A 58,632-nucleotide genomic window follows, 5' to 3' on the forward strand; every position below is an offset into this window, starting at 1 on the left:
AAAAATACGAATATTAAATCGATGGTTTTAACGTTGCCTTTTCACAAAAAATTTTTTAACTTATGCAACCATAGTTTAAGAAAATTTAATGTTCATTGTTTACCATTAATTAATCATAAGCTGGACAATATAATAAAACTGGGTAAAGATGTAACAGAAAAGTGGAATGAGACAAATGTAGTATACAAATTTTGTTGTGATAGTTGCCCGTCTGTATATATTGGTCAAACTAAGAGAAGTTTAAAAAAACGCATAGAGGAACATAGGAAGACACCTTTAGATAAATCTCTTCCTGTTCCTATGCATTTAAAAAATTATCCTACACACTCGTTTGACTGGGACAACACAATAATTTTAGATAGAGAGTCTAATTATTATAAGAGATTAATTTCGGAAATGATATATATTAATTTGTCTTATAACACTATAAATAGACAAGAAGACACTAGTTTACTGAGTAAACAATATAAAGGTTTATTTGATGTTTTAGCTGACTGATCTCACATTTATTTATAATAAATTTTTAAAGTTTGTTTTGATGTACAATGATGATTAATGTACTGTTTTCATGGCTTAAGAGAGGGGATACATCTGATTGTGTGATCTGTTTTGGTATAAAAGGCAACAGACACTGTTTTGATTTGCAGTATTTCTTAGTCGTTGTCCGATTTGAATTTTGAATATTCGAACGAATGTTATAGGATGATTTTGACAGTGTATTTTTGACTTTATTGTGATTTTTAATTTGATTGTGACTTGCGAATTGAGGTAAATGTTTTTTTAGCGTGATTATTATTTGTTTTTTGGTTTATATCTGTTATTGTAACCATTTTCTCGTTTTGTTTTTTAATAAAGATCTGATGAGGTTGGATATTCACCAACGAAACACACGTGTGTAACCTGAGATGATTGTTTGATTATTATTGTTTTCACAACGGGTTGGCTCTAAAATTGGATATAAAAAATTTTTTGTTCATAAATACAAATATACGAAAGTAGAAATTAGTGAGATTAGTAAGATGTGAATGGTATTTACAAAAAATTACTGTGATTAATACGAGGAAGCTTTTTGGCAGCCAATCTAAACTAGTCTAATCACTATCTTTAAACTTGACTTCGAAGGAGAGCAATCGGAAATTGAGCCGGAAAAGATAACTCTGCATGTAGAAATGATGAAAATATAATATTTATTTATTGAATACTAATTGAGAAAAGTATTGGCTAATAGAGCTAAGTACTTCCTGAATACGTATAACCAGTATAACACACCCACCAGTTACGACTGGCAATGCATTTCACCTCGTCAAAGGTAAAATTAATCAATCACTCGATAAAACCGCAAGGTGCTGTCAACTTCCCAGAGTCGGCTGAGTGTAGCTGTTCAGCTCGCTCTCGATCTTGTGTCAAATCGTTTTATCGTTTCGTAAATCCGACCATTTAGATAAAGTTCTCACTTACCCACCCAAATTTCGTCACTGATCATGAAAAAAAGTAAGAAAGCTTGAACCCCAGATCGCTTACAAACAATTTCAGAAGCTCAATTCTTTATTTGATAGTTTGTCTCTTATATTCAGTTTATTTATTTACTTTGCTGTTTTAGCTCGTTTGGAATTCGCCTTTTCTCTGGCTCACGCTACGTTAAAATTGCATGTCCATCGTGCAGTTACGTATACACACGCTGCTCTCCGTTTGCGCAATCCAATATCAAGAGCTCGGAGCCTTATCGCCCTGTCCATTTCTCTTGCTCTCGCGTTCTCTTTTACCAGCTCAAGTAAAGAGCGCGCATGTGTGCACGTTCGTTTTATGGGATAATCCGCGCGCCCACGCGTTTGCGTTCCGAGCTCTTTCAGTGCCACATGCGAGAGGTAGTGATTTCCTGGTGATCTCTTTTTATTTTTTTTCTCTCAAATTCGATCCGATGTCCACGTCGGACGTACATTTTTTTCAGACGCATTTTATCTCCCACCGTAGCGAAATGAAAAATGAACGTAACCGGTCCATCCAGAATGATTTATATTTTCTTTTATTGCAAATAATATTAAAATCCAGTCTGATCACTTTAATGTCTACGAATTTCACTAAAATGAAAAATGAATATTTATTGGTGCTTCGAACAATTTTAAATATATATTTCTATTCATTCCATACGTTAATATAAAAAACACAAAATTGGCATCCGGATCAATAGCAAATATCTGATATTTTATCAATATAATAAACTACTCATGATGAATTATTATACAATTTTCCTCCCACTACCTATGTAGCACAAAACCGTATGAACAGACTGAAAGTGAAGTACCTAGCGTATTCATAGTGCACTTTATTTTGTATTGTCTGCTGAGAGAGCAACATCACCCTCTTATGGGGATTATGGAAAACAAGATACACGCGGGAGCATAAGTACAAAAAGACGCACTGTGTAAAACATTACACGATGCGTACATTGCCTATCGTACTCCGTAGTAGCGTAATGTACTATTTTTTACCTTCAAAGAAAACATAAGCTTAGAACTCTTTTTTACAATAGTGTGATATCTTTTAACTAAATTGAAATTATTTAAAAACTCGCGTTCGTGGCGAGATTTGCATATCATTTTTAAAATAAAGCAGTATCGGAAGAGTATATGAAATGATTACAATAAAAGAAAACGATTAAAATGCGATTTTGAGTCAGTGTGAGAAAAATTCTTTCATGATACTCAACGTTAAATCAAGAATTTAAACGTTTATTCACGTACGTTATGCAAAATTGTGTACTAAAGTTACAAGAAACTCTAATTGTAACAGGTATTCCAAAATATTCTATAATCATTAGAAAGTATACTTTTGTAGTATTTTTTGAAATGATACGAGTAATCGTTTATATCATTAATGTCGTTGAATCATTGATACCATTTGAATAATAAAATTTTCGTTTTGGTAAAGTATTAACGTAATCCTTGTACAATCTGATAAATTTCTAGCAGAATTACGAAATATGTTACATATACATAGATTAAAACTTTATGCCTAATACCTTATTAAATATGGATTCGTAAACGTTTTCACAAAGACTTATGAACATTTTAAATTTTGTCGTATTTGACTTTTCATTTGTTATAAGTTAATTTTTAGTTATTTGATCAATATTCTTTGCTAAGTAAGTAATTCTATCTATGATCTATTTAATTCAGAACTTATTTGCTTCCGGTTGGTTTTAATTCTAGTTTAGTGACTTTTTTTTTAATAGCTCATCGTAAATAGAATGTTACATTATTCTTACTTTTTCTATTAAATAATCAAAAATGTTATGATTTATTACAAGTTTAAAATGTTGGTTGAAATAGTAGTTGGAATAGTAATAAATTAATAGTAGTAAATTCATTCTGCGTCATTACTGCATGGAAACAGAGATTATTTTTCAAGTAGAAGCCAAATTATTGTCAAACGCAAAACAAATTCTGACAAGGTCATTGATGTTTACATCGGGTGAAGGAGATATATCTGGTCAAACCACTTTACTATATTTTTCACAAGCAGTCGTGACTTTTAACCTTGAACGAATTTTTATTATATATGTACTTCGGTTAATTTGAATTTATGTAAACACTGCTTCAAATATATTCAGATTATTTTTCATGCCATCCAACCCAAATGATAGTACTTTAAAATAAACACCTTAGGAAAAAGTACATTTTACTTTATTCATGTATGTTATCTAATAAATGACGAATATTTAAGCATTTTGAATTGTATGTACTCTATAAAATCTCATTTAAAAAAATATATTTTGGAACATTAAAATTAAAACTTGTACATAAGTTATAATATTAATATTGTTGTAGATCAATATTGCTGTAAATTTATATTGAGTTTTGAGGTATGAAATGATGGTGAAATTAATATTTTTTATCAAATGAGTACAGAAAAAGAAAATCTCAAAATTAGCAAGTATTCTTTGATTATTAAATACTTAATTATTACATTTATCAACAGTTTTTCAGCACTGCCTTATAGCAAATGTATAATTGAAAATAGTACAATAAATATAATATTCGAAATAAATAAAAGTAAAAGCTTGAATCGAAATAAACATACATTGAAAAGATATTGGATAAATAAGATGAAAAAATATTACTGAATTAAGGCAATAACAAAAGATTCTAGTCAAGTTTTATATCATTTCACAGAGTGTAATCTGTATTGGGTTATAATTGCAATAAAAATGTAAGATCACTGGTAATTGTGTAAGAATACAAATGTTTATTTATTTAATATTTATAAAATAGAAGTAAAGCGTTGCGAAAGAGTAAAAATAATGTTTGGTAACAGTATACTGCATTTACGCATGCCTACGCATGAAATTATTCGAATAAATTGAATTTTTAAAGTTTTTGTGTGTAGGAATGTCAGGTATTCGATGTTCATTAGATAACTTATATGAAAAAATGTGATAAAAAATGTTTTTTCCTAAAATTAAAGTTGAAAAAAATAAATAATAATTTACTATTCTATGCATTGATATTGTAGATTGCTAAATTTATTCATTACATTCACGCTTTTAATTATTAAATTTCTTTAAAATGTATTGTAGATATTGATTGTTTACAGCTAAACTGCGTAAAAAATCTATTCATTATTTCTTAACTATATGGTGGTAGGTGAAAGGACTGATGCTATATAAAAATACTTTTAATTAATCGGGTTTTCAAATGTTACTTGAATTTTTCGAAAAGATAAATTGGTTTTTCCCAAGTACTTATTTATTTAAAAACATTATGCATTTGACATTATTACTTATCCAATCTAACTAACGTAATATATAATTGTTGTACATAAAGAAGCAAACGCCAAATTGACCTTTCGTGATAGGTTTTGTTATTTTTATCTGAAATCATCGTAAAAAAAGAATAAAACTAGTAGTATTAATAGTAACCACGCCTAAACATATTAGGTATATAACCTACATAGATATAACATATGTTTCAATGTCAATAATTCTAAATTAATGATTGATCCACGCATGTAAGTGATTATTTAACAAAGGTTGCAATTATATTTCCATGATCTAAAGTGTATTATAAAATAATATAAATTTGTAAAAAGTAATAATCAAATTATACTAATGATTTAATTAGCAACTCCAATTAGAGAAAAAAATTTGAAGTGCGTATCTGATTTTATTTATTTTTATAGAAAATTACCTTCCAAGTTTTACTTGCTTTTCCCATCGAAATGTTCAAGGTAAATGCCTGATAAAGGTTTATTAAACCAGCGATGCTGCTAAATATATACTTCCTCGATGTTTATTAACCGGAAACTTTAGAGCGAACGTAGTAGCAAGTATCCTTGGTTGGAATGCCTGAAGAATGTTGCCGTACAACTGTTATTAGGCTAAAACGAACATTTTTTTTGCAACTCGTACGCAACTGAAAATATTTTACTGAAATTTGAGAACATAAATTAAGAACGGGCGCGGCACGCGTTATCGCATTTAATTGATACGATTCCAATGTGTACGGCTGTGAACGCGTGGCCATCGACGATTGAAAATTCGTGCGCAGCGCACGGATTAGTGGGGCTCGCGCACTTCGTTACGTCAAAGTGGCGCGCAGTAAACCATATTTTGATAAATATAAACAAGTCCTACGCAACGACACCTATTACGAGCTCGTTATACGAATTGCGTGCTCTAGATTTAGTAGATTTTTAATTTTACAAGGCGTTCGGCTGGTTCATTCGCGCGCTTTACGCCACGAAAATGCCGCTTAACGGTTTTGCAAAAAACAATTCTTGATCCCAAGAATTTAACGAAATTCTTTTATTTACGCATATATTCCTAATATTTCAAACTTGTGCAAAATTGCTATGACTTTTCAAAATATATTGGTTTTTAAACTATATAAGGGATTGAAATTTCAACAGTCATGAGTAAAAATTAATGATTTTTCCATAATTTTAGTTTAATAATGCTATCTTCAACTCACCTTTACTGAAGTTAAACAATTTCAATTCATTATTAATTATTTTATTGCATGTATCTTTAGTAATTAATTAATTTAAATCAACAATACTTGTGACTTTCTGGATATAAGCTAGATGTATTATATAAACACTGAAATGGTTGGATTGAAATAAGTACGGAAATAAATAGATCAATAAATATGGAAGAGTATTGATAATGTGTTTTAAAAAATACTAGTTTCCTACAGCATTTGAAACGGAAATGCTTTCACAGCGTCATTAAATTTTTTAACGTACGCCTTAGTTCTAGTGGTAACTTTCGGAATGTTATCTTAAAACTGCAAAATTTAAGTCTTTGATACTTCAAATCTGACATATGATTAACTTTTTTTCAAAAAACCCTGTTTTGACATTATCCGTTTTATCTTACAGTGTTTGGGTAAATTATTTATCTATGTATAAAGTGATAACGTACATATCACGCGGTGAGAACATTTTATTTGGGCACCTATAAATATCAAATGTAACTTTCAAGTAAGCGCGCCCTTTTTAAATCTTTTTATATGGTAAAAATCGATCATTCAAACACAATTTCGTTTGAAAATTATCATTCAACAGCTAATTTGTTTGATTTAAATACTATTAATAATTTTTAAATTACATCTTTGTCATTTATTTCCAATCTTAAAGAATATCTGCTTTTCCAAATGATGCGCAAATGTTTTTTTCACAAAAGTTATTGTAGCACTTAAATTTATCATTAAAATGTTACATTTCTAAATCGACTATTTGTTTGTAACTTTAGGAAATATCTTCAAACATCATAAAATATAAAAAGCGCGAATATTCATTCATTTTTCGATAATTCCATAGTTTTAAGCTATCAACATCAAATTGAAGAAATAACGAATAATATAGTTCTTAATCTAAGCTATGTGGATTTGAGGATTTTTATAATAACATTAAATATAAGATGAATTTAAATTCTTTCGATTAAAAACAACTTTGTTCAAAAATTATGAATCGTTGAAAACGTATGATATTCCATCGCATGTTTGTTCAAAGTAAGCTAATTTTCCAAAACAAGCATTTTTTCAGATAATTTATAAAGAAATATTGAAACAATATAATTTTTGTCGACTCAATCCTTGTCAACAGTTGTTTTCTATTAAAATGATTTGATTCACCTTCTATCTAATAATATTATAAACAAATTATAAATTATTTCTATTATCATATACTTTAATTCGATGAATGTAACTAAGCAAATATCAAATGTTAAACAGGATTGTAAGTTCCAAACAAATCATGGTGAACCGTGCACGTTCGCTCTCTTCCAGAAAGAAGTAATTAATATTTAACTACTATTATTTATAAATGTGTTTGCTTTTTTAATATAAAAGAAATACAAGAACCATTCAAAAATTGAAAAATGACTTTGATAAAATAATGCATTTCGAAACTCTCTATAAAATTCCAAAATATATATGTAAAGTTAGATAACGATAACTTGGATAATGTAGAATTTCGGGTGTTTTCATACCAATATATACGTAATTTTTTAATTTCATTTTAAGTAATTTTTTTTATACGTCATTCAATTTTGAATTCACTGATATAGATTGTGAAGATCAGTAGATGTATGGGAATCTGATTGTGAATAGTTAATGAACCATGCAATGTTATTCGACAAGACTCGTCATTATATCAACACCACACTGAAAGCTTCATTATAGTTGGTACAAAAAGAGGTATGAGGAATTACATGAAAATTAATGAATAGTTCATATTATCAACTTTATCTAACGAATACAACTACGAGATCAAAGTATAAAGGTACTTCAGCATATTTAGTAACACGTTTCCACGTGGAAGAAAGATCCTTTAGAAACTTTTTCTTTCTTTTAGAGTATATTAAATTTGAGTTGAACGTGAGTTATTTATTGAAAAATAAGAAATGCGAGTAAGCATTAAACAATATTAGTAGCATGCAATAAAATGAATAAGCTCTATTATTTAAAAGGACGAACTCACCAATACGGAAGAGAGCACAACTGGCTGGTGTTCGTGCAGACTTGAAACGTGTGACTCTGGTATGTGGCTTCGGCATAACGAGCCATGTAGATCTCTACCGCTCCAGTGAAATCCGAAAGAGCAAAAAAAGGAGAACATAGCGCTAAGAGTGAACAGCACCCTCTCCGCCACAATCTCGTCGTATGACTCGTCGCTTACTTTCGAAAGTAAATATAATTTTACGCAGGCAACAAAATAAACACGTAGCAGCGGCGCGACTCGTAATTCGGTGTGCCGTAACGCGCACGGATAGTTGTGCTACCGGATAGGGGGGCCCGCCGCCGGTTCGGTCGCGCCTCTCGCGATTTTTTTCGCATCTCGGGGCAATTAAGGCGGAATATTTTCGCGCCCACATTTGCAACTAGAGAGAGATGGAAAAGTCGAGAAGGCGGAGGACGTACTGAATCAACACGCATGGTAGGGTAACGCGCGTATCACGCACTCATGCTAGCTATCCCCGATTGCTATAAAAGCTACGGCTTACCGATGACTAGGCACACTTCTCACCCAGTCGTTCTTTCTTCTCTACGGTGTCTTAGGATTACCGATTTTGCCATGAAAGTACTTGTAAGTTTTTCGCGATTATTATTCAACTTTTGTAATGCTTTACCTAATCTAACTTTCTTTTATAATTCAACCTTGTAAGATTTTTATAGTTTTCAAGTATTTTACTAAAGTTTTAATCTAATTTTGGAATAATTACAAATTGTGAAATGTTTTGTGAAAAAGTGTACTAATTAGAATTTAACAAGTGAATATTTTTTCGAGGATAGTATTGGCGTCCATCAGGAATGGTATACTGACACTGTGTTGACGAAATGTCAGAATCAGAGTTCAACTATAAAATATTTTAATGTATCATTAAAAAAACCATTTTATTATTCATTCAAGAGTAATAGGAAGGCAGCTAGGAATAAATGTCTGAACACTCGATATAGATATAGGAACCGGGAACTTATTTCACACTATTCCCCCTCCCCTGCTCGCGTAATTGATATAATTATTTTAGAAATACTCTTTTAACATTAATTATTAATACACATATTTTCATTTCGTATAAAGTAAACTATTTTTATATTTTCCTTATTATATTTTATTATTGATAAAACTCACAATACTCAACCCCGGTCGAAAGGCATGTGGATGTTCTGAAATAACAAAGCACGAGGTTTTGAAGCACATGATCTTTTGCAATCGAAACTGTATAACCTTAAGTTGAATTTTACAGGATTTTATTCTAACTACATATTGTTAAATGATATTGTTTAAATTTGTTAAAATCTAATATAAATAGAATCTAGACAAAGTGCATATAATTAGAAAAATAGTCTATTTTAAATTTAATTTTGCTGTCATTAAAGATAAGGAGTAAACATTTTACACGTAGAAATTTTTGCGCTACAAGCGTTTAAAAATGATGTCGTTTAATTAATGTTAAATTATGTTTAATCACCCATAAATACATTGCCACTAATTTTAATCATTCAAAAGCGTGTTCAATGTATTTTTTATAGACGAGAAATATTTAGATGTTTAAATATAAATACATAGGTTTGCCATGATAGTAATACAGCGTTTCTACATATTTTTAAGTCTATTTGAACTATATCACAACAACTGATTTAATAAAATCAATACACTCATACATTATTCATTTGCAATAATTCATTCGTCATTACCTGTTATCGGTCATTTCTAAGTATTCTACAGAGCCGGTTAGCTTGTGACAACTTGGGAGCTTAGCATAAGTTGTTTGCATAGTTAATTCGATAGCTTTTAATGAAAAATAAATCACAGTCTATTTTCTCTGTACATTTATTAAAAATTGACTTTTGATCTTTCTAATAAAAATAATTTTAACCGTATTTGATTATTTCTTAAACATGTATACATTTTATTAAACAATGAATCAATAATGAACAGACTACTTTAACGATTTTTATTCGGGTCATAAATCTTGAAATTTCTCTAATTGTATATAGTGATTATGAGAATCGCGTGATGAAAGCTTTTCCTGAATATCCATAAAAGTAACATTTATTTACTACTTTTCATTACTTCGTTACAAAAGCACCGATAACAAATACTTTCTAATTTTTTATCAAGGCATTTTTATAAAACATTATTCAGTCACGAACCCATTCAATTGCGGAATTAGATTAACATACTGAACACTTTTTTTCTGATCGCTTACATTCATTAATAGAAATTATATAGCGGAACATTCTTAACGTTACGCTCAAACAAGCGTTTTATATATTATTTCTTCCTTCTTGCATTTCATTATGTAATCAATCGTTTAATAAATTAAACTTCTTTATTTAGGAAATCAAATGATAAATAATCAAAATATTACTAATAACGATAACAGTAAATAAGCTACATATTTTTTTACTTTTATATGAAACAATTAGAAAACCTGATTCATTTTATCGAGTGAATGAAAATTTTATATGATAAATGTAGAATATTTAAATTTTTCATTACAAAATTTGTTATTGTATTGAAAGTCATATTTTGATAAGTCTAAAAAGAAAATTAGCTTGAAGAATATTAATGCCCAACACCAAGTACATTTATTTTATTTAATTTAAGAAATGTATTAGAAATCAAAAATTCATAATTCCAAAAGTGTAAAACAGAATTACAAGCACTTATTAAGAATGCCTTCCCAATAGGTGATATTGGTGATTTTGGGTACCGTGATGCTGGTGTCAGGAAGGCGGTTGATAGCAGTAAAACGGCGAAGAGAGTCCAAATGGGACATAATTCACCACGAATACCATGGACCACCAGCTCCTCTATCTAAAGACGGTCGAGTGATTGACACACCAGAAGTCGCGGAAGCTAAAGCCAATCACTTAGCAATCCATGCGGAAACGGCAGCCGAGTTAGCAAGAAAAATGGCTGAATCTAATGCTGAAGAAGCTAAGCTCAAAGCCGAAGAATTGAGTGCAAAAGCCAGTCCAGAAGCTGAACCCATTGTCGTAGCGGAACCCGTGCAAATGACACCAGAACTGATGGCGATGCTGATGGCTGCCGCAGCAGAGGAACAAAAACAAGGTGAAGAGGAAAACAAAGAGGAACCAGCACCAGTCGTGGAGGCTGCTGCTGAAGTACCAAAAGAACCCGCACCAGCACAATCACCCGAGGCTGCAGTTGAAGCGGCGCCTGAGCAACCTGCGGCGGAAGCGCTACTTGTTGTTGAAGCACCCAAGCAAGAAGATACCAAAGTCGAGGCCGACATTAACAACGAAGTGGAAGGTAATCACCCACAATACATTGCGATGAAAAGCTACGAGGGACCTTTAGCGCCGCTTGATCATATTGGACGTGTTGTTGAAACTCCTGAGGTAAGAACTTCTTTACACTTAAATTAAATTGCAAAAATTTCTCTTTTCAAAAGAAAATAGTCGAAGAAGATTTATATTTTTTATATTTCAAACTGAGAGTAATTTGAATCTTATCTTTTCGCCGTTGTGTTTGAAATAAAAATAGTAATCACGACGATAATAATATTTATTATGCAAATGACGCGAGCAAATTTTTACCATGTATACGTGGAACTAATTATTGCGAAATCTAAGTCTTATCTAAGAGAAATCGTTCGATCGAGCGTTATATATTCGAATAAAATACATAAAAGAGAACTACTTAAAAAATTGCTATATTAGCTTAGTTCTCTATCATTTTCTCAAAAATTAGACATATTTATGTCCATCATTATATCACGGAAAGTCGTTCATAGTCAAATGTTTAATGATGTAAGTTAAATAAACGAACTTTTTTAAATATTTTATGTAATACATTTCATAACTTGATTAAGCGAGACAATTTTTGTTAATATTTTGAGATATACAGATTCTGACAATTTGCTTACTTCAATGAATAATAACTTGAAAATTTTTTTGAAAGATAAACTTTTAGAAAAATAGAAAGTAGTAACTTATACAACAAGAGTAATATTTAATATAAATACGCAGCTACTCAAATATTCTAGTACAAAAAAGTGCAATTCCGTACTAAATCACGTATAAGTAGTCAATCAATGAGATCGAATTTTATCTCACACGATAAAATTTTGATAAGGTATGTTGGACCATGACTAACACTGATTAAAATTTTCAGGTGAAAAAAGCTAGGGAAGCTCATTTTGCCGCATACAGACAGGCAATTGAATTGGCTAAGGCAAAAGAGGAACAATGGAAACAAGAAAATACCGAAGAAAATCAAGAAACCAACAAACAGATTTACTTTCATAATCCACCGATAGTTCATTTACTCTATCAGCACACCCCAATTGGCTACAAAGGTCCGGAGGCACCCCTTGGAAAGGACGGTCGAGTTATCGACACCAAGGATGTCGAGCGAGCCAAGGAGGCACATAAGAAGGCTCTCAAGCATGCAGAGGCAATAGCCAAGCGTCATCCACCAAAGCCCGAGGACAATCTTATTTGAGGTGATTTTTTTAGTATGTGATTTTTCGTTTACTGAGGTACTCATGATTATTTTTCATCTTGTATATATTATATGAGTTATACGTACTTTACTTGCAACGGAAGAATACTGACTTTAAGATTGGTAAGCAATGACGGATAAAAAAATGACTGTTTTTATTTATTATTATGAAGATTGACTATACTTTTATTAAATTATTTCCTGAATATTGTTTTTCAAAATTACATGGATCATCTAGATGTTTAGTAACACAAATTTATTCAAATTTTTTAGCTAAATTCGTAATTTTCTAAATTCATATTGTAAATGTCAAGTTTTGCAACTTTTTTTATTAGTCATATAGTATAAACTTCGTCAAAAATGTAGTTGAACGAAGAATATTCATTGCTATATAGCATTTGCTATACTTTGAGTGTACAAATAATGCTATCTAGTAGAGGATTATTTAAAATTATTGTAAGGTATATACTTAAAAAATATTAAATATATTGTATATTACTCTATATTTATCACTGCATATCAGCAACACATAAAAAATATGAAAAAAATATGAGCTGCACGAGGATACACTTAGAGTAAAATTATTAAGAATGTTGAGGTTTATAGTATCGTCTTTTGTAATATACTATTCATTTTCGAAGAGCATTATTTTACACATTATTCTCTCATCGAATAATCGATGTTGAACTGGTCAGTCCGAAGTTTCTATATTTTAGATGTTTTAATCATGTAAAAAATATAGAAATGAGAAACTTCTATTGATCAAAAAAGTTTATATTATTATTTACATCTAATTATTATATTTACAGTTAAATATTGTATATGTTGTTTTGTACTAATATTATATTTGCAAGTGAATTACTTGTAAACTTAGAGTGAATGATTTTACTGATTCCATATCTAGTAATTTCACTTTTTCGCAATATTGGAAGCTTATGCTTATAGATTATTAATTTAACCTTCAAATATAAAAAAAATCGTCATAATTTTTTTTATTAAAATTTTATAAAGTTTAATTATTTCACGAATGTTTATATTAAAATTTGTAAATGATTATTATCTCAAATATATAATACATTATGAGTATTTATGCTTTTTCCTTTTTACTATTTTACCTTGTATGATCATGATGAGATCCATTTTATAAAATGAAATATGATTGCTTTTAATTTTCTACCTAATTTGAGTAATTATTTTTTTGAGCAATCGATTATTCGAATGAAGTCATAAATCTGAATACTTTGTTACGATTACTTAAGGTACAATTTTTTATTGTAAATTATCCTGTCTTAATACTTAAAGCCGATTTCACAACTGCTGAATATTTGGAGAAATTTTTTATATTCTTACTTTTAAATTTATATTATGAGAACTTTTTCCTTTATAAAGATCAAAATATTTATTGATTAATATATTTAACGCAAATCACTTTCTTCAAAGATAGATTTTTTACAAAACACATCACAGCGAAAAAATGTGTATTAGTAACACAGTTCCGCATATTTCAAATTCATGATTTATTCATGTCAAAAATAATTTATGCATAAAATTATAAGAGAAATCATTAGTTAGTAACATTCGCTAACAGTTATTTAGAATATCTAGCCATTTATAAACGTTAGATTTTGAATACATATAACAATTATAAACAGTTTTTTTCTGTTAGAATACTATCATTATTAAATAATAACAGTTTCTTTCAGTTACTATCGGTCATTTGTGTTTTTGTTCAGCAAGACAAATTTATTTTGAGAAATAATAGATGCAAATAAATATAAATAACTACAAATAACAATGACCAGAAATTACCTATTAGGATAAAAAATTAGTAACTATTATTAATTATAATTATTAATTTGCAATACCAGACACAAAAAGTACTTATAGGCGAACAAAATTAAATGATAACAACAATATATAAGTGTTTAAAATAATCTTAGTTATCATATATGATAACTGACTATTTATTACAGTTGTAAACAATTACTTATATCTTTGAAATTGATTTAAAAACTGTTCATAACTGCAATTAATAGCAAATTATTTTATAATAGAAAGGTGCATTTTGAAATATTCTATAACATTAATAACTATATATAATTATTAATGATAGAAAAGAAACTGCTAATAATTTTTATACGATTCTAAAATTTGACGTTGATAAGATATTTCAAACTGCTAATAACTGGGTGCATCAGTTTTACGCAAAAATTATTTCCAACAGGGATGATATCGAATACTGCTCCAAATAATCTTTAGTTCTTTTTTAATTATACGGGTCAAATTACTATTAAACGTTCTACCTTTTGAATAAAGATTACATTAAAACATTTATTTCAATCTTACACATTCAAATATCAAATTATCAATTTATAATAAAAAATAATCAAAATAATTCCAAAGTATGATCTCTTGCTTTTACCAAACGATTTACTAGCTGCAAATTTCATAAAATGAGTGTTAAAAAATATCACTGCAACCTATTTTTCATTACTTTCATTATCTCCAAAATGACCCGTATTAATTATGACAAATGGAATTTTTACTACTAAATCTCAACTCAAAACCATATATACATACACGCTTCTTTGTCATCACATAGCAGTATATCACGTGATCACATCTCAATAAGATCATGAATAAAATGCTTCATATGGCATCTATTACTTCTTTATCAGAGGATAGAGAAAAATAATGTAAACTTACCCATTTTAATGTACACATTCTCACTCGAATAACTCCTCTGAAACTACCGAAATCGGAAAAATAGTCATTACAAAAGTTGTAAGATTTAGAGGGAAGTGTTACATGGTGACCTCGGATTTGTCTTTAAAAAGGTTAACTTTTTTCTATTAAAAAGTGTATGTTGTTAAGAGTTCTAGAATAAATTTGTATTATTAAGCTTTCAATTTCACTTATCGTCAATTTTATTATTATTATCATTATAATTTTTTTATTGAACACGTCGCTATTTGATCACTATAAAATCATTATTATTGTTGTTGTTGCTGTTGTTTTTGTTATTGTTGTCGAAACCCAACAAGTATTATATTAACCATTTTTTTTCGTTTTTGGCCTAATAAAGATGGATCTCTATCTCAACTGTCTTTTCGACCTTGAAATGACTTTAGGATCCTTAATCGTTCTGAACGTAAAATTTTCCGTTCTTTTCATTTCCATAATCAAAATTAGGGGCTTCTATTTAAAAAAAGTTGACCTTCATATGACCTTGAAGACTGAGTTCAAGGACAAATCCATGGTTACCATATGAAGCTTCCCTCTAAACCCTACAACTTTTGTAATGACTATATTTCCAATTTCTGACGTTCCAGAGGAGTTATTCAAGCGAGAGTGTGTGAATTTAAAATGGGTAAATCTGAATTTCACTTTTCGTTAGTGGTGATATTCAATCGTTTGTAACTTTTTAAAAAAGTATGAGTTATTTATTTTCTTTCAACGTTGATATATTATTGCAGTGCAGACAGTGCCAACATACGCATTGTAGGAGAATATTGATTTCAATTATTATCTCAAGCCTTGAATTATTATCCAAATAATGTTATGATTAACGGGAGATCTTATTTTTCCAAAAAAGAAACATTAGATACTACCACTGGAATGCCAATGGAATTTTCGTGTTTACAAATTCTGCTGTCGTGGGTGCGGGGGCATATTTGGAGAAAATAGCTGATGATTTCCAATATCGTGCATCCCGCTCGGCGGATCTGATCACCGTAACTCCCCGGGTAGTTCTTGATTTAGTCAGCAGGGAGCATTCTCAATTTATGGCGGACTATGTAATCTCTGCCAATGAGCAGGCTGGTCCCATTTGTGACCCACTGGTGTTGATTGGTCATCTTTCTGGATTCTTTCAATTACAGACCGTATCGAGGATCTACTCGATTGTCTGATGGCAAGGGTTGGCCCATCACTGCTTGATATCATCGGCGAAGAGGTAGGTGATCCCTTCTCGCTAAGTTGTTTGATACGCACTCTTATTTCAGATACCAAATAGGGATCAGCAATAACTTCCTTTTTCTGCCTCAAAATGATTCACAAGAACCTCTCTCTCCGAAAAAGGCTCTTGGCATTCAATAGGTAGTATTCCGAGGCCAGTCTCGTTCGTCGGGGTATGGAAATAGCTAACGGGTGTATCGTTGGAGAGTCCAAACCATAGTCTGACATACGCTCTCACCATCTTGTCCCTGTCTTCAAATAAAATATCTTCGGTAAAGATGCGACGAGTCAAGGGGAGGGGAAAAATAAAGTATTAGTCAATTTTTCCGGCCTCGACCGCCGCCAGCGGCGCAGTCAGCCGATGTATGCAGCTTTTATTTTATTTGGGCGCCAGCTACCGTGTCCTCGCGTTAGGAGGGCAGGTAGCGCTGCAGCATCGGCTGTCGTGTGGGTTCCTGGTCGCTGTAGTTGTCGGGTGGTTTCCCCGCTGTCTCCTTCCTCGTCGTCGTCGTACGTTGATGTTCGGGGCACGAGGCTCTTGTCTCAGAAGCGGGTACATCGGAGCGGCGTCCCAGGACGCCTCGTTGAAAATCCAATAGGCAGGAGAGGATCCCGATCGACTGGTTACGTGGCTTGTGATAGCGATTGTCGAAATGGCAATTAATTTATATAAACGCGTTCGCTAATCTCGGGACCGACCGCGAAAGCTACGGGGGATAAGGTAATCAAACGGGCAAAGTCAATAATAACAATGAGTTAATAAGGACTCGAGTTTATTAAACCAACTTATTTCCCCGGGTCAGCTCAAGGTCAATCGCTCACGATGGTCTACCTAATCTAACTTGGTAGGGGGGCGAGTAGCGTACCATTACGCGACTTCGACTTGGGTTGACAATAGTTGATGCGGACGGTCTCAAGGATTGCGAACGCGATTACGCAACGCCGGACCATTTATTTCGCGCACGAAAGCTCAAAAGTTCGGTCAGGGAAACTAGCGATGAATCTACAGGGTGGGCCATTTTAATCTATAGTGGACAATATCTCAGATGCTTGTGCACATACGAAAAAATGTTTCAGACAAAAGTTGGAGGGGATAATGGGGGACATCTACGGGTACCAATGACTTTGACCTTGAAGTCGGTTTTGAAGGTTATTTCAAGGTCAGAGTCATTTTTTTAAATGGAACCACTTATTTTTGACTCCGGATTTGTAAAGAGCGGGAAATTTTACGTTCAAATCATGTAATATGTATGGGGTTCAAACGACCCCCACTCCACCCCCAGAGTCATTTTGAGATCAATCTTACTTTGTAATGAGTAATTTTAAATTCATGACTCGCTCGCGTCCGATCGCTCTCGTATCGGTTGTCTCGCTCGCTCTCACGCGCTCGGTTACCCCTACTTTGGTCTAGCTAGGTCTGCTCTAGTTAGACGGTGGCTTGCGATCAGCTGATCCCAGCTGGAATCTTTACGGACGTCTAGCTTCTTGGGGGAGTGTCGGTCCGGGTCGTGAGTGCGCGAGGGGTTGTACGCGGGCGTAAGGATCGTGCGCATCGGTTTGGTAGACCTCGAGGGATAATAAATCGCGAGATCTCGGACATATGCGGGTGAGCTTATGCGGCAACAGCTGTTCGGTCGCATGTTTCTATCGGGAGTGGGGCTAGCGTAAGGTAAGATAGTTTTTCTGTGATGACGCATCATCACAAGGGATAGTCTTTAATACGAAGATTCTTTGTTGGGGCTTCAGTGGAGTTTTGCTCAATCTCTATAGTAGAGGGCTAAACTTACTTTTGAAAGAAGAGTTGACTCTACCTTGGGCGGTAAAGTTAATCCCGAAATAGGTCCACGCATCTGCACGGCTTAAAGACCTCACCGGCTGACTATTGATGATGAACGCCATTCTATCATCTACGACGGATTTTTTAGATTTACCATAGCTCAAGATGAACACGGTAAGCGACTTGGCGTTATTAAGCTCCAAATCACACGTCCGAAGATAGCTCGTCATATAATCGATCAGATATTATACGTAAACTGACCTCAAAGTGAGCCAGCATAACTAGGTCATCAGCGAATGCCATCGATCGATAAGTGAAGTTGTTAAGAGAGTCATGGTCATTTCCGCCAAGTGTCTGGGATAGAATGTTATTATAAGTTTGGTCTTTGCAAGTGTCTGTAATTGTTCCGGAGGATGATTGATCCGATTAACGGATTCGGTGTTTAATGCTATGAGAGAAGCACGTACGGGCGAAAAGGTACAGGCTCGTGACACATGCGATGAGATCTATCTGTTTGTTATACTTTCTCCTTATTTTGTTCAGTCATTCCCCGAAAGCCTGGTCACGGCGTGAAAACAGAACTTTGCAGGTTCAGAAGCGTGATTTTCCGAATCTCGTAACGAGAGAAAACTCGAAGGTTGACCGGCTCAAGACGGGGTCGCCCCCTCCCCCCCCAGTAAGCCAATCGTGACACGTGACACGAGCAGGAGCAGTAGGCTAATCCGAGTCATTGGTGATAAAGCCAAAACATGCGATACCCCATGAAATCTGGAAAACAGGAGAGGGAAAATCCAAAAAAAAACGGAAAAAAGAAAGCGACTGACTGATGAACTCGCTTAGCGCAACTCACTCAAATCGTTATCGATTGTCATTGCGTAACCTTCATCTCACATTCTTTTCTCTTTTATAAGTTGTCCTGTAGCACGTTGAAATATTTTTAAGTCGAATAAATTTATAATAAAATTATAGTTCAGCTCGTTAAAACTTTTGTCCACTGCCTTCACTCTTTCCTTAACCCGAAAAGTAATAGAGTTATATCTACTAGGAAAAGTTAGATTTCACAACACACGTCGACAAACTTTTTAGCTCTTTAGTAATAACAAGCCTATACTAATCTTGGTTTTATTGTACGACAGTTTAGATAAAAAAACAGCGTAATGAAACATGTCGTATTTTCCGACGTCACAGCGAATTTTCAGTGTTAGATCTCTAATTAGTCTGTTGTTTCTTTATAATTGTCAATTACATGGCAAAGGTACTTTAATAATAAGAAATGCACACCATACAGATATAAATGGAAAACTGTTATCGCACACTCATAATCATATAAGTGTAGTTAGCATACATTAACACTCACGTGCAAACTTGAGCACGCGACTAACGACTGTCTGCACTCGCTTACATTCAAAAGCAGCTCTATATGCAGTAAACCCTTCCTTTCTTTGTAACTCCTTAAGTTTTTTTAATCACTTGTTTCGTCGCATTCCACGTGAAGCGTGACTGAACGCGTCTTTATATATATATATATATATATATATATATATATATATATATATATATATATATATATATATATATATATATATATATACGTACTGAAAAAAAATTGTAAATTAGATATTTCGGTCCCGTTTATATTTCAGCTGATGAAATGATATAGATTATGGACAACTGATCTTGACGTTACAAAAAATCCACATTTAATTAGCATCTTCTTTTTATTCAGTTTTTAATTTAAAACTAAAATATTAAATTTACGTTGTGCAACAATTATAATTTAAAAAATATTATAATTTTCAACTTTGCTTGATTATTTCGACTCTTGTATCCACAGTAACTTTTTTTATTTTTTCGCATACAATGTTTGTAAACCAAGTATTTATCATAATAAATCTCAATAGTCTTGTCACGATTTATCTGAGAAATTCCAAGGCACGAGGGAGATTGATTAAATATGCACACCATCTGGACTTGAACTTCGAACCTTTTATCATTCTCTTGTCTGAGAAATCCTTGGCTCTTACCTTATCTAACGCTATTATTCTTAACCATTCTTTTATCGATAATTACGTTGGCCGGTTATCCGTTTTTTATATCATTGTCGGCATAAGTCTATCGGCGTCTTTAATCAATATCGCCTGCCTATGCAACATGTGCGTGGTACAATTACGCGTACGGATATCACTCCATGCTATCGTTTTGCATTTTTTTTTCCTTTCTGTACGCTACAATGTATATCGTTACGTGAAAGCGGGCATTTTCATTTGTATGTACTATGAGTAAAGAAATGTAATCACAACGAGCAAAAAAAAAATTCTTTTCTCATGCTGCCAAGGAATTATCTAGCACTTTTGTTTGGTATGTCTTGAAAATAAGAGTTGTGTTGTGTACTTTGATTGCATATTGTCTTGTAATTGAAAGACCATATTATCCTTTGAAATCACATCAATAGAACAGACTCTTTTTCTTATAAATTTATTTCTGACTTGTTTGCTGTTATTCTTCTACTTCAAAAATGTAAGTAAACAAAATATAGTAAGAATATACATCATAAAGTGTAGGATTTAAAGAATAAGCAGTAATTCTGAGAAAATAATCACATTTTTATTACAAGGACGCTATATAATATATAAAAATTATAAACTTTTATACATAATATAAAGGAATTTTTTCGCAGTCATACAAAGCTATCGACGCCAAAAACTGTGTCGATAAAGGAAGGCACTCCTCTCGCTTTTCATAAAAAATTCTATTAGCCGAAGTTCACATGTAGGAGAGAAAATAATGGTAAGTCAAGAGACAGTGATAGTGCTAAAAAATAGACGTAAGAGGAATTTTTTAATGACCCCCGTGCGGGAAAAAAGAAATTGAAGGTTGCCGTTGAAAAAGGCAAGCCAGCAATCGAGCACAAAGCAGATGAAAGAGAAAATACAGAAAGTGTCGCCATGGAGGTGTAAAGAATGCATAATAGTCGTGTACGCGTTAGAACGGAGCGCGTGGAGGCACGTGGGAGATCCATTGCAAAGCAAAAGAAAGAGAGAAAGAGAGAGAGAGAGAGATGCATATACATGTCGAGAAAGAGAAAAAATTATTGGGCGTTGCCCGATCGTTCGATTTTCTCGTTGTCTCGAAACGCAACGCGAAATATCTCAACTCAAGATTTACGATTTGCCGCCCCGCGACTTTGTAATCCAGAAGGTGCCTGTAGTCAGATCTATGACCGCTGCAATTCTTTCTTGTTCTCTCTCTCTCTCTCTCTCTCTCTCTCTCTCTCTCTCTCTCTCTCTCTGTGGCATGCGCCTTGACTTGTTTTTATGTCACACTCTTCGTGGTACGCTTGTACTTATGCTGTGATTCGTTTTGAGAATTGCGAAACGACCTATAGACAGTAACTCTCCCTCTCTCTTTCTTTTGCGAATTCGCACGCGAGATAAAGCAGTGAACGATCGATTAAGACTCTCGCGTAAAGTGCAATTTACACGTGCCTCTACAGAAACGAAATAAAGTCTATGTTTCCTTTTTTATAAGATAGTTAATCCAAAATCATTTGCATATAGAGGTAGATAAAGAGTAAAAATTATTGTGCGCTATGTGGATGCATGATATGATGTTGGATTACGTAAGATTGCTAATTGCATACAGTCGAGTGAAATTTATTGTCGGCTAGAGGGCGAACTAAAGCTTTAAACGTCACACCATTCACATTCTACTTCCGGTTTCGAAGTGTCAATCTTGTCACGAATGTTTTGTCTTTCTAACTCTTGCCAGCAAAATTTGATTGCTGTTGTCTTTCAAGCGATTAACCTCTATACAAAAATCGAAACTTTTGAGTTTAATCTACAAGTCTGCTTGCAGCGAAGGAGAAATAGACAGATTCACAAAGTTTCAGAGGTATTTTTGTACAGAGACAATATTCTATTTGTACTTTGACAGCTTCGTTATACATTCCCTCAGGATTTGGAATCATCGAACCCATTGCTTCCACTATAAAAGACCGTAAAGCGGAGAGGCGCGCTACTTGTGGTGAGTATTAGTTTGGGGTGATGTAAGTGTCGATTGCTCGCTATTTAATAGTAGTCGTGAGCTGGGTTATAAGAGCCGTCGTTATATGGACCTGGACCACCTGGGTATGGGCCTGGTGTTGGGCCAGGTCCTGCGGCAGCGGCTTTCTGAGCTTCCGCGCTGTACAACGAGAAGTGGACGGCTTTAGCTTGAGCGACCTCGGGTGTATCGATTACGCGACCATCAGGTCCCAAGGGAGCAGGTGGACCACTGCAAAATTTTTGTAATTCAGATTCATTTTGCAATCCTACCTTTTAATGGTACATTAATAAATAAACAATAGTATTGCTGGTGATATTTAACTTTCAATATACTTTGATCATTTGTAGCAGACTATTGGCACAATCTTTCCACAATAATAAAATATACTTTCTATAACTAAAATGGAAAGTACGTTGTGTGCAATTTATTTCAAACAATCAAAGTAAATAAGCGGCTGCAAGTATACCAGATAAAATAATTACGAGCAAGAAGTAAGAAATTACCTGTAGTGTGGCGCATAACCACCGCCAAGGTATGGTCCTGGACCATAAGCAGGTCCATCATAGGGACCTGGTCCACCTTTAGGTGCACGCGCCGCGGCTTCGGCAAGAGCTGCAAAGTGAGCGGACTTAGCCTGGGCTACTTCAGGTGTATCGATGACACGGCCGTCAGGTCCGAGGGGCGCAGCGGGCGCGTGGTACGCATAGTGTGCTGGACCGCCTGGCCATTGTGGCGCGCACAAGGCTGTCGATACCAGCGAAAGCAAAAGCTGGAATGGAACAAGAGACTGATTATTTATTTGACAATTGCTGATCGATTTATAAAAAATGTTAATAATAATAGTCATTATGATAAAAAAACTTTTTCACGATTTCGAAATATAAATTCTAAAATTATACCTATTGAAAGTTTTAATAAAAAATTTTATTTGGACTCTTAATTGAACGTAACAACTATTGTTATTCAATCTGTAAGTATTGACAAATTGGTCGGTATTTCAATGATTTTTTTACTTCTCTAACCTCAAGAACGCAGCTTGACCGTAACTTTCCGGTTTTCGGTATAAAAACTATAACTGACCGCATATGTCAGTGAGATTTTTTGACGAAACAAGTGGTTTTCTTGACGAGCCTAATCTCGATGATCGAAAATCGTTTGTTTCGTACAAACCAAAGGCTTTGCTTACAAAGCTTGTGGTGAAATCTGCTATTTGTTATATCACGCTTTTCTTCACTTCGCTAATTAACGAACCAATAGCTGTAATATAAAATTACTGTCAATGTGCTTTCTTGTAACTAGATAAGTAGTTGCATGTTGCTCGCGAGAAAAACTACATACGATTTAGATAAATCGTTACATCATGTGTTGAATTGTTCTTATGGTAAATCGTATGGTAAGGCAACGTGAAAAATTTACCAGATCGTTCAATCGTCTATACGTCTGTTATATATTTATTATGTTACGTAATTTTTGGAAAAAACTAATAATTATCGCTAGATATACTGTTCAATAAAATGAACATCAAAATATTTTTCTTGAAATGGAAGATCATATTTTCTACTTAAATACTGCTTTCATTTGTAAATAAATTCTTGAAAGGAATCAAAAGTGTTTTAAGAACATTATAATAAAATAAACTAAAACTCTTTTATTCACAATTATTTTTTATACCAGAAGATTCATTACGTAACAAAAATTCGCGCATTTAGATGTAAAATATAAAATTTATAAGCGTAAGATTATTCTTATTATCAAAATATCACCGTAAAATAAAAACAATTTACGGTAAAATTAAAATAATAATACTTTGTACTCATTTAAAACAAGTTATAGATCTACTCATTCAATCCAACCAAATGTTAGCAATCTGCATAGAATAAATGAAATAATTTAGACAATTGCATCATCAAGAATTGTCACAAATAAATAGAAAGGAATGTTGTCAATGAAATAAATACTCACAATAGCGATCATATTGTATGGAATCTCGCTCTGACTCGCTGTACTCCTAGATCGGCGTTCCCGGTTGCACATGCTGGCTGGCGCTCTGGATCCGTCGATTTATAGCGCGAGTTCGGGGGGACATAGCCGCCCCACCCCTGCGCCCGTTGTCCTGACCTGCAACTTGGGACCCAAGCTTGTAACACACCCAAGCGGAATAATGGCAAGCACGCGTGCGTATGTGTATGTGTCTATGTCGCTGCCCCCTTTGCAATCTCCACCTCTGTCCTGTATGCATATCTCTCTCTCTCTCTCTCTCTCTCTCTCTCTCTCTCTCTCTCTCTCTCTCTCTCTCTCTCTCTCACCTATACCTTGCGTAAATTTTGCTCGCAAGCCCATTGTTTCAGTTCGCTATTAACATTGACATTTAGTCAGTCGCCACCCGATGAGTCGGGTGTTTCTATTTATCTGTGGTATCCAAGAATTCATTTCGGATGCTGCTGCAGCAGCTTGCTACTGACGCATCGAGGGCGGCGAGTATAGCTACTTTAATTTATACCGATTCAAGCTAACTCATCGTGCTTTTGCGATTATGCCATACGTATTGAAATCATCAATTGCGTGTTCCAAATTTTACTGCTATGGGAATAGAAAATTTTGCAAATAGCCTTACGAAGTCTTTTATACTTCCATCACTCATTCAGTAAGCGACTGACATGATCTTAGTAGTATTAAAATTATCATCTATATAGTAAAAATTTCACGATACATTCACTACTATCAAAATGTAAACATTTTCAAATCGCGATGATTGTTCAACAAAGCCTTCAATTCTTACATTATTTATTTATTTAATTAATAAGCGATCGCTACAACTATGATATCGTTAAATACTTTACATAGTTCGTTAATTAGTATTCATCAACCGCTGTTTATTTACAAAGTTTCAAAGTTTTAATGCATGTTATATTTTGACATTTCAAGCTTGAACAGACTGAGTTCACGTTAAGACTAATGTTATTGCATCATTTTCTGCGGTATTAGCATGCATTGCTGTTTCCTTTCAAAGCGCTGTAAGAAATCAAAATACCTGGACAAATGAAAGAAAAACTACTTCTACATAAAATAATTTAAAAATAATTTAAAAACTTAAGCTAATTTATCCACTTAACATTCGTTTATTGACAATAATTTAGTTCTAAAAATTTATATTCTAAAAATCAGTTATCAAATTTGAACGCCACAAAAATTATTTAGGAATGATAATTACTAGCATATCATATGAATTTATCACAAAAATTGGTAAATATTAATAATGATACAGCCAGTGTATGTATTTATATAAGAAAATAATTGGATAAGGATAAGAAATAAGAAATTCGTCTGAACTACTTTCATTCATCGATCGATTGATCTAATGTTCGTAACAGGTTTCAGTAGATTTAGAAATTAATATTTCGTCAACTTGAACATGAAACAAATAAGTAAAAGCGAGTAGTATTTTATATAAGTATGCATAATTGTCATAATCGTAATGCATAATTATCTACATCATTAGATTGTAAAACGAGCAATTCATTTGTGTTGAATTTGATTGACGATTTTTTTGCTTAAAGCATTTTTTAGCTGGATATCGAACAAATAAGATAATTTAAAAATTCATTTGTTAGTTTTATTGATTCTTTCGGTTAATTAAATGTTCATATTCGTAAATCCTACTTACAGCAAGAATCTATTTATAATCTTTCATAAGTGATTTACTTACCATATATTGGATGATTACTATTTCTTATCGTTCAGATATTATGTAATTTTATGGCGGTATGCAGAACTTTAATTGTCATGTTTAAAAAAATAGCAATTGTTCTCAAATAATACGCCAATTTCGCAAAAATGTTGGACTATAATTTTCTGGCAATGATTTATTTTTATAGCGCCTACGGCTTGACATAATACTGTCTATCAAGTTATACGACCAAAAGGAACATTGTAATTGGTTAACGCTACAGCAAAATCATTGTTCTAAAAATTTGTTATAGCAAATCGATAAAAAAAAGTCGATTTAATAAGATAATCAAATAATTTTTATTTTGAATTCTGTTACATAAAAGTTGGAGTAAATCATATTGATTTATTTGTGAATTAAATTTAAATTTATATAATTTGACGATTCAAATTTTACTGTATTGATATATGGATATAAAGTAATTATTATATTCTAATTACTTTTTGAATTAGGCGTTTCTTGCTTCGTGGTTCCATTATTTTAATAGGAATACACAGTAATAATAAAATTATTTAGTAATTAAAAATTTTTCAAAAGATAGCTTAACATATGTCACATATTCTCCTTTCATTCAATGTAAGTTATAAATTTAGAATCGCACATTGAGAAATGTTTTTCAATAATCAATACGCTTCCACTGGTACATCAATTGCACGCGAAAAAACTTACAAAATTACACATGAAAGAACGTACAAGAATTGTACAAAAACTGAAAGATGCATTGACTTAAAAACATTTTTGCCAATATCTTTTGCAGTATACACTCATATTGAGATCCAATCCATATTTTCACCACCCAAATTTAAACCAATATGACTTTCTTCGAAATTGAACAAAAGTATGTTAACGAATATTTCAAACATATTGAAAGAATGAATAGTTTTTCTTTCTGTAGATTATTGCATTCTACTTTTTTATAATAGGTGTGATATTTATATAATATTATTAACTTCTTTCAGAATATACGAAATATAAATTTTAATGAAAAAATATTGCAACTATTTAAGCATTTGTACAAATTTCAACTATATATATATATATATATATATATATGTATATATATATATATATATATATATATATACACATACATACATACATACATACATACATACATACATACATACGCGCGCGTGTGCGTATTAAATTTGATTACTATACAGTACTATTTAAACATTTATCGGTAACTACATACGTACGTTGTTCAAGTATTTGCAAAAGTATTACGATAGAGGGAGCCTTAAGAACACGCACTTGAAGACATTCTACAGTAACATTGAAAATTCGCATTTAATTACAGATACTGGTCGGTCCGTTTACCAGAACAATCTAGATTATTATTTGCTAATTATCACATGCCCCATGAGACATATCTTAATATGTAATCAATAAAGCGTCGTTATAAATTAATGGTTTTCATTTCTATAATACCGTGAATCACTTTTGTTAATTGTTCGTTAATTACTGAATATTAAATCTCTTAAACTGAATTTAGATAATATTTACATACTTATAAATGATGTTCTGATACAAAAATCCTCTTCATGATACTTATAGGTGTGCTATAATAATTTGTATTTATTTAAATAAAAATCTAACAAATATCAAAATATTCTAAATTATAAAAATATTAACCATCATAAAGTTGTAATCACCGATTAGCTTATCTGAGTAGGGTCTGATGAATTAATTTAATTTTAATTATTATATAGTTCACTAATCCGATCAAAGAAGATTCATGCAATACTTCACAATGAAAATGTATGTTACTTATGTAATAAAGTCAATAGATAGAGCATTCTCCTATTTATTTATTTCTGTAGTTTGTAATCAACAGGTAATCTGTATGTAAATTGTCAATGAAAAAAAAAGTTTGAAAAATTTCCAAAAAAGCGAAGAAAAAATAAACAAGCCGTTTAACAATTCCGCACTAATAGATTTACAGGCCATTAATGCAGTAAGCTCCCTGCGAGTTATTAATTTTCCAACTCGAACATCATAACTTGAGCGATAAATCAAGCATACATTTCTCCGAATTCCGCCAAAGCGCGTATACGCGAGCGTTTAATTACATGGAAAAGCTATCCACTCGCGGTGCTTTATCCTGGTAATCAGCGCATATATAACAAATCGAAATACTACTACCGCACGTTCACCAACACTTATCTGTTATAATTTCAAATCGCTTCATATACTTTGTTCATTAGAGTGCATTTTGCAAAACTAAACTGTAGTCGCATTTGTTCCTATTTTTCCTCTCGGATTTCACGCTAAATTGCACGGTGCACATACAGAATAGTACAGCAACAGGCTAGTGCGCAAGATGTGAAATTATTATCGCTGACCAGGACAAGTATCGATTTATAGAGCTCCAGTCGATCGTGTGACCTTGGAGCTCTGCGCGTACGTGTGTATGTGTATACTAGCGAAAAGCATTGCCGCTGCAAAAATCGCGAGTGCCGCATTCTTGTCTTATGGTAGGCACAGGTTGTGCACGTGCTCGCGACGCGAGCAAGGCGGTAACCGGCTTCAACGAAGGTGAAATGCCGTAGCTGCAGACACATTGTGTCCGGCGATCAATCGTGTGATCTCGACTCTCGCATATATCGTTTACTATTACACACAGATACAGGTAAATAAATGACGGGTGTTCGTACCAGGAGTAAGGTCATTTTTAGTCTTGATGCAACATTTTTATACCTAGACTAGACCTTTGGAGCTTCGTAATTATATCCCAAGTAACAAATTATTTTCAGTCCAAACTGAATTTTCATGCACATAATGCTATTATCAGCAAAATAATTGTTGATGATTTCATTTTTCCGCTCCAGAAAGCCCTATATGACTTATTATATAATATTTATGCCTAACTCATAAATAAAATAAATGATTGAAACTTTGCAACTCTGCATAGAAAACATAAGAATCGTATGCCGATGAAAAAGCTGATAAAAGTAATTAAGTATCTACATGATATTCAAATATCAAAAATATCAAAATGTTCAAAAATGACATTCAAATTAAAAAATATTTCAAATATTGTTGAGAAAGTTGCAAGGTGAAAAGTATTGATGCAAGATATTAATTGTTTAAAATAACAACGGTATTTTGCAAATTTCAAAAACAATGTAATGTCAGCAAAATTGTAATCAAAATTTTAAACTACAAAAAATTATGAAAAATAAAGAATAATTTTAACAAAATCATTAAAGGTCAATGCGAAGTTAAACTGTAACACATTCATCTGTTATAAAAAAAGCTATGGTACTTTGATATTTGAAGTCAAAGGCAATCAGTAGGACCATTTGGAAAGTTTGCAAACGAGACCGGCCTCCTATTGCGTGACGCTCGTTATACAATTCATGTTTGTTGTTATCAGCGCTTGTGCTCATACACACGCACATGTACACACACACACACACACACACACACACACACACACACAGAGTAAATTTACAAATGCGTGTTAGGCTTTCTCGTTATGTAATGTGATTGATAATATAGTTGCGACGTACATGACGACAACGGCGGCATAACCCAGAGATTTATGATTTTAAGTCCTAATTATATTACACTTCTTCAATATAGTCCGCTCTCCTTTACCTGTTTCGTTATTTCTATTTATCGTGATAAAGTTGTAGGTACTTTTTTTCTCTACGAACTTACGCTTGCATACTGATGTGTTTCTTAGTAATATATAACACGCTTCAAAAAAGAAAACTAATGTAATAAATACAATAATGCATAAAAACGAAATTTATTAAATGTCGTTCAAATGTTTAAATGATGTAAATAACAAATAAAGTTTATATCATGCAAAGATATTTTTTTACAATACGAGATAAAAGTTCTAAACGATTTATTTTTATTGAAACCTGCACGATTGGAATACAGCTTTGTGAATTAGTTTTTTGATATAAACTATTTACACGTTATCACATGATTTGTAATTTATATTTTCAAAGTATGATGGGTTGAAGGACAAAATTAATTGTCTTGAGAGCTTTCTTACCAGGTGTTTTAATTAACACTGAATAAGTGATGCATATGGATAGCTTTATTTTAATAGAAAAACTATCAATAATTCAATTTTTCAACAAGGGTAGAAGTTGAAATTATTATTATCGACGGATTTGATTTTTAATATCAAAAATATATTTGCTTCCTCTTAACATATACATAATATATTTGGGTACAATATTAACAAAAATGCGAGAAAATGGTATTCAGGCTTTTTTTACACAATATGTATGAAACAATTTTCTTCCAAGCAAGCAAAAGCACAATTTGTAATCCAGTCATCATTAAATGCGGCTTAATGAAGTTAAAGGAAAAACATTGTATGATGCCGAATAGAAAGGCATCTAAAAAAATGATAAAGTCTATGGAGTATGATTTTCAGGTGAATGTGTGTGTACAATTCTTTTAGCACGAAGACACGGCTTTTAGAAAATACGTCGTCGTAATAAGGCGTGCAATAGTATTTTACATTGATTTTGTTTAAACAAGAGCAATATTTAATATATTTTCAATTGGCAATACAGCAAAGGTTTCCGTGTGACATTTACAAAAATCAAAGTCCTTCAATAATCGAACTAACGTGTTCGCATTACATTTTCTTTCTCTCGTACCTAAGCCAGTTTCCTCTACTGAAAACACATAAAATTACCAACTCTTAAACTTATAGGCTTGCCAACAACCTTTCTATGCCTTGTTACGTGCTGAGTAATATGTTTGCAGACAGATATGATACAATAGATGGAAAGAAGAAAGAGAAAGAGAAGAAACAGATCTAAAGCTACATAAAAAGCTCCTACGAAAGTTGAGAAAAAGAAGGAGATGGCAAACATTATTATTAGCATTTCTCACACAATGATTCATTCCATATTTACACTCGTTCATATACGTTGTTAGTAACTGTCACATGTTCCGTAGCCAAAATCGTATCGAGTACAAATATCAACTGTAAATAATATTTGAGCTGAGTATTGCACGACAAGAATGTTCAAATGTCAAAACCAAAACCGTCGAGCAAAAGGCGATTGCGCGCAAGATCGTGACAGGCGAAACGAGAACCGGTCAAGTGCAGATCTGTGAATGTGTGTATGCGTCAATGTATATGTAAAATATATGCATGATATGTACGTGTCAATGGAGGTATACAGATAATGAGTAAGTTTAATCGCTGCTTAATCGTCATAGTATGCGCTATAGCCAGGCATTGTGAGACACCTAGTAGTGGCCGTATGCGATCTCAGGGCCACCGTGATGGGGATGATGGCTGACCTTTGATAGCTCCTCGTTGTAGGCGTGGAAATGAGCGGCCTTTGCGTGAGCTACCTCGGGTGTGTCGACGACGCGACCATCATGAGCAAGGGGAGCTGGTGGTCCATGGTACGCGTGGTGTTCAGGTTCTGGATGGTGGTAAGCAGCAACTGGGTGATGGGCAGCGACAGCGTGGTGTACGATTGGTTCGTGGTGCTCTTCGTGGTAGTCGTGGTGGAGATCAGGACCGTGAGGGACTTTGGACAATTCCTCGTTGAAAGCGTGGAAGTGGGCTGCCTTGGCGTGGGCTACCTCGGGAGTGTCGACTACTCGACCGTCGTGTGCGAGTGGAGCCAGAGGTCCGTGGTACGCCTGGAACGAGTGTACGTCGGGACCATGATGATATTCTGGTCGGGCAAGGACCGCCACTGCGAGGGTTGACAAGACAATCTAAAATGGAAAAGAGCATCTCTGTTGTACTTGCTATATCAATTGTGTTAATTGTTCTATTGTTATTGTTAGACGCATCAAACAGAAACACGTGAGGATTGATAAGACAATTTGCGATGGGAAACGGTATATTTTTTAACTAAATTCGCTAAGCCAACTATGTTACTTTTTTTAGTCTAATTACTTTTCATGTATAAAACAAAGAAAAATATGTTTTCACTTGTAACTTTACATTTTGTTACAAAAATTCAATAAATAATAAGTATTTTTATTGACAACACTCATACAACAACGGATCTGTTTTACAATTCATTATCAATTTCATTAAACTCAAAAAAACGTGGAATGAAACATTTTAATAATTAATCAAGTTTTCACTTAAAGGCTAAACGTCAAATTCAATCTGATCAAATGATATTTTATTTCATGACTTCACGCCTGTGAGTTTGGTCTGTCGTGCTGAGTAAATACTTTTAATCACATGACTTACTGCACACGTTAAACGTACGATTAAGTTTGCATATTATGCTAACCCATGAAATGTCTCTAGCATTTAATTTCAATGTCGAGCAAAACTAATGATATTGAAATATTACTGGTATTATTATTATATTATTTAAAATATTTTATAGTTATTCAATGTAGCTAGTGGTTATTTAGCCAGACCGACTATTGCCGATTTCAATTTTTATTTTGAAATGGAAAAACTAACATTTTTCTAGTATGAAATAATTATAACTTTAAAATAAATATTGTTTTTATCGTCTACCTCAGTACCATGTCAAAGTAGAAGAACTACTATTAAAATATATCGAACTTCTAATATTAAAAGTTTGAAAAAAAAAATAATTTGGTAAAGGATAACTAGAAAAAAAACACAACATTTAAACAGCTTTTAAATATGCTATCGCGCACTAAGTTGATAAAACGCCGCAAATTAAAAAAAAAATTTCGATGAAAATGAAAACGCAAAAACTGCGCGCTTCCAAAAAACCACCAAACTACGCAAAATTTCGATATACAAACGAAAACTCCAAAGCACAGGTGTATATGTAACCATCACCAGCAAGCTACTACGAAGTTGTATAAACAAGAGGTGTACTCACGAGGAGCCTCATGTTCGTTGGTTAGCGCTCGTGCTGAGTTCTACGACGGTGCAGTGGCTGGAAACAGTTTATATAGCAGGAGAAACAATAAAGATCCATGTATACGAAGGTGCCTCGTAGGATTGAGGGGGCCCCCTTCGTAAAAGTAAGCCTGCTGCACGTGGACTTCCCCACCACTATCCCAACGACAGACCCCTGTAGCCTATGCAATGCACACATAGAGAGAGAGAGAGAGAGAGAGAGCATTATGCGCATGTAAGCGCGAACGCGATTATTTTCACGCAATAACACTTCAAATCGGCCGAGCTCTATAATATGTTTGGCAACTTCATTCTTACTCTCTTTTCTTCAAGGTAGGTACATTCACGCCTAGAATATAAACGTACGTGCGAGGCACACGAAAGATAATCTACCTGGAGAGAAAAGACAAAAAAACACGAGTTGTACCTTGCTTTATTATTGGCGTACCAGCTAAGGTGACAGTCCTACCGCGCCGCTGATAAATAAGGCTTGTAATATTATCATTAGAGTGAGAATATTCAATTATTTAAATACTTGGTTAGAAATTTACAATTTCATTTTTTAATTAGCATTCTCTTTCATGGAAAAAGTAATATCACCATCATTTTCGCAGGTCGAAGTCTTAAGAATTATATATCAATAATTTTGTATACCATTTTCAATTTGTTATTTATTTATTAACATAATCGGTTGCTTAAATTGTTATGAATGCAGTTCAATATAAAATATTTTAATCAGTACTGTCAACGTTTATGAAAAAATGTTATATAAGAATTATAAAAATCAATTTCCATAAATTTGTAAAATAATAAAAATTTTTTTCACCGTGTTATAATAAAGGGTTTCGAGCTGCAACTATTTACGACGTGTAGACAGTAAAAAATAAACGAAAGTCTATCATATTGAATAGTATATTCCGTTTTTAAAAATTCTAGTAAAAAGTATGAGCAAGAAAATAATTTGAATACTTTAAAAATGATCTCTTTTATTTTACAGAATTTCTTTATTTTGATTTAATTGGTAAATGTAACGTGCTAATATATTTTTCGTGATTTATAGATACAAGAACTGTGGTAATGTGCGTGTCATTCATTTTTCAGCAGTGAGTTTTAAGAGCTATAGGAGATAGCTTTGCGTAAGAAATATCAAAGATTACATATTGATAGAAATGTACAGTAAACATACGGTATAATCCCTTTCAGTAATCAGCAACGAAATCAGGTATAATTCTAAATTAATTATAAATCATTTTTTTCAGAAAATAATAATGACTTTTCATCTCAAAAAGTGCAACCTATATTGATCAACAATCTAAACGATTAATACCAGCGTAGGTGTATTGGTACGTAATTCATTAATTACTTTCTTAAGGGTCTCGACTACCAGAAGTTTGTGTAAGTAATACAAGAGTAAAAAGTCAGACTTATGCAAACATTCTTCTAAGCCCAGAGCGCATAGGAAACGAATCACTACCTCTGTTTAATGAAACGAATAAACGGCATGTGTGGAATTTATTTTATAAAGCTCGCAATTGTGGCTTTGCAAATGAAAATCTTTCATGTTTTTTTTTAAATTATCTTGTAAAGTGTGTAAAAATTTCAACGAAATCGAAGTTTCCGTTGAAATTAATGTGCACAAAGAAAATTATTTTTACATAGAAATTAAGAGCAATCATTAGTACTACGTTTCAAGAACTTCCAAAGGACTAATCAAAGAAAACCAAAAAAATGATCCAGACCTGCAACATACTATATCAACCGAAGAAATGAATTGAAAGGAAAAAAGAATTGTCCAGTTCTGATGACAGGATAGGACAGCAGAAACGAAATTGCATTGCGACGGTACACTCAACGCGTCTACGATCGCACACAATTTCCAAGCTATGTGGAGTATGTAATAGCAAGGAAGTAGTGGAATGTGTATTGATGTAAGAAGGGCGCGAAAGTAGGCGTGTCTTTTGTGATAGTGGCCGAGTCGTCGTTGTATGCATTTTATGTTTCATTTTTAACGTTCGGCTGGTCGTAATCTTGATACTTTTTTTTGTAGCCATAGTTAGCAAGGAGTACATAAAAAAATTTTGTTTTCGAAACAATTATTATTTTCACTATGGTTTGGTCATATTCTGTTGCACGTAAAAATCAATTACCACTGGTAGTTGTAATAGTATTTCTATATCGAGTTTTGAAGCAATTATTCATTTTCGTTGGAGAATTTTCTTGACAGCACAAAGGGGAGGTACGTAACTTTTTTATCGATAGTTAATATTAACGAAGACATTTTAATCATTTTAATAAGGAAATTGAATGGACAATTCATATTATACACACATGTTTACTACGAATTTTGTAAGATCTACACTGGGAGCCCACTGAAACTTCCGTTACGTAGCAGAATATAAATCACACAAATAATAATGAACAGTCGTTTGAGATATTGTCATTGTTCATAAGATATCGATTTATAACAAGTTATAGTATAACAAAATGTGAGTTATACACGATTTATCAGGTGAAATGCGATTTTTCGATCGTAGTAAAAAGTGAAAGAACTCGCATAATTATAATATATCGACGAATGCACAAAAATGGCTCAACGGTAGTGCACTTGTATTTCTTATAGTGGGAGTTGCTAAATTGTACATTCGCGACTCAACAATTATTCAATCAGTTATAAAGTTTATATAAGCGCGCAAGGGTGTTGCGATTTTCTAGAAACACTTGTGCGCATTAGCGCGAATGCGTAGTTGTATATCTCAACAGCAATTTCATAAAAGTGTACTTGAATGAGAGACAGGAAATGCAAGCATTTTCATGAAGAAATGTGTCAAGTTTATGTTTTGATGTTCTTTTATGGAAAGTTGTCATTATCCAGTTCGCCGTATTTATATAGTTGCCGCTGCTACTTATATAATAATGATAGTCAAATATATGAGAATTTTACGGAAGTGCGAACAAAATCTTTCAAATGAAACTTGCAATTTACATGATTTCTTCCTGATTTATTTATTCATACCGGTTCAAATGAAAAGATATAACGTAGTTATTGAAAAATTGAGGGATAGTATTGGTATAAACAAAGATAAAATCCTTTATGCAACCGCGTCCTGTTCAACATTTAAACTCCTTCAAAGTTCTTAAAATCATAAAGAGAGTCGATTGATATTTCATAAACCGTAATTTCTCATTATCAAGAAAAAATGTTTCTCCGTATAATATGCACAATTATTATAAATTAATATGTCAAATTTAGATACATCATATCGTTTCATATATTGTTTATCATATTGAGTGATTATTTAATGATCTGTCGAGCAAACGTGTTTAGCAACTGATCAGTCGGCTAGCAAGAATTTTATCGAGAGCTGTAAAAATATAACAGATTATTTAATAAATAAAAGCGAGTTTCTTGTTTGAATAAAGGTTCTATCATGCAGCGATGAATGAACATAAATGAAAGGCTTGCCATCCGTGATAGAATTCTTTAGTGCGCGCGTGACACGATTTCAAGCTTGAATCGTAAGCGGAACATTGGTTTTTGCGAAACTTTGCGAAGCTAGTATATGGAGGTGCGAATATAGAAATTGATTGGCTCGCACGCACGCCTATCCCCTGTTTCTTCTTTATTGCGCGTGGTTATATGCGTATTACGCGCCCAAGCGTGTAGGGAGCTAGCATTATACATGTATGGAGCAAGTCAAGGACGTGCTGTAGGTCGCGCATCGAGGAGCTCTCAATTTAATTGGTTTGAGAGAAAGAGAGAGCCTAATTATCGAGCGATGCGTACTAGATTTCTGCACGCCTTAGTTCTCTGTTGTAATCGGGGTGTTGAAGATTACAGCTCATGTGTGTATACACTTATATGGCTGTTGCTTTCCTAAATTTTCATTTGTAGTCTAGAAAGTATAGATCGGTGTTTCAATTGGTACATAACACTTGCAAAATCAATTTACATATACTGCAATTATACGGTATCAGTGCGTTCAGGTAGCAAAAAACGTTTAGCAAAAAGATTCGACACAGATCATATAACAAGACGTAACTATAGAGCCCTGTCAAAACTGTTATGACAACATAACAGCTTAGAGGTGTTTCGAAAAAGGAAAAAGAAATTTGGTCGGATTACCGAAATATTGGGTTAATTAAATCATCGAAGGTGCGTAATTGGAAAGGTGAGCTATGGATCCAAGCGTCGTCGTCATCGTTCAGCTAGTGCGCCGTATAACTTTCACGCTCAAGCTGCGAAACTCCGAATACCTGTGTGCAACTGTTCGGTCCAGTGATTCTACCTATAGACTTAGAAAACCCTCTGCTGTGGATAGTCTCGTGGGGACAATGCTTCTCACTTGAGCAATAATTATACCGATTGCCCGTGGATATATAAAGCCGATGGAGGACTTGCGAGACAACAGAAATCAAAAAGAATCGGGTGATTCCGGTGATATACCAAGCGGTACTCGATAGTCATGGACTCCCTCGTGAGTGATTTGTTTATAATCGCTTGTTTTTTTTCAAAATATTTCAATGAATTTTGAGTAATATGCGGCTATATTAATAAAAACTAGTTATTTAATTTTTGTCAAATTGATTAGTCGTGAAATTTGGAAACAATTGATTGTTTTTTCGGTATTTCAACTATTGAAGTGATTATTGTGCGGGTGAATATGGCTTTTCCTGCCTTGTTGACGTTTGCATGATCAAGAACCATAATTTATGGGTGGGACAATTGAAATTCTCGAAGAGTAATAATTTAAATCGTTCCATCCTCAACATGAAATTTTTGTTATATAAGTTTTCTATTCTTAATTATAATTAAAACTAGAATATTCATCGTCACTGCGATATAAGATTATCAATGATTGAAAGAAATAATTTAAACATTTTCAAATTGCTTGAAAAGTTAGATAAAGTGGAAAATTCAAGCGTGTTTTCTCTATTACCAAAGTTTCTGACAAAATAATTTCTACTATTATTGCAAACTTCCATATACTTTTCAGCAGCTAAAAAATCACTAATTGACTCAATCGAACGACTGTTATCGTGATTCACTTTCCAGGCAATTAGCATTTTACTCGCAATAAGGCAGATAAATGCAATTGATAAAATAATTTTTACAAAGTTCTAGCACATATCTAATTTTAATTTTTTTTTCGTTTTGTATATATCACAGGTATCTGTAGTTACCCTTCTACTATGCGTGGTAGGTTGTCTATCTAGACCATATCACCGTCCAGCGAGTTACTATGCTCCAGCACCGGTTGGTCAAGATGGTCAAGTGATAGACACACCTGAAGTAGCTCAAGCCAAAGCTGCTCATTTAGCTGCCTTCTCAAAAGCTGCGTCGCGACCTCTCAACCCATACTCTCTGAGTGCTGTCAATCAAGTTCACGGTGCCTACTCAAATCCAGGCTTCTATAGTGCTATGATTCAGCATGGACCTTATGGCTACCAAGGACCTCCAGCACCCTTAGCTCATGATGTGAGTGTGAAATAATCGAAAAAATGTATTATCACTTTCTAACATCGTATCATTACTAGTAAAGATAAATGGAGACTGGTATGAGTCGGAAATTGCTTAATTGAATTTTTATCTGTGCCTTCCAATCGGCAAAGTTCGCTCTAAAAACTCTTTGAAATCCTTTTTATGTGATTATACTACTTGATGAAATTCTCTTTCTTTTTTTTTTATTAAAATTAAAACAACTGGGATATATAACTAGTCAATGTTAAGAAAGCTTCCTGAATCGTTGACAAATAAAAGAAATTCTGTTAATTAATTAGTCTATAAAATCGATTGAATAACGCAAATAACGTATTTTCCTACTAACATGATTTAGCTGTACTCTAAAACAGAATACGCACGTGATTAGGTAATGCGTGATAAAGATATTTTTCATTCAAACTAATTATTCGATTTTTGTTGATAGTCGCTGCAAAATTCCATTCCATCGAATTTTATCAGAGTATTAATTTGTCGTATTTTTAAGAGTTTAGCCAAGAATGACTAGAATGTAAAACGACGTCATACTTGTTAATTAGTTTTGCTGTATGAGTGTCAGACTCGAGGCATAAAGTTATTTTACTTTACAGTAAAAATATCTAGTGCAAATATTTACTAACGAGGCGCATTACAATGTATATCATAGTAACACACAATAATGTTTCTCTCACGTAATAAATTTTTCAATAAATCATTCAAAATCAAACGCATTTAACTCATAAACTGTCTAAAGCTACAGAGCATTTCACATTTGTGATTTTTATAGCTACAAATTTTTATTTGCACGTGCTGCGCGTTCCCGGTGCTTTCTTAAGATTATAACATATGCGACACACTTTGACAATCGTGCCTTTGTTAATCTATTAATACTTTACCGTTTGCTCATCACTTTTTATTCAGTAGCTACGAATAATTTATTTTACAAGTTCTATAAATCAGTAGCCATTCATCGCCTCTTCTATTTTCTTGCGATTGTGTATTTAACTAACAAACAGCTAACATATTCATAATGACATAATTGATTAACAATTGATGAATAGAATTCATATACAAAAAATTTTCTTCGATTTTTCAATAATTAAAAGAACAATCAAACCAAAATCGAATGGATATTCGAAATTTTCCGTCTACCACCGTTCGTGATCAAGTTAGCAAGTACAGAAACGATTCGTGAGAACAGAAAGAGTCGCGAATGAAGAGGCAAAATAAAAAGAGACCGCGTGCAGTTTACTTTCACACGGCTAACAGCAGCTGATGAAATTACCAGTCTCACGATATTAAATGGGAAGGCCTTTTGCCAAGCCTATAACCCATCTTGTAAGAGTTATCATCTAGTTCTAACTTTCCATTTCGTGCTTGTTTCGAAAAAATAAAAGGGTCGAGTAATCGACACACCAGAGGTGGCTCAGGCCAAGGCCGCTCATTATGCTGCCTTCAGTCAAGCAGCATCTCGCAGTTACGAAGCCGGTCCATCGAGCAACAAGGACGATTATAACGATTACGGAGCTTACAGCGGCGACGACGACGAGTCTAGTGGCAGTGTCGAAGGTCATTACGATGGTCAATCGACGTATCAGGGACCACCGGCACCTCTAGCTCAAGATGGACGTGTGATCGACACTCCAGAGGTCGCGGAAGCTAAAGCTGCCCATTTGGCTGTACTGCAGAGGGCTCACTCAAATGCACCTCCACCTGTTCATAGACGATATTATTGATTTTTTGTCCATTAGCGTGTGAATGCGTTTGAAAAATGTTTACGTGCGCACAGAATCACGCGCTTTTGAGATATATGAGGCAGTATTATTAATGATTGTGATATTCTCTTTTTCTCTTGTTGAGTATATACATTTTCAAGTGTTTAGTAGTTTATAATAAAATATGCAATAACCAAAACTAATATTACCAACTTGTCACTGACTAGTTTAGCACATTAAAAGTAGCAAGATCAAGAACAGTGTTAAAAAAATAATGTTATAATAAATTCAAATAAATGTAGAAGTTCAAAAACATTGATTATAAATTTGATTCATTGGAGTTTCTAAACTCTTTGGAAAGCATTTCTACAGCTGAGGTTAACCGCAAAATGTAGTACGAAATTGAAAACCATTGCTGAAACTCCGTCGATGCAAGGACGTTTGAATAAAAACCAATTTATGTATATCGATATTACTAAAATTTTCTCTAATATAAGCGTATATCGACTATTTTTATTGAAAGATTAAACGTTTAATTAATTGTTATTGCACATGAGCATAGAATTAAGGGATTAGATAAACTGATTTGTAATTATAAATGGAATTTTAAACAGAATATTCAATAAAGTTTTTGCTATTGTTACGGTATTAGGTACGCATTTGAAAATAACAATGCCATGAAAGTAAGCCAAAAGTCAATTGTGAAATGATCTGTGACTAATGCATCAAGTATGCTGGAAATAAGAGTCAAGAGAAAAAACAGAATTATCATTAGTACTCATTCGAGTATTAAATGCCGAATATTTTTCATACTATTTCTTTTTTCTATGGCTTACGATAAAACTACCAAAAAATGATTATATTATTTTATGCGCAACAATTTGCAGAAAATGAAATAACAGTTAATTATTATGGGAATCCTTAAATGGCACTTATTTTTATTATATACGACATAACCTTATATTCAAAACTAACAAGAGCTGTCAAGATCTTTCTACAAAACTGACATACACCATTACGAATAGAATTGATCGATTCCGTTGCCTAGTTGGTCAATCATCAACTCTGCCGATACATCGTCTTGAAAGAATCAGTCTGCTCATAAAGCGTATATAAGCGCACCAAATTAAACCATTAATTAACGCATACGGACAGCAAGATATATCCCAGAGCGCGCGCGCGCTACATAATTTACCTCACACAACCGATCGCCAATAAACAGACAACACTTACGCAATACGCATAACTGTGTGCGTGCGCGCGAATTTTACAAGGTGCGCATACGAAAACGATCGTGGGTGTTACAAAAAAAAAGAAGTAAATTTTCAAGCGATGCGGGGGTTCCACTATAATATGCAGATCAATCAATCGCGATTTTATAATAGCCGAGGCGTTGGCAGGTTTTTCCTGAAAACGAGTTTAACGTACACGATCGTATAACTCGCGGTACACTTCCGCTCTGAGGTGCAGTTTTCAGTCGCGGCGTAACGTCGATCTCACTGTAGTGTTTTCTTTGTATTGAAAAGCGAGGGTGTACTTGTCCCCTCCCATAATATGTAACCGGCCCAATTTTGCCGGCCTCGCCAGGAATTCGGCATTGTGTGTGCGACGTCATTGAAGAAAGTCTTGCCCACGCGCATAGTGATCTAACGAGCGCAAAAGCAGCGCCTTCAGGAAATAGATCGTTTATCATCATTCCGCGCCCGCATATACGTTACATACACGATAATACGCCTTTTCCATATAGGTGAAAGTAATATGTCTCACCTTGAATTTCTTTTTCACTAAACGCACGATTGATTGATACTCTACTGCAGCTACTATTTAGTTATTCTATTTTTCGCTCTCTCTCTCTCTCTCTCTCTCTCTCTCTCTCTCTCTCTCTCTCTTCTCTCTCTCTTGCGCGCGCGCGCTTCTATTACGCTCACGTAATATTCTAGGTTCCTGTTAAGATTGGTTGTTAAGATGATAAGATTTTAGTATTATATTTTCATCTTTCTCTGCTTAATCGACTTTCATCTGATTTATATATTTTTTGTTTTTCATTTAATATTATGAAAATTTTCATTGTTTCTCAATTACAATGTGATCATTGCGACGCCCATCTCTGAATTGATTATATTATGTAATAGGAACTTATACGCGAATACAATATGCATATTGTAAGTGGTTCAAGCAGAAGTCATTTTTCAATATTAAATCGCTCATTCAATAATGAAAAGTGGCATTAAGCAGTCGTAAGCGGTATTTTAGATGCATTTCATTATAATATTAATGAGAACGTGGGCGCAATATCTATTTTCTTAAATTATTCATGAGAGATTTGAATATTGATCAAGTTTGTTTTCCATAGATAATTTATTAGTACCCATACTGATTGTAAGCGGCTCAATCTTATAAAATAAATAAAGTGTTGTGCACCAACTTATCGGCTATTATTAACATACGATATCATTAGCAAAAGAAACAAATTACATACTTGTAAACGTTAGTAGCTATTTAATCCAAAACCTTGCAGAATTATGAAAAAGTTGATTTTTTACTTTTGTACTGATTGAATTTTTATTACAAAAATAATTTAAATTGTAACATGTGGACCAAATATAAACAAAGAATATTAATCCATAATAACTGTTCATAATACACATACATTCATAATAATTAACGTGAAGTTCTTATAAAAAATGAAATGGAGAATTTACTTTAGTGAATGAAAATGTTTTAATAAGTTGTATCTTTAGTAAAAAATATATCTATTGATTATTATTTTACTGTTCAAAAAAAACAAAAATAAATTCTCATATTTTATAAAACTTCATATTTTATCATGTTTGAAAAATAAATATACTTATTGATACATAATCAATCATTATTTTATTTATCAGTGGATAATGTACATTAAAATGCAGTCAATATGAACAATTGATCCAATATATCTTCTATTAACATCCTATCTATTAACATGAGTATGAATAATATTTATTTTCAATCATTTTCAACCTACGGAAACAAGACAAAACCTTCTTCGGAGAACTACGGACGGAAATAGCGGCATGGATAACTGGATAACTAACAAGATAATAGAACTCTTAACTAGACTATATGAAATTTCGATGACCGGACGCAAGGCAAATCCAGACAAAAAGACGATGTACTAGTAGACGAAAGATATCAGTTTTTTTTGTAGGAAATGTCACCTGCTACAGGAGAGTCTATCGTGTGCGGAAAAGGGGAAATCATGATGCAGATAGATTCGTGACTATATACAAAATTGCCCGGAAAGCATTGTACACGGCAATCAAGAACAGCAATAACCGTTGTGCAAGACAGTTGTACGTAAAAGTGGAACAAGATCCTGGTGACTGTATTACAAAATTTGCGACTTAGAAACTAGAATTCTTAGGTTCTTCGGAGCCCAAAGATAAAGATACTATGAAAACAATAGTAGACGGACTTTTATTTAACCACGTGATGACGGACAACCTCATGGAAGAACGAGTCTTGCCTGTGTTGCAGATTCCTAGCAAGGTAGAGCTTAGCCGAGCCGTGTCCTTGATCAAATCTGGTAAAGCATCAGAGTAAGACTGTATCCCGAGGAAGATTCTCTGGCAGATAGTGCGAGCACGCTTGGTCCTCCTCCTGGAGATGTATAACGCTAGTCAGCCCTACGTGATGGAAAACTGCAAAACTGATTGTCCTGCATAAGCGGAAAGACGAACTGATTACAATATCTTTCTATTAGCCTCTCTTAGACACTGCAGACAAGTTGTATGAACCGCTACTAAAACCGAGACAGTTCAACGTGATAGTAGGTCATGACGGACTGATGGAAATTCAGTACGGTTTTCAGAGACACCGCTAAATAATAGGAGCAATACGAGATATTACGAATACTTACCTGCCACTACGGTGCGTTTGTTACGGAGTGAGACTACTGGTACTCCTTGCCTTCATAGCTCATTTGAGTAAATAGAAACTACTTTCGAAATAGATTGATTACATACGATATGGCAGACGGATCGATAACCAAGCTGGTCAATGCAAAGACCGTCCAAGGATCCATCCTGGCTCTAGATTTCCAGAACGTATTATTAAATTATTACTGAGACTGTAAATACCAGAGGGAGTAAGCCTGGTGGCATACATCTATGACGTGGCGATGGTGATAACCGCACGCAATCTGCAACTGGAAATACTATGAATGAGGTTGACTGATAAAATAGCTCCACTGTTACTAAACCACATGATGATGTTGATTCACAGACGAATGACCAGATTCGAACTCAACAACGCTTAGTCACTCATGATCTGAGCAAAACATAACTTATTCTACTGACCAAAAACAGGATCAATATCCTTATCCTAATGACGATGGGTTACATACAGATGCAGATCAGACAGAAGGTTATGTACGTCCGGGTGACTATGGATATGAAATTAACTTGGATAACTTGAAAAACCATGGATAAGCAATCGAAATTAGACTACGGTTGTACAGCATACGAATCAGCCAGCGAGAGTAAGTTGAATAAATTTAACGTAATCCCACACTTAAGTATGAAAACGACAATAGGAGCTTATAAAATAAGCCCTACCATTAGTATACTCAGCGAAAGTAATATGGTACCCTTACACCTCAGACAAAAAAAAACTGGTGTCATGAAATACCAATAAAAATCTTACACTCACCTAATAATCAAGCATACAGCCTCTTATCTAAAAGCCTCCATATCTACGACAAGAACAAATCCAGACAATACTTCAAAAAATATAACCTACATTACGGAAACAAACAACGGTTTTCTCGAGAAAATAAAAACAGATATATGTGTATCAGCTGCGAAAAAAAATCCATTTCCATTTAAAAAAACAAAGTCAAATTCAGAATATTTTTTGTAATTTTTGGAGATCCAGCAGTAACTTTCTGCGTTTGTCGTAGAAATGAAATTTGACCTCTAAATCGACGTTTGGCATAACAAGAGTGCCTGCGAGATTTTTTGTATAGTTTTTTACGTATTTAGCGCATCGAAGTCCGTACGACAGCCTTTTCAAAACTCGGCTTATACAAAAAATGCTGTTTGACCTTGAAATAGAAATTTTCAAGGTCAGGATTATCAACAGGAATTTTCTTATTATTTTTTACGTATTCAGCACACCAAACTACATACGAAAACCGACTAAAAACTTGACTTATAGTAGAAATAAAATTTGATCTTCAAATGGTGATTATTAAAATTAAGAGTGTCTGCGAGAATTTGATTACTATTTTTTTCATATTTAACGCATGAAATTATATATTCATACCATCTCAAATCTTCATAACAAAAGAGACAAATTATTTTACATTGTACTTTACGTTGCCTGCAGGGCTGGTCGATATATGGACCAGCAGTCAGGTCAGCGACTTTATCTGAGATATCCAGTGATATTATGTACACATTTTACATATTCTGAGAGATCAATTTGTACTGAAATTCCCCACAGCCTAAAGGATAGCTACTTGACCCCAAATGTTCACCAAAACATGCTTCTAATGTTTCCAATAAAGTTTTCCAATCAAAAGCCTCATTATCTTTAAAGCAATTCAACGCACTAGTCGCTTTTTCTCGTAATGAAGCAGCCAAAGCGACCATCCTTCTATCATCGTTCCAATTATTTGCTCATCTGTGATATGTGGTGTTATCAATGTCTGTGTGTTCAAAGTTGAAGTTTGACTCATTAGTTGAGGCACCGTTGAAGTTGGGTAAACTGTCGTTGTAGTGATGACTGTTCTGCAAGTTGCAAGAGCGCTTTATGCAGAAGCGTGGATTGAGGTTCATCGACTGTCGGAAAACTGTCGGGTATCGTTGGTGAAACGCCGACTACCATCAGCGAGTCGTCAACCGCCATATCGCCAATCACCGAGCCCGAATCGTCACGCGCACTATCTAAATTAACGAGAACCGGATTAGTATCTGTAGAATTTACATTATCATCTTGCTGTTATTGGTTAAGATTTTCAGTAGCAGTATCGATAGCGGTAATATCACCGACAGCAGTTGTAGCAGCAGCTTCGGCAGCAGTCTGTGCTCTAGTTTTTGTTTGGAAGGGTGCTCGTGTTGGTGTGCGCGTTGTAAATTTATCAAACGCATCCATCCTTTAGATCAATCCCGGCTTACCTCCAAAATATTACAAACACGCACACAAAATAATTATAAACAATAATACAAATTATGAGAAAAGGGAGCGAAAGCGTATTTATTTGTATTAATACAGAATAAGACAAAAGAAAAAGTGCGCGAAGCACGCTAAATAACACTAATGTTATCTAACAATAGATTATGATACATGCAATCAGAAACAATTAGCATTAAATATAAATGAAATCGTACGGTCAATCTGTACTAAGTTACATCAGAGTAAGAGCATATTTTTAATCGGACTGGAGTAAAAAAATCTTCTCTTCATAACTAACAAAGTACTAATTTTTATAATCTTTGAATTTGTGACTAAAACGATGTATTCTGAGAGGCTTATCAATTGCAAAATTAAAACTGATAATGATAGTGTAAAAGAAATCAAATATTTATGATTGACATCACAACGAAGCATATTAGGACAGCATTTGTAATAAAAACTTTGAAAAGTCATAAAGATATTTTTTTTTTCAATTTTCATATATTCATTTGTAATTACGTACGCATATGTTTGTAAAATTACACGTTTCGCGTAAACTATTAAATATGTACAAAACTTTATATCCCACACGTGTAGCTAACGTGCATTTAACGCAAAAGTAGTTTATAACCCGTAAACGAGATCTCGTTCGTGCAGAAAATAGAGAAGAGAGAGAAAAAAACGCAGCGATAAGTAATTCAGTCCAGTGCATATTGTTATGCAGAATTTCCCTCGAATACGCATATAATGAGGTATACACATAGGTGAGAGCGTGTAAATGACGCAATGCGCGCAAGTGGCGCTCGGGCAGCCCTGCACGTACAGTCGGCGAACGCATATGTAAATGCAAATGCATTTTTTCGAAGTGTGCCATTATTTTCTCAACCAGAAAGTTTCGTGAAAGAGAGAGAGACAGAGAGAGAGAGAGAGAGGAGAGAGAGAGAGAGAAAGAAGTTTGGCCACGACACGCTGTTCACACACTTGTGTCACAATCATAAGCTGTGAGTTCAGAAATGTTCAGACAGTGCATATCTATATCAATTATCCAAAGGAATGTGCTTGGCTATGCATGAATGTCAATACGTTTAATGTGTATATTCGATGAGTTGCTCGGCAAAGAAGAGCGAAGATTAGTACTTTTAATTGGCAAAAGTGTAAAATGTCAAAATACGAAAAATCGATGTAAACGTACAATTTGACCTTATAATTTTGTCTCGTGTCATAAAATTTATTTTGTAATTGGATACCTCATTATGCTAGTCGGCGTTTCATGTAGACAAGTCACCCGTGAAAATTATTGCCTTGTGTACCGCCGAAAATTAAGTAATTGACGTGCCATATTTATAAGATCGCGGCTTTGACCGAAATTATGCATTCAAAGCAGGACTTTACGAGAGTCAGCTTTTGTAGCATACAATTTTCTAATTTACTAGAAATTTTCGTTAGCAAAATTCCACCGTAAGAATTTGGAAACAATTACTTGTCTATATCAAGTTTGGGTGGTCGAGATGATTTTGTAAGTTTTTGAAAATAACATTACTTTTTTATTGATACAAATATTTGCGTTACGATGATGTTAGAGAGAGAGAGAGAGAGAGAGAGAAAGTGGTTTTACTATGATATACTGGTCCTTTTGCATTTCATGAATGAAACTCTTGTTCGCGCTTTGGTCGATACACTTAATTTCTATTGTGGGAGCCGGCGATTCGTTTCGCGTCATGGTAGAATAGCCTCTGATATCTCGCTTTCAATAAAATTCAGCTTTTCACTGAGAAGTCGAAGTTGTTTAAAAGGATCATTTCTTTAGCATTACGAAAGCTCGTGACCAATTGCCACTGGATTTATTCGCAACCTTCGTTTTATGTTCGAAAAATTGCGTTCGTTTCAGCACTTGTCAATTATACATGTAATAGAGGGCTACTCAAAAGCCTATATAATTTACTTGTATTGCAGAAGAACATTATTTATCCGAATTTTTGTATTGTTCGAAATTGAATAACTTTATTTTATTAAAACCATACCTTCAATCTACACGGAATGTTTAAAAAAGTAATTCTTTTGTTTGAAATGCTCCTCTGATTTTCATTGATTGCATAGTAATCTTCAATTGGAAAAAGTACAATCGTAATGGTTAGGTAATAGCAGTTTATCTGTGAAGGAAACGAGACTGAAATAATGTCCGTTGGCCTTTATAATAACATTTTTTAAGTAAAATATTTTTTTGATCAATAGCTTATATTAGGCGTGTCATATGGTACAAAGAAATCGTTTTACTCACTCACTTATAAACGATAGAGAAAACATACATAACAGATTTTATCAAATATATTCGGTCTATTATTTTTCCAAGATAACTACATTGGATTAAGAATTATGATTGCATTTTAACTGGCACTGAATAATATACCTGCTCTAGTGTTTAATATGACAAGCATAAAAAATGTTCAAGTCAATAAATTCCTCACTGTTAATCAATCATCTCATTAACGTTTGTGAATACTAGTCTTACTTTTTTGCTTATTTCTATCTCCATAATCAATCTACCTGACTCGCGTAGTATCGATTTTAAAAAATTTTCAAACGAATATAATTTATTTTTTTTCATCGCGTATAATAAAAAAATCTTGATCTATGATAAGTGGAGAGACCGAGAAAATGAAATAGCAGAGTGGAAAATTATATATTAGCAATAATTGAATTTTCTCACTAATGCGATTACAAGCTGTCGATAAGTAGGCATCAATCATTTTTACGACGCCAGCTTTTTAAACGATAAAAATCACTCAATTCAATTGCCGACATTCAAATTCTCGAAATTGGTAATGCTTTAATAATAGGCTATAGATGATAATTATCATGAAAAAGCGCGCATAAATTAGCGAGTGCAGCTTGAGAGGAAGTGTGTGCCTCTTAATGCACCAGGACGAACGTAGGATTCGGAAAGTGCGGTGGTGTATTTCGCGGTTAACCGAGCGCTCAATCACGAATCTCATGTATAAACGCGTGTTGGCGAGTGACATAACGAGCACGAACAAAAAAGGAAAAAAATCCTACACACACACACCACAACGGGAGGTCGGAAAATGCCTACTAGAATCTGTGTTCGCATATCTAAAGTGCGCGGCGCCCCGTTTTCGCAACGCTGTGTGTCGACTATCCGCTCTGCCTCCTTTGATAAATCGCTGGCGGCGCGACACGCGGCACCCTGTGCTTATACCATTGACGCTTTTTATCTGATAACTAGATGAATTCGCGCGCCAACTTTCGGTCCCCCGCTGCTGACACGTGCTTTATGCATCGACAGCACCTGATCGGAAACTTATACACGTGAATTTCGGGAAGTCAGAATGTTAATTATTTTATCTAGTGGATTTCATCGTCTAATCCGGCGTTTTGAATATTTAATTTGTTGTTATGCAAATTTGCGGCTGAGTATTAAAATAGTTTTTATTTCTAGCAGAATCTGATGGTATAGTTGTTATTATAGTATTGAGTACAGAAATTTTAACAATGCGGTGTTTTCTATAATAATTGATCTATCAATTTCAAGTTAGTTTTTAAATAACATTATCTAAGAAATTATCAAGATTATTCAATTTCTTTAAATTTATCAATATTATATATAACACACGATTATTATATATCAGTACTGTATGTAACTAATTAGAATAGTTTCGACAGCACTCACATAAAAATATGAATTTACACACGAATCACAACTGAAAATTCATTCAGGAAAAAATGTAACCAAAACTGGTGTCATTAAAGTCTTGTTCTTTATTTCATAGAATGATAAATCAGTGCGCATTGCACAAATTTGACTTGTTGCCGCTAATTCAAACTTTTCCCTATAGCACTTTCGCAGTAACGGCATTGGAAGCAGGTCTCGATAGAACGCCTAATCGTATTTCACGTACACGATTGTAGACGAAAACTCCTTATCAAGTGTAACAGAAATAAACAAAAAGTAAAGCGACTTAATGGATGTCAAGTAATAAAGTTCCGATAAAGCAATGCGTGTAGTCGAGACTGTGATATGTGTGAGTTTAGCCTGTAACCGATTAGGTAGAAATCGTCGATAAAGATCTCTCAGGATTCTTTTTCCGTTTTAACTGAGAGAGCGAGTTTTGATGTGCGGCTTACCGTGATACTGGCGCGTGCCCGCCTTGCTTTCGTACGTAATACGTCTAACGAGAGGAGGTGTTACGTTCGGTATAATCATGCGCGCCGCACGTCCAGCCCCGAATGTTCCGGCAAACGTTTTTTTACAAGGCTATAAGCTAACCGTGAATTTTCTGCGATTATCTAACGAAATTGATGGTGAATCGTATTTCACAAAGTTAATAAATTTTTTTAAAAAGATCCACGGGCCATCATCCTTAACCGTAGAATCATAATAATAAATGATATAGCATGAAGTAATACAAATAGCTAATATAACATTAGAAAACTAACTGATTGTAAGCCTAAGATTACATCAAGAGAATAATGGAAGGTAACCTAATTAATAAATGTAAAGAAACCACTATTCATGATGAACTTCAAGTTTAAACATGTACTATGATAATTTACTACTATTCTTTAGATTATTTTTCAGAGAGTCTGGCTTCAATCATGAATGGAAAGTGAATATTGAACGAGCATCAATGATTACAAAATTACGCATTGAACCGAATCTTATCAATGCGCATCATCGATTTCGTTATAATTTTAAATGCACTTGCCTTGGCAGTTTTCTTAGTAATTATAAAATTTTATATGAGCCGAAATATTACTCTCTCAACAGAACATTGTTCTTGATAGATGGCTCTTAAGCATTTCCGGTAAAATACGTTAGAACACTAGCTAATTAACGTCACTGTAGTAGTGAGAGAAAAAGAGAGAGAAAGAGAGAGGGAGTATTGTTTGTAAGTTTCACTTGCATAATGGCAGAGATTTTTTGAAGTTTCGAAACAAAGTGAATTAAGAGAACAAGAAGAGGTAATAAATTCATAATGAAGCCTACAGCTACTGGTCAGCATTATGCGATAAAAATGCAGAAACCATCGCCATAGGTCGAAGTAAAAAATAGGTCATATGGAAATTCCAAGCTCACCGCAATCTAAGAAAGACGTTTTGATTAGATCCATGAAGTCTACTACAGCCGTCAAGATATTCACATTCGTACAAATCACATTTAAGGTAAGTAGGGTTCAAGAAATATTCTTTTTTGTAAATCCTATAGGTACTGCAACAGTAATTACCTAATAGGTCATAATTTACCTTTCTGAGAGTATGATCTTTAACGGATATTATCTTTAAAGCTTTCGTCATTGCTGTTACCATCGCTGAATATAATTTTCATCGGCGATTAATGTTAATACTATTTCCGCTACTGAATACATTCTTCACTGGCGGTAAATGCCTTGTTCCGACATATACCTCAACAAGCAAATTTAGTCATATTTTTATTTTACTAAATTAATAAATTTATTTTAGACCCTCTTCTGATAAAATCGACTATACAATCTGTAAGCAATAACTTTACAGAAAAACTATTTATTTCTACTCTCTCACCAATATGCTATTGTCGCAAGTTACTTATTACAACATATCTTTTTCAACTGCATGGTGCAGATATAGTACATTATGATACAAGTGCGGGAAAATAGATTCTCTTTCCCGAACATGTGCCGTACCGTATTTTTTGATACGACGTGTGGAAAGTGCGATTTTCAACGCACGTTTTTTGCCGAGCATGCGGGAAAAACGCACATTCCACACGGAGTGTCGAAAAAGCAATTTATTGCCTTTGTCAAAATTATTTTCACAGATGAATATAGTAATTAAAATAAATTAATGTAAAATACTCATGTAATTGGTTGCTGGTGTTCGAGTACATGATCCGAAACGGAAAGAGCAATTTGTAGGAACTCGCAAGGAAGTTGTCGGGAGCACGAAGTGTTGCTGATTGTCGCGATATCATTTCTAAACAGTGATGGAAAAAGTGTTCTCATAGCTGCTACACTGAAAAGTCTCTACTACTACATAAATCGTTGTAAAGATGTAATAATGAAATCAATATATGCCCGTCTTATTTTGAACATTTAAACCATTTAGACCATTTCAAAATACTGTTGTTTACTGAACTACAGTTCAAAATAGAGTTAAACGAGATAATTCACGAAAAGTTCTACTCTTCATATCTGGAACACTGAGTCCGTGCACTCGTTGACTTAAGAACATTAGCTTTGTGAACGAACTCATAAAATGAAATTTCGGAGATCAACATATTTCCTAATAGCGAATAAAGTTCGACTTGCTTCAACTAGTTCGGAAAAATAGTGTATCTAATACGTACGTAAAGCGGGTGATGTGCACGTGCGTGTGGGAGTCACCTGCTTTCCGCACTAGTTAGGTAATCTACTAATAAAAATAAATCTTTTCAACTATTCAATCACGTATAATTTTCAGCTATGTAAGTGTTTATCCAATTAGTATTTTGACGGATTGGTAGTATCTTCCAAACAATCAGAAAAAAGTCACCGAAAAGTTCGAGAAAGAGAGGTTGAAATCGAAATGCAATGAATAATCTTGAAAAAAATAATATTGTCTGTTCTTTTTATTAAATAAAAAGTATCTACATTCGCCGTAATACAACTATATATTTGTAAATATTAAAAACTCGTTAAAGGTTTGTGAAAACTTGGAAAGTCGGTCGTTAGGAATTCAGTTGCGTTTGTATACGTATTCAAAAGAACTTTTACACCCTGGTTAACTATTTGAAAAATACTCTCAACGAGCTCATAATTTCGCCATTTTAAACAGAATACTCGAATGGATGAATAAAGAAACGACAATCCGAGGAATTCTATTTGTGTGTAGTTTATGAAAAATGTAAAAAGGTTTGCCCCATCTTGCATGAATAAAGGTGTTTGTAATTAAATGAATCAGAGAATTTCCAATCACAATAGTCAATAAAATTAAAAATTCTTCACTGAAAAATAGTGAGACGAACGACTTTAACAATTTTCTTTTCTAAACAAAAGGACAGACTAAAGAGTTACGTTTATCTAGTATTGGATGCAAATATCGAGGGTCGGATGAAAAATGAGATAAAATAAGCGCCTTAAGTTGGTGTCTTCCGTTTTCTATTGTACGCTAATCCGCCACGCCACGCGACGCCGTGTAATCTTACTTGGCGATCTATCCACTCCCACGTGCTATTGGCATTTGGCGATAGAATGCGCGCAAGCCTGTATTATCGGTAGCTCTCGTGACACAATTTTCATTTACGTTGCGTGGTGCCGTTTCTCTCAGACTGGCGGAGAATTCGTCGATACGGATTATAATGGAGTTATTATGTTGGCGGATACCGTGGGCGATAAATCCTTAGGTTTGGTGAACGCGCGTTGCGGATTAATTACATAATTGGCGCGGATCTGCATTGTTTTGAGTGCTTAAAAGTGATCTTAATCACGTTACCGCTCATATAATATTGTGTTTTTCCAATGCGACATTCCGTTGTTACGCACTGTAACGAGTTACGTGATATTGAATGTCCTATCGTAATTGTAGGATAACTTCCGTTTTGATTTTTATTTGTACACTGCTGAAAAAATCAAATGAATAATGATGTTTTCACTCACTACACTATATTTTTGCCTTTGACAAATAACTTCTACAAATGTTTTGCATTTAAATCTTAATTATTTTCATTGCCGACCACCAACAATGAACGGTAAAGAGAATGAAGTAAAATATGAGACCACTTTACTTCATATAAAAATTAGTGTAATTGATTACTTGTAATGATTGAAGCCTGATATTAACGGCAAAGAAATAAAGATATTCAATCCATCAAATGTCGAAATTTCAGCTTGTTGAAAATGAAAAGTGCATGCATTAAATCGAAGTAAAACGTCTCGTTAATAAATTATGCCCCAAGTAATTGTTATTTACTAGTGGTATTTTATTCAGACTGAGCAACACAACATAATAAATAACCTTCGGCATTACGCGCATACCACAAGCACTAATAGCATAGTTACAAAAAAAATAGACGAATGCTCGCTTAAGGTACAATATACGATTTACCGCGAACCGCTGAAATAAAGATGTTCAAGCGCGAGTGTGTGCTCTACACTACAGCGAGTACGATAATTGCGGGGAGCTATAGCTTGACGCAATAGTGCACGGTACAATTTTCCCGATGCGGCGGGAAAACTATTCCGTCGTAATGTCACGCACGCACGCGTTGCGCGCGTAAAAATTGCGCGATATTTACCGACATACATCTGGGAAATGCATGAAAAACCGCGCTGGTTATCGGTTCGCCTGATTTTATATATGAGTATACGCGCTTTCAATCGTACAAGTAGTGCTTCGCGCTGATTGACGCTGGCGCTAGCGCAACGCCCAGTGAACACCTCTGAACAAATCGTGATAGCTGCACTTTTTTCACAAGAAACCATCGGCGCACGAAAATTACGGGTATGCTAGGCTAAACGGGACTGTCGGATTTCTACTAGATTGTTAACATTCTTTCAATCATATAGATAAATGAATTTTATATGCCCATGATTCAGCATTTCAAAATTATTGAAATTTTAGGTCACTTAGTGGAATGCGTTATTTTATTGTTACGAGTTCAATAAATCGCGTTTCAATCAGATGATAGAAAATTAGTAAGTGACTATAGGTTCAACATGAAAACACATTAAATCAATGAATACAACGGCCTTATTCATCATTACAAGTCTTTGAAATTTGGATCAGGAGTCGAAATACTTGAATAAACTAATAAAGATTACATTAAGGCAGATTCAAAGTCAAACAAGCTCCCGAGCTGCCTAAGAATATTTGATTCGGTGCATGTATGTTTAAAAGTTATGTTGGTTCCTAATTGTACTTACATACCACATTTTTCAAATAAAAAATTATTGTTGTTAAAGAACTTGTGGTTTTAATTGGCAAACTAAAGCGATACGTATTAAAAATGAAAAAATAATTTACACGTTATTTATTATAATATTCACAAGATTTTGACCAAGTAACGTAAATATAAGTACTAGATAATGCGAGCCACATGTGTTTTATCTTACTATACAAACTAAAAGTAACTCAAAAAGAATGTACGATACCTATAACAAAAGGACGTATGCACTCATAAAATAAAAGATCGGTTAAGTGCCTTACTACGGATCAATTTCAAAATCGGTCGTTAACCCAATTGAAAAGAAGTGAAAAACAAAAATAAGCATCTGCCTGTGTCTATAGGTGATTACCAAACAATACGCGGTGTGGCAGGCAGATCATAACTGTACGCGCCAGCCCATTATTAAGATTGATCCTTACTTAAAGTTAGCGAGTGAAGAAGTGGTGAGAGAAAGAGAAAAAAAAAACTCGGGCAGGTCGAATGACGGTTGTGTAAACTCATGCAGGCTGTTGAAACAACTGAAACCGATCTGGCGCCATGGTTTCTTGAGCACAGTGTGCCGAGGTGCAATAATCAACGACGTTGAGCGCAGCTTTCGCTTGAGAAGCGAAACTCCCGAGCAGTTTTCTGCCGGTAAGTTCAAGTGAACGTCTACTGCGCTGCGATCGGTCAAAGTGAACACCCTACGACAGGCTTTCCGTGAAATGTTTAACCGATTGAAGATTTCTTGTTACCGATTTACCGGCTCCTCTGCTTATTGCTTTGTTGTATATTTTACTTTTGACTTTCTTTTCTAACTTGTTTTAGTAGAGTATGACAATTTTATCTAATGGCTATATTCGTTTCAGATATATAACATCGCTAAACGGACATATATAGAATTAGCATTTGAAGACATAAAATTTAATTTGTTTAATATGTTATATCTTTTTAATACTTAGATTGTTATCCAAGGAAAAATCTTCAATTTCCGTTAAAATACTTCACTAAGATTTTAAATAAGTCAATAAAACCTTTCTTGAAGAACACGATAACACTAAAGTAAAGGAGCTGCAGTATAATTTTTTTGAAAACGCATCAAGTTAAATATATATCGCCATCACATTTGTACACGGCAATAAGAAACTTTCTTTTTTACATTTTTGAGTGTCTGAAACATATGAGAGTCATCGTGTAAAGTGATCCCATAAAGTTTTATCAGAATTTCACTACCCGCTACAAATAGTGATATAATTTTTTACTTTACATAAACCAGTTTGGAAATGATGCACCCACGAATAAAGAGCATATATTTTAAACAACGCCGTTAAGTGCATTTCTGGAATATTTCTTTAATAATCAAAGTTTTTAATGACGTCATGTGATATTATAACGTAAATAAAAAGTTTTGCTAATACTGAGAGTCATAAATTTTCATATATCAACAGTTAAATCTTTCAATTGTTGATATTTTACTGTAGTTACCGAAAACTGTTATTCTTTAAGTTATAAAACTAAAAATGTTTGTGATAATAAAAATTGCTTTTGTAATAAAGACGAAATATTTCAAAAGTAAAAGCTTACTGAAGCAAAGATCGAACGAATAACTCTCTTTGGACTCGTAAGCAGCGACGCAATTCAATAAACACAAGATGCATTAACAAAAAATGCAATCGCAAACAGCACGCCATCAATCGGTTAAAACTCATCGGAAGTGCGTAACAGCCTCCCACGCGTGCCGAGAATCGGTTACAAGAGAAATCTCGAGCGCCAAGTGAAACGAAAGAAACGAGCCTGGCGATTTAAAAGAGCGCCCCAACTGGAGAAACACACGCCAGGATACTTCAGGTGCCTGTATTGCAATACACGGCTACTTGGGGGAAAAAACATCAAGCGACCTTCCAAGTGATCTGGGACCTTCTTGTCTTCATCTTTCTCTCTCCGAGCGCAGCATCGCGGTACTTATTTATAATACAGCCTCCGCACCTGCCGTCGTCGCGTCACGTGAACCTTTTTTCCTCTTTACGGTCTCGTGAGCGCTGATGCAGCTCGAACGCTTCAATTTTCACTTCTTTGTTTTTATATATGCTAAGAGCACTCGTGCGACAAATAATATCCGTAATTGCTCTTACGAGAGACAGACATACTGGTTATTTATTAATTTTTTTCCGCAGACACGCCCTAAATAGTATGTAATTTATTGATAATGCCATGGAGATAGCTCGTACTACTTAATGATTTGCGATCAAAGGTGGTGATTATATCTTTCATGATTATTCAAGTCACCAGGATGAATAGTTCATTTTGCATTGGCTGATGTGCTAAATTTTTATCCCCATAAATATCCGAGTATAAGATGCATTATTTTGCGAACGAAGATAAAATTGGATATATATATATATATATATATATATATATATATATATATATATATATATATATATATATATATATATATATATATATATATATATATATATATTACTTTTCGTTAGAGATAATGTGCACTGTTTAATATTAATAGAATATCTTAACCGTGTTTCATAATAAGAAATAAATTATTAATTAAGAATTGTACAAAAGTAAAAATCCTTATTGCTTGGATTTAGAATGATTACGTTTTTATTGAGTCATTAGATCCCTATTCGTTGAATATATATTAATTTGCATTATAATAATTATAATATACGTAAACGGGCACTGTTAGATTCTATGAACTTTTTTATGAATACATTAACGCAATGTTATCATAATTGGAAAGACTTCATAAATCACGCAAGTCCGTCAGATTACTCATACATTAACAGAGAGGAATTCATTATTTTCACAGATTTTACATTTTTCCAATGTTGAATTTCGCCTTTTCCTTTTTAACAATTTATATTACATTGTTATTGCTATTGTTACTTCAAAAACTAGGTTCATTTTAAACGTTGCAAAAGTACATTAGATTATCGTTATTGATTATCGATTATATTTTTTTACAAACAATCCATTTATATCTTCGCAATTTGAATAATATAATTTACTTGTAGTTTATAGGAAAAAGTCACCATTAATTTGAATATTCAGTTTAATTCAGCGTCGCATAACTTTGTTTTGCCTTCACCTAAAAAGTTTCATGCTTCTGATTACCATGTTATACATATGTAGAACACGACAGATGATTATAATTGCTCAAGCTTTCACGCTATTGATAGACTATTGAGCTTTTTCCAAACACCTGTTAATTCCTTATAGTATCATATTAGTCGATATAATAGAATTCATTTTTAATTGTATAATAATTTATCCTTTCGTAAAAAAATAATCTAAAAATAGAAATACTACTTTAACAGTGTTACAACGAATAATGAGAATTTTTTCGTGCTTCTATGCCAGAAAACAGAATTTAAATTATAAAATTGAAGTTTTTTAATAATAAGCACAAATTTTATTGATAGACAAAAACTATAGTGCATTTTATAATTCTGTTTAATTAATATATAAATATCGCCTGATAAATAAGAAATAAGTAGAATTACTCTGGAAAAAATTAGTGCTCGTCTTTTTTTCAACCACTTTTT

General features: G+C 33.6%; 4 protein-coding genes across 4 annotated transcripts; 2 read left to right on the forward strand and 2 right to left on the reverse strand.

The window, feature by feature from the left end:
* The first annotated feature begins 646 nt into the window (after positions 1-646).
* On the forward strand, positions 647-12,582 carry LOC131668690 (neurofilament medium polypeptide-like). The gene is made up of 3 exons (XM_058943060.1): positions 647-768; positions 10,698-11,372; positions 12,148-12,582. Exons 2-3 carry the CDS (start codon positions 10,725-10,727, stop codon positions 12,475-12,477), a joined length of 978 nt encoding a protein of 325 aa, XP_058799043.1. The 5' UTR covers positions 647-768; positions 10,698-10,724; the 3' UTR covers positions 12,478-12,582.
* A 9,562-nt stretch (positions 12,583-22,144) lies between these two features.
* On the reverse strand, positions 22,145-24,239 carry LOC131668693 (pupal cuticle protein-like). The gene is made up of 3 exons (XM_058943063.1): positions 24,218-24,239; positions 22,759-23,024; positions 22,145-22,483 (listed from the first exon to the last, which is right to left on the reverse strand). The coding sequence occupies exons 1-3, from the start codon at positions 24,227-24,229 to the stop codon at positions 22,279-22,281; spliced, it is 483 nt and encodes a 160-aa protein (XP_058799046.1). The 5' UTR covers positions 24,230-24,239; the 3' UTR covers positions 22,145-22,278.
* Positions 24,240-31,140: 6,901 nt separating this feature from the next.
* Positions 31,141-32,815, reverse strand: LOC131668695 (histidine-rich protein PFHRP-II-like). The gene is made up of 2 exons (XM_058943067.1): positions 32,804-32,815; positions 31,141-31,697 (listed from the first exon to the last, which is right to left on the reverse strand). Exons 1-2 carry the CDS (start codon positions 32,813-32,815, stop codon positions 31,215-31,217), a joined length of 495 nt encoding a protein of 164 aa, XP_058799050.1. The 3' UTR covers positions 31,141-31,214.
* A 3,688-nt stretch (positions 32,816-36,503) lies between these two features.
* On the forward strand, positions 36,504-40,035 carry LOC131668667 (pupal cuticle protein-like). Its single transcript, XM_058943023.1, has 3 exons — positions 36,504-36,530; positions 37,991-38,299; positions 39,697-40,035. The coding sequence occupies exons 1-3, from the start codon at positions 36,504-36,506 to the stop codon at positions 40,033-40,035; spliced, it is 675 nt and encodes a 224-aa protein (XP_058799006.1).
* Positions 40,036-58,632: the final 18,597 nt, after the last annotated feature.

Source organism: Phymastichus coffea, unplaced genomic scaffold (genome assembly GCF_024137745.1).
Source record: "Phymastichus coffea isolate CEN01 unplaced genomic scaffold, Cenicafe_Pcof_1.1 PCOF00082, whole genome shotgun sequence".
In the NCBI taxonomy this organism is placed as follows: domain Eukaryota; kingdom Metazoa; phylum Arthropoda; class Insecta; order Hymenoptera; family Eulophidae; genus Phymastichus; species Phymastichus coffea.

Bases quoted from the DNA above. Each gene is read 5' to 3' on its own strand.
- LOC131668690 (XM_058943060.1), top strand. From the start codon at position 10,725: ATGCTGGTGTCAGGAAGGCGGTTGATAGCAGTAAAACGGCGAAGAGAG. The intron at 11,373-12,147 runs GTAAGAACTTCT...TAAAATTTTCAG, and splicing joins GTGTTGTTGAAACTCCTGAG to GTGAAAAAAGCTAGGGAAGC.
- LOC131668667 (XM_058943023.1), top strand. From the start codon at position 36,504: ATGTATGGAGCAAGTCAAGGACGTGCT. The intron at 36,531-37,990 runs GTAGGTCGCGCA...TATATATCACAG, and splicing joins GAGCAAGTCAAGGACGTGCT to GTATCTGTAGTTACCCTTCT. The intron at 38,300-39,696 runs GTGAGTGTGAAA...AAAAAATAAAAG, and splicing joins CAGCACCCTTAGCTCATGAT to GGTCGAGTAATCGACACACC.
- LOC131668693 (XM_058943063.1), bottom strand. The intron at 22,484-22,758 runs GTAATTTCTTAC...AAAATTTTGCAG, and splicing joins GGTTATGCGCCACACTACAG to TGGTCCACCTGCTCCCTTGG.